The sequence below is a fragment of the Homarus americanus genome, unplaced genomic scaffold (assembly GCF_018991925.1).
Source record: "Homarus americanus isolate GMGI-L3 unplaced genomic scaffold, GMGI_Hamer_2.0 scaffold34921, whole genome shotgun sequence".
Lineage (NCBI taxonomy): Eukaryota > Metazoa > Arthropoda > Malacostraca > Decapoda > Nephropidae > Homarus > Homarus americanus.
In genome coordinates this window covers 20,546,843-20,615,082 of record NW_024741901.1, presented here as the reverse complement: position 1 = coordinate 20,615,082, position 68,240 = coordinate 20,546,843, and the positions used below count along the sequence as shown (strand labels likewise).

The window sequence follows — 68,240 nt, the reverse complement described above, 5'->3', positions numbered from 1 at the left end:
CCACTTCCTGTCATATATCTAATTAATCACATTAATAGTTAATTATCTCTGATGCAAATATGAATTAAATACTACTATTCGTTATATCTCTTACTTTGTCTAGCTAATAGCATGCAGTGTTGACGCAGCACGTGTAAGTATAATCTTCTGTATATTATAAGCGTGTGTCTTGTACTGCAGGATGGTCGCAGCAGAATACTGATCAGTGTCATATATTGAGTGGCAACGAGGGAGCAGGTGCTGTCCTCCCTCAACACCGACTATTGTTAATATCATTTCTTTGGAACACCTAAAAATTAGCCACCCCAGTTTATTTCATCTTTAGATTAACCACCCTAACCTAACCTATTTATGCTTAACCTAACCTAATCTAACTTAACTTAACCTAACCTAACTTAACTTAACCTAACCTAACCTAACTTAACCATTTATTTTTATAACTCCAAGCTCTCCAAGATATCATGGAGGATGAATGTAAGGAAATACTGCCTCACACACACACACACACACACAGGGTGGTAGATCTATGGAACAGTCTACGAACTCATGCTGTTAATGGTGTTAATGCTACAATGTACTCGTGGTGTTAATGCTACAATGTACTCGTGGTGTTAATGCTACAATGTACTCGTGGTGTTAATGCTACAATGTACTCGTGGTGTAAATGCTACTGTGGGGTTATGAGATATTGGTTCACACTCAGGATGGGATGGAGAAAGGAAACTCACAATGTGCTCTCTGTATACATATTGTATTGGATGTACAATGCAGCTTGGTGCTGGGTAGGCAGCATGGTTACAAGCGTTGAGTAGAGAGAGCTGGTTGGTAAGGGTGCCAGAAGAAGGCACGCAGCTTGAGGGACGCCAAGGTCGCCGGCTGGAGCGGGAGCCGCCAGGCTGGAGTGGAGGAGGTGGTGTTGTTTGCTGGTGGCAGTAGGTAGAAAGAGAGTGGTCACAGCGGTGTCATGTCTTATAAGGCAGGGGTAGGCGTGGGTTAATAGTTGACCTCCGCTCCGTCGGCGGCGCTGGAGACGTAGGCTGGGGAATTCGAGAAGGTTCGGCTAACCAGCGACAAACGGCGTTTGTAGGGGAGGAATCCACTACACTACAATGTACTCGTGGTGTTAATGTTACAATGTGCTCGTATCAATCGTGCCACCTCTGGAGCCCCTCTGACAAACTGTAGTTCGCAGGCTGATGGGGAGCAATGGTATGAATAATAGAGGCACACAGATGGCAGAAGAGGTGTGTGTGTGTGTGTGGCATCACTGACATGATCTTTGCTGCCCGCCAGATACAGGACAAGTGCAGAGAACAGAGTCGTGACCTGTACATGGCCTTCATTGACCTAACCAAGGCCTTCGACTCGGTCAACAGGGAAGCCCTCTGGTGGACCCTCAGCCGTTTTGGCTGCCCACCAAAATTCATCGCCATTGTGAGGCAACTCCTCGACGGCATGAATGGCAGTGTCCTGCACAATGGCACCCAGTCCTAGTCATTCCCCATCCAAACGGGGGTAAAACAAGGATGTGTACTGGCGCCAACTCTCTTTTCCATTTTTTGGCTGCCTTCCTTACTCGTGCTAGCGCCAATTTAGCCGGCGGGGTGGACATAGAGTACCGGATTAAGGATCTTTTCAACATAAGACGACTCCAGGCAGGAACAAAGGTTTCGGCAGCTTCCATTACTGAACTTCAGTATGCAGACGACCTCACCCTTGTCGCTCACACTGAACGTGACCTACAGGAGATCCTGAACACCAATGCAGATGCGTATGCACACTTCGGCCTTGAGGTGAATGTGCGAAAGACTCAGATCATCTTTCAGCTTGCCCCTGGTTCAGCCACACCTCCACCATCCATCCATCTTAGCGGTACTACCCTCTCTAATGTTACCCACTTTTAGTATCTCGGCCCCCACCTGTCCACCACCGCGGATATCGATGAAGAGATTCAACATTGGATCAGATGTGCATCTCAAGCCTTTGGCAGATTCTGTACCCGTGTCTTCAGCTGGAGAGAGCTGAAATTATCTACAAAGTTGCACGTATATCGAGCAGTGGTCCTTCCCACTCTGCTATATGGCAGTGAGACTTGGGTTGCACACAAGAGGCACCTCAAGGCACTTGAAAACTTTCACCAACGTAGTCTACGTTCCATCCTCCAAGTTCGCTGGGAAGACACGAGAACAAATGCCAGTATTATTACTGACACCAACTGTAGGAGTATCGAGGCTACCATTATCCATGAACAACTACGTTGGACTGGCCATGTTACCCGCATGGACGACAGTAAACTGCCAAAGCAGCTACTTTACAGTCACCTAACGAACAGTAAACGTAACGCTAGCGGGCAACTGTAAAGGTATAATGATAGTCTTAAGACAAACCTGAAAAAGTGCCAAATCGACCCCCTCACCTGGGAGACGATCACTCCACACCGTAACGCTTGGAGGATCACCACATAAGAAGGTGTTAACACTTTCGAATTATCCCGACTGCAAACCGAGGCAGACAAGCGCCAACGCCGGAAAGACGCTGCCACCGCCCCTCGCGCACTAGATATAGCCCTCTACATGTGCAACAAATGTGGACGACCCTGCGGGTCTCGTATCGGCCTCTTTAGTCACCTCAAAACTCACCAACCTAGGTGACATCTCTAATAACTCATATCATTGTATCATAGCTGGATGATCGTCATACTCGATTCCGAGTGACAGCAAAGTAGTAGTAGAAGTGTGTGTGTGATCTGAAAGCAACATGAATGGACTTAACACACACCCGGTATGTAACATGACATACGAAGGACCTCAGATGAGTTCAGTAAGTATAGTTATCTCATCACTATTGATCAGTGTCACGAGCCCGTTGAACTTTGTCGGTGGGGTGAGAGAGTGTCAAGACCCGCGATCTTGCTGGTGACTTGCCGTAGTAACTTAGTAGCGGTACAACACACGTAGAGTGGAGGCTTAAAGCAAGTACTGTTGATAAGAGATGGACAGAGTAAACAGCTGGAGGAGATTGGATACACCGTGTAATAAGTGAGTTGGTGAAGGTCGTCTTCCACACACTGGGTAGGATCACTCACTTTTCATGTCCACTCTCTCTCTCTCTCTCCCACTCTCGCTTTGATACATCATTCGTGGTGTAGTGTGCAGAGCTACTTACAGTACGTGTGTAAAGGCCATAGTTGTTGAAATAGAGAAATACTTATTAAATAACCTAACTAGGTCGACGGTTACAGGATGTGATGACACAACTTCCGGACCAGATGACCTCGTTACAGTTGTGTATAGATACAGTACTACATTGCCCTGCTCGAGACACGACCACCATAGCTCATTGTTAAGTAGAATTGTTATAAGGGACCGTTGAATTATTGTAGAGGTGAGTCCCGAACTCTGGCTAGAAAGTGTCGGTATCTGGCGAGTCGTTAATGTACAGTAACTAAAAGCTTATAGACAAAGTCTATGTCGTAGTTGTATGAGTGTTTGTAAAGCTAAGGTTTGTTTGTCATTCTGGTAAACTGTATAATGACTTCCTGAAGTAAATCTACATACACCTTTCTGTACTTTTTGTTATTTTATTCTTGTGGAAGCCTTCCTGTGTGCCATACAGGAGCTGTATACTAATAAACCACACGTATAATGTAACTTACGTATTTGTTGAAACCTTCAACTCTTTACCAATTACTGTAGGTGTTAATATGTTTACATCATTCATACGAACATGAGAACTTATGTACACTGTTTACTTTGTAACCTTATAGCTTATGTCTCCCGGGTGAGCTGCTGTCTGTTGTTATTTATAATTTCACAACTTATTTGCCCTTCGGGCGGTTTGTCTGTCCTCTGTTACTTTGTTAAGACCTTCATTATCCAGTGTTAGTACGGGAGAATACCGTAGTACTCGGAGAAAACCTGCCATGTTTGGTAAGGTCACGCTGGATGAATCACCCCTCACATCTGACCCAGGCGGGGGATTGAGCCAAAGACTCAACCAAGAGCTACCACCAACACCCATCTGAACAGAATTTTTTTCAGGTTTGCCCCGTGAGGGAGCTAGTTTATTGGGCATCCCCTTGCATCCTGTGCAAGGCGAAGCGCAAAGGCGTTTTCAGCGCCCAACAGGGAAGCATGCGGAGTTCATGCTTGCCTTCTTGACTCATGCATTAAGGACGCAAGTGTTTGTAGGGCCATAGATTATGCCGGCAAATTACATATTGTGACAGGGGGGATGAGTGTGTGGGGGAAAATTCCCGGTACAATTCATCTGTTCGTCGTGTAGGTCCGCCACCCCTTGAGCCGCCATGGTGATGTCTCTCATATAACAAACTTCACCCTAAGTATCTGAAATGTTGCACCGATGAGTCTAAATCTGGTTGACCTTGGCGAGCAGTGTCATTGCGAGGTGTAGAGATGAACAGGAGGAGCGCTCAGTGGGTTGGTAGTTGGTTAAGGGAGCATGTTAGCCTCAGACTAGTACGTCTTTGACTGTAGTTGAAGTAACTAAATTTTCCTAAAAGGGTGGTTGATCAGGTAATCGTTGTAGTGGCCAAGAAGAACGCCAAGTAGATTATATGATCACTTAATTCCTTCATGTGGTAATATCTAGGCAGATAATACACCATGCAGATACAACTTTAAGGTTATGTTGTTTCAATGTCATTCACAATCATAAACATCCCCGGCACTCTAGTGTCTCAGCTCGTAGTAGTGTAGCGTTAAATGTGACGTGTTATGAGGCCACACGCTCTCTTTGCTATACCTGGCTTAGTCGAATAATTGGAACCCCGGTATAAAGATAGAGAAGGTTTGTTGACAGACAACTACGTTCTTCACATACCTTGAACACTTCCCTTGTGTTCTGTGAGAACGATCATGGCGGATGTTGTTGCCGTCTCGCCAGAGGTTGTATGAGGATGAATCTTAGGTGGTGTGGTGCCCCAGATACGTGATGGAGCAGTGTAGGAGAGACGGTTAAAGGGCACCTTAGACGCTGTTGATGCCCACTTATGATTACTTAGTTTCTGAATGTTTTCTGGTAATTTCCTTCCTCTTTTATAAGTTTCGAATATATTTAGCAGACAAGTAACACCTGTGGCTGGTAACGCATCCAGAGCCATGATGCAAAAGGCGAAAATCTGTTGTATGAATCGCCTCTCACCTACATAAACACATGGACCACCTCCTCACTCTCAAGAAACAAACAGCTCACATATTCATACAGTTCTTTGGCTTCACCCTTACACCGCACGCCTGTTTGTTCAGAAGTAACAGGTGTGATCACAAGGTTGGGTCACTGCGAGGCTTGTTATGTCTCGGCGGTAGACATTAACATAATATGGCTGCAGCACTACACTCTACGCTAGTCTACAATCATACATGCATCACTGAAGGTACATATACATCCCGTCGCGCCACAACAAAACCCATCTTTAATTTATTATTTCCACCACGTATCAGCTTACTAACCGTTTGGGTGGTCGGTCTGTTCTTTTTTCATTTAATACGACCTTCATTGTCCAATGTTAGTGCAGGAGAAAACCGGAGTATCCGGATAAAACCTGCCATGTTTGGTAAAGTCAAATTGGATAAATACCCTTCTCATGACTAACCCACGCCAGGGATCAAACTTGGAATACATTATACCACCAACAACCTACACTTGCGACAGAAAACACTTAATATCGACATCCTCTGAAATATTAACGTGAAAGATCCACATAAAAGGTTTGGATAATAAAATTAATTGATATTCTTGTCAATTAATTGATATTCGAGCCATGAACAAGCGCGCCGATGGAAAGTATTCGTGGACAGAGTCTGGTAGAGCGAGAGTCGTGTACACCCATGGTAATGAACACCAGGGCAAAAGTTCATCCTATAATTTAGAGTTCACTTGTAAATAATCAATATTAGTCGTAATGTGAAAATATAATGAGCTGAGGCATCTACATTGTTTACATTATGTGATTAGTTTGTGTTACTGGTTTTTAAGACAATCGATCAGTGCCACTCGATGATTTTTAAGACATTACCATATTGGTGATTTTGCCACCGTCAGCTAAATCATTAATAACGGATTGCAAAGTTACACGTTGTTCAGTAAGAAATATAAGTGAGTTTAATAAGTTAGTGAAGGTTAATTTAGACGTGTTCTGCGGGGAAATGACTTTATAAGATTGTATTGTAGAGACCGCGACTGATTACGGCTTGGCGATAGGGTAATCATAGCTATCAACCTTTCATTGTTAGTACATCTTATCTTGACAAATATCACAAATTTAGTGTCTTTAGTTAGAACATATTTGCCGAATGACTATATACTGTATGGATAAATAATATACAGTACTGTATATATACACATATAGCTAGAAGCTTTAAGATCTGCTACTTTTGGGTAAATTTAATTTATATATAAAAGGAATTACTTCATTAATTCCAAGCAGGAAGATTAATCTTTCTTAACCCACCGGGTGTTAGGGGTTTCAGCTGAATAAAATCCCCTGGCGTTAGCTGTACCCATACCGGAACACTCAGCATGTAAACTTTGTGGTAAACCTTTAAGCATATAATAATTGACCTATTACTCCTGGTCATATCTTAATTTGTTTCTCAAAGATACAGGTTTCTCTCATCCGTTTCCATGCGGTTGTGTTTTCAATCACTACAAGGACCGATTGACAAGATTAGATTGCCCCTGAGGGGGCTAGTTTATTGGGCACCCCTTACATCCTGTGCAAGGTGAAGCGCAGAAGCATAACCAAGATCACTCTACATTGACCTTGCTCATAACGCTAACGCAACTGTGCCAATGGAAACAACCGTGTACATTTCAATGTGATTTATTTTTGTCACTAACGCTACCGCGTGATTGAAATCCTAGCTTTAGAGTTGTGAATTTTTTGGAATAACCTGCCAGAGAAGGTTGTGACGGTAATGTGCGTAACTCTCACTTGTACACATCTAGGGTTCGATACTCTGCCCGGACACACAAGGGTGTTATCCAGTGTGACCCTACCAAGTAACCAAACATCACAGGTTTCCCGGTCCCCGGCTTCCTCCTGTACTAACACCTGATAGACTAAACGCACGGTTAGCAAGCTGACAAGTCCTGAAAATTATAAGAAACAAAAGGCGACCAACACGGGCGCATGTAGCTAACCAGTTCAGGTAACAAATGACTGACCGGCTAGGAGCCGGCACTAGCAAAATGGGTAAAAAAAAAAAGCAATTACTGTAACTAGGGATTAAGGATTTTTAAAGGAACCTTGCATCTCGGCCAGAAAGGAAGGAATTTAAGAGTTTTATCGTATAACTTCAAGGGTTAAGGGAAGTTTGGGCGTGTCACTCTCCTTCTATTTTCCTCTTTTATTTATGTTCTTTCCCCGACACTGATGATTGTCTTGCTAAAGAAATATAAAATCTGCAATTCTGCATCATTCACTCGCCAGATCTCACTTTTCTCTGCATAGTAATTCCTTTGTAGCCTCATTCTCTGGTTAGTAGAATCTGGTCTCCTTATAACCCTGAGAAGCTTCCATAAGTCATAATAAGAGATATGTTATGGTTTTATGTAAGGAGTCCATTTGTCTGAGTTTTTGTATCCGGATTTTGGAATGAAATCCAATACTACACAAGTAGGACGGCCACTGTAATATCGAGTGATGCAACAACAGTACATTGAAAATGGGTGTCTTTACTACCCTGTGTGTTATCCTCGTTGACTGTTTATATATATGTATGCATGTATGAATTTTTACCCATATGAATTTGTTTTGCAGTACGACAGTTTCCCCTCATGTTGTAGGCAGCGTGAGTGTATGTCTTGTGCAGTCAGCTGTTACCCTCAGACGGTCCACACCATTGGCCTGGGTAGTTAGTGTGATGGCCCTTCCGAGAATCCTTGCTGCTAGTACTTTACGGTGTTACACAATACGGCAGTCACATAAACTATTGGCACTTTCGACATGTAGACAGTTTTTGTCAACCTCTAAGTAAGCATATCAAGTGTTGTTCATTCGTGTCCGGTGAAGAATTCTAGGTTAAAAATGAAAGTTGTTGCTACCTATAATTATATAGCAACATGAAGGTCAATGTCAAAGGTGTCAGTGGTGGGAACAAATCTCTCAGGTCTCTCTAGATATTAGTGTTCATTATAAGTTTGTGTGGTCTTCAGGGACAATATCATTACTTATTTGAACAATGCGATCAATTCATATACAGTACTTATAATGTAAAAGTGATACAAGTCCTGGGCATAGTGAGTGTGAAATGTTGAGAAGTTTTGCAATGTCATTGTGTGTGGGAGAATCGGTAAAATTTTAGTTTCGGTCAACCTTATATTTACCTATAACCTAACCTAGCCACAGAACCCAGGAACTATATTTAACCTAAACGCCTAGACCCCCCTAAGATTCCCCAGATGACCGTAACTAAAATAATACTGGAGAATTCAGTTAAAATTTTGGTATGTAAGAAGAGTAAAGGTGTAATATATGTACAGTTTGGTGGATAAATTTTTTATTTTGGATAACACAGGAATCTTAGGAATTTTATCTTTGCAATCAATAATTTTGACAATTCTAATATAATTTTCTTCTACGATGTTTCCCTCGCAAATGACCTAACCTAACCGGGAGTCTTTGCCCCCCTGAACCCCCCAGCATATATAAGTTGTTTGCAAGGGAAATGTCATTAAAGAAAAGTGTCTTAGAATAGTCGATACTACCTATAGTAATGATGAAATTCCTAAGATTCCCAGTAATTATGTAGTTTACAGCAACCACAGAATTCCAGAATTCACTACACTCAATCGATAGAACTATTTTTTCTATGATTGTTTTCTTATATTACACTTCCGTCGCAAATTGATAATTAGGAAGTTATTGAATTTTAAAAAGAATAAAATCAGAGCACCTGTTGTCCCTATGCTGTTGCTCAAATTGTGTGTTCGTACGTTCGCTTACCTTCCGCACATGTGCCGGGGGCAGCCACCAATCAAATCGGGGGTGGCCACAGCCAATCAAATCCAATAAAAAATCTTGACTTTTGATTCAACCAATTAGCGTTCAATATTTGGCGTGGGTGCTAAGATGGGGACATTTTTAATCAGTTGCAACAGGGAGCCATAACGTGCTGGGTGCGATTTCGATTATTGGAAGTTTATTGTATTATTTAATTCTAAAAATAAGGAAACATTAGAGAACAGAGGAACCCACGACGTATTCTGGTTCCTGACTCGGAGTAAGGTAAGAAATACTCTAACAGCTATTTATAGTCTCGTGGAGGCTGACCACGTGACTCTAGGGTTATTTATTACATAGCACTTGGGGGTCTGGGGGCAAAGCCCCCGTCTAGGTTGTTAGGTAAGGTTTAGTTTGGTTATATGGTATAAGTTAGCAAGCACAGAGTACCGGGAATTCAGAACACGCAGTCAATAGAACTATTATGGGGGGGCGAAATCACAAACGAGTGATTTCTGACAAAAAACAAAGGTCATATTTGAACTAATCGCATCAAAACCCATCAGAAAACCACTTTTTTTTTTTCTTTTTCAAATTTCATGGTTGCTGTAATATGCACATTTACCAGATTCCCGTGTTGTCTGAAAGTGAGATACATGTACAGTACAGTAATGCTATTTTTGGTAATCATGATGTGTTTTTGTGTCCTTAAAATTTTCTATTTTCCAAAAAATATAATTACCGGTGTCATAATTATATCCAACATAATTTCTAATAATCATTATTTGTTGAGAAAATGGTATCTGACACTACAAAAGATGACTGTGAACTAACTTAGGATTACATTGAATATGCATGAGGATAGCAATGTCACCTCTTCCAACAAATTGTTACATTAAATCATTTACCGTAGGCCTCGGGTATTTGTCCAGAATTCTCTCCACAAATATCCGCTGCCTATCGACAAATTTTGTATTAGAAACAGTCAGTTCCTTCCTTTGAGAAAATTGCCAATAACAATGAGGAATTGCAAATTTTTAGGTTTTGTTTTTATAGCTTTTCTTATAAATACTGGACTTCAAAATGCCACTTACAGCCAATGTCATTTTGGATATGTTGGGGTTTACAAACAAACACTTCCCAGCAACAATTCCACGCACAAATTCTTTCAGTGAGTGCTACATTACCTTTTACTCATCATCTTCGCCAATGATCAGCTCATTAGCCGCTTGGGCAGTCGGTCACGTCTCTGTTATGCACTGTTGGCATGTACTGACTCCAGAATGTATCTGTACCTGCACCAGTGTTGGTCAAGTCTGTAGTATAAGCTAGGCAGTTGCAGTCATTCTAATTTCTCTGGGTAAATGAGGTGTCGTAGTGCAGGCACTAGGACATTTTCGATCAACTGATAGTCTCTAGCATATTTCGGGGACCAGAAAGGGTGACAGTGCTCCAGGCGGGTAAGTTCCTCACTCTTGAAGAGCATTGAGGGATGAACCATCTAGTTATCTGAATGACCTTATAAAACCTGCTAGCTTAGTTGCTTCGTACATCTCTCACAATGGTATAGCTTCTGGCATGTCATTTATGAAACCTACAAATAACGGGCTCAGTACACTGCACTGTGGTACCCTGCACGGGTACACATGATGATTTCATGCCATTAATCATCACACTGCTTGCAGTTATGAAGCAAGTGTCCGATCCACACTAGGACACTGCCCTGAATCTCGTACCCTTCCAGTTTAATTCTCAGCGTTTCATGGAGCCTTTTACAGTATATGACAAAACCATAACACTCACAGTAACCTTCTCACATCCAATCTAAAATAGCCTGGGATACAGTGGTGAGAGGCAAGTGTGATACTGTACTGCTATATCACCTACTAATAACAAATGCATTGTTTTTGTCTCTGTTACCTCCAGGAAGGTATGTAAAAATTTTCCCTTATTGTCTCTTAAGTCCATCTAGGCACAGTTACACAAAGAGAAATGAAGTTTGATGGATTTGGGTATGTATATGGATGTACAGTAACCCAACAAGATCTAATATTGTGTTGTTCTATTTGTCCTACTTTCTTTCAGCCATGAGCCGGAATACGATATTGTGATAGTGGGTGGCGGGATTGTAGGCATGGCCACAGCTCGAGAACTGGCACTCAAGCACCCACATCTAAAACTTAGTGTCGTGGAGAAGGAAGACAAGCTTGGTAAGTACAGTGAGTTTTCCTTTAACCAGATTCATTGCTGTATGCCATCATAGCTTGCCTAAGGTCTGTAGGGAGTTGTGTTGCTAACCAATCAGCATTGTGCCACAGGCTGCCTGAACAGCAGTATCAAAATATTGTACAGGTACAGTATAAGCAAATGTGCTAGGATGCATTGAGGCAATTTCTGTGATTGGTATGGCAAATTGGATTTAAAACTGGAGCTCAAACTGCTGTAGTTGACATCTCATGAAAAACTGATGGCTTTCCCAAATCTACATATTGGATATTTGAATTCTGGTTAGTGGAGAAATTGTAATCTATTGGTAAGTTTCATAATACAGTACAGTATCTGTGACTGTTATTTATATATACCCAGTACTGTACAGTATATATAATTTCCTTGAAGATATTTTGTATTCTACAATACTCTGTGTGAGAGCTTATTCATAGACTAATACAATTTTTCACTTACTGTAGTCTGTTAAGTAACTTTCCTTTATTTATTTTTTTTGTAAGAGATGACTTTATAGGTTTCATGTGGCTGTAGGCAGTGTTTAGTAGAGAAGAATGATGTCTAGTGTCCTCTGTGTATTATCTGTTGTAAGTCAGTGTTACTCTGAGGAGGTCACCATTGTTGACTTTGCCCACCAAAATAACATGAACAGTGGGAAGAATATTGACATGTAAAGGTTACTTGTAATTACCCTGTACTGTATCTGATGAGACTAAATTTACATGCAAAGAGTAAAACATAAAAATAATTACAGGTATCCCCCAATTTTATGACCTCCTTATCTACAATACAGTGTTTCATTTGAACAATGGTGATATATCAAGACCACCCCCCCTATTTACAGTTAAAATAAAAATTGCATGAACGATGGTTATCGTCCAGCCAAAATTTCTGATATGTGGAATATGGAGTACTTCTCTCGCTGCACTTGTCAGCTGCAGTCTACCCGTGCACTGCCATACGGTGCACTACAGTCCCAAGCTTTGCTCCATGGTGATCGCACATGTTTGTGATCGTGTAGGTCAACGATTATTGGTCAGTATCAATGTTGCTACTTATCGGTGTTTTTGTTTATTTATTTAACTATTTTTTTTCTTTTTTACATTGAAAGGACATCACTAATGCTCACATAGTACTGTTTTGGTGACTGTGAAGTGATTTTTGCTCTTGTTTTTGGTGACTTCTCGAAGGGGACGTGATGACGACCAAGGTAATTCTTAATGATATGTAAAGTGTTTAATTGTGTTTTATGTCCATTAATTATTATTGTAGGAATTTTATTTTCAGTAATACATATACAGTATGTGTTGGACTGGCTGAGAACGTATCTCATTGAACCCATGTTATACTGGTCCTGATTTACGATATTTCAACTTATGGGTTTTCTGGACTGTAATCCCATCATCAATAGGGGATACCAACCTTAAATCATGAGTACCTGTACAGTACAGTATATTATAATAGAAACATATTCTTGCTCTCCTTATCACTGTATCTTCTTCCCCTGATACATGATCACACCATATACTGTATTGTATAGTACAATACAATGTATTAAATGTCATGTGGATGTACTTACAGTTATGCCCCTTTCTCTTACTGTACAGTATATACAGTATTTCTAGCAGTGTAAGAAGTTTGTGACTGTTTTTTTTTTAGATCTGATGGCAAGCTAGCATGCAAAATTAAACTGCAAATGATAGATCAAATTAATTTTAGGTCTTTGAAATGTTGAAGAAAGACTCGTGTGGCAAAATATATACATAATGGAATTTGTGTACTGTAGGTGGATAGATAATTGATGCTAGCATAATTTTACTGCTTCCAGATTATGATTATAACAAGATAATGCTACAAAGTGCATGAAGATTGCTTCAGTTGCATATTAAAGTAAAGCTTTAAAACTTTAGGCCTCAGTATAAATATTTGGTTTATACTGTACTGTACTGTATATTTTATAAGGATAGAACCGTAAGCTTTAGAATATACTGTACAAATCTAAATGATGGTTAGTTGTTTGTGATAATAACATAATTGCAGCATATAAAAGACATAGGAAGCCATATAACAATACTATTGGAACATGAATACTGTAGTGTATTATTGTCTTGCAGCTTTCCATCAAAGTGGACACAACAGTGGTGTGATTCATGCAGGGATCTACTATAAGCCTGGCTCTCTCAAAGCTCGACTGTGTGTTGAAGGCTTACAACTTGCTTATGAATACTTAGATAAAGAAGGTACTGAACTGTGAGTCTACTCAATTTTTAGAATAATTTATATGAATTACAGTCATCACTTACAAAACTTGCTGTGTAATAATTGTTACTACTTGTACTGTAAAAGGATCTTTATTGTCTTTACTGGTAGGTTGGTTTAGCTTTCACACAAATACAAATTATAAGTACTACATGTATTGTATAAACATAAAAAATATTTTCAGGAATACCATACAAGAAGTGTGGAAAGTTGATTGTTGCTGTAAATGATAAAGAAGTGGGCAGGTTACTAGACCTCTATGACCGAGCCATCCATAATGGTGTGCCTGACGTAGAGCTTATTGAAGGAAACGAGATAAAGAAATATGAACCCTATTGTCAGGTAAGTTTAACAGGCATTATTTGTCTTCTTGTAAGGCCTTATCAGACAACACTGTGATGGGGGTCTCGCTGTACTGAATAAAATGTCTGGCAATAGCCACAAAAGTTTTAAATTTGCATCCAGTAGTGAATGGGTTTGTGGAGATAGTTTATTAATCCCTTGGGTACAAGGAGTCTCTCTATGCTGAATAAATTACTCTGGCATTACCCAAATAAAACTCAAAAAGTGGTATCCAGGAGTGAAGCGGTTAGCTACAAGTAGATGGCTTTAGTGTCTCAGGTCATTTAGAGTACTGTACATACAATATACTGTATCTTTTCTCCCTTCTAACAAGCATAACACTTCGACAGCTGACCATATTTATACAGTAGTTAAATATTGCTCACTTATAGGTGGAGTCGGTTAGATAATTCGTGAATACTGTAGTATGAATCATTTTAAGGCATTTCCAAGGAAACTGTAAGAAATCCTGGGTGTTCAATGAAGAGTACAGTATTTTTTGGGTGGATGATAAATTGGGAAAATTATCTGCTGACAGCTATATGTTAGAAACCTCTGAGAGAGTACTTTACTAATGATCTTCTGTCATAGTTATATTATGATCTTTTTCAATCATTCATTTTTAATTAGGCCTTTGAAAAATATAGAAGGTAACATGTTCTCATTAGCCAGTCCTTTGTTTCCTAAACTCAACAGGAAATTTGTCATTGGAGGATTTAGAGCTGGCCTTCAGGAAACTCACTCACCTCAGGGAGGAGTCTCTCTCAGCTACACAGTCTCAGGAGTGCAGTACAGTATGTTGGTTTTGTTAGTTTTGGTCCATATACTTCATAGGTCAGTTTTAGACTATGATAAGCTTGAAATTCTTATTGAAGAATCAGACTTAAAAATTTTGGCAAAAGGCTTTGAATTTTCAAGCTTAGAAAGTGGGAAAATAGCATTTATCGTCCTCTGTGTCTGGTAAAGGCATTTCAAGATTAAAGATAATGTCTCACATTAAACAGCATTCTTTTCTATAAAATTTTAATTATTTAGTGAAATCATAGAAAACCAGCATTTTCAATCTCAAAGGGCACTACTCGGTCGAGTGTCCATACCTGGAGCTGGTGGACGCCCGCCCCACAAGGGGTCACAGCTCAAGGTTGAAGAAACTGTGAGGGCAAACTTTTTGGAGTGAGAATTGTGAACTCTTGGAACAACCTGCCAGAGAGTGTTGTGACGACACTGAGTGTGAGCTGTTTCAAGACCAGACTTGACCAACACTGGAGCAGGTTCAGATACATTCAGGAGTCGGTGCATGCCCAGTACTTGCCAACAGTGCGTAACAGAGGCGTGGCCAACGAGCCAATCAGTGGCGAAGAGGATATAGTAAAAGTAAAAAGTAACCCTTTGTGTGTGGGGTCACCTGAGCCGAATAAATAGAATATTAAAAGTGGCATCCCCATAGTGAAGGGGTTAAGGCATTTAATATGTGTGCTAGTGTACCACGGGTTCATGATACAGTACTAATAATGCATCATCCCTCACCTATACTGTATGTGGTTAGTCTACCCCAAGTGTGTTCAGAGCAGTGAGGGCTGGGTACTGTATCAGCCAAAACATTTATTGTTTGCTATCTAAATGAACACACTACACTTTTCCTACCTGGTTTGATATAGAATGCTTTTCTATGTAAGGAAGCACTTGAAGCTGTTTGGTGCCTCATATATCCCTTTTCTAGCTGCTGGAATATATAGTCATCGTAGATCATCATCAGGTTAGAAATGAAGGGTTGGTCCTGTTTTCCAATTGAGCTTGCATAGAGCTACTCCAGTCCCCTTTCCTCACATTTGGTAGTGAAGTGTTCTGAAACCAAGATTGGTACATCTCTCCATGAGTGTACGTGTATGGTACTTACATGGATGTGAAGACTTTAACCTTCTCCCTTTTCATTATACCTTCATACCAATTGCCTAATTTGTAGGTACTGGTGTGAAGATAAAGGTACATTCAACTTTCAAGTTTATTAGATTTTTCAGATTCTCGTCACAAATTATTGAGTCGCTTGGCACCTGGTTTTTAGTCCATAGACTTGTTGACTGTACAAAGTTGCCTTATCCCAGCTTACTAAGACAACAGGATTTCAAAATCAGTCCCTCAATTATAATTTCAAACAGTTCAATTAATGCTGCTTGCTTGGTGTTTTATATGCTATGTTTCTTTACTTGAAATTCATGGTCCATTTCCCTCCCCCTTTTCCAGGGTGTAAAGGCAATCTGGTCCCCTCATACTGGCATTGTTGACTGGGGATTAGTGACAGAACACTATGGAAAAAACTTCCGTGATTGTGGTGGTAGTATTTATCTTGACTTTAAGGTTACAGACTTCCAGCTCACAGAAGACAGTAAAACTGGGACAACAGCTGCAGAGTATCCCGTCAAAGTCATCAGTAATGGAAGGGTGAGTATCCTGTCCAGGTCATTAGTGGTAAAAGCTTAAGTATCGTCAAAATACAGGTATGTTTTTATGATTTAACTTATATTATGCATTAACAGATACTATCTTTGTGATGTTTACAATCAGTAATATGTCTATGCTAAATGATGTATACACATAAACTTGACATTTTTTGAAAACTTTTGCATGTTGGATTGGTCATCAGTTTTTGTAAAGCAGTCACTACTTGAACCAAGAAATAAGACTGTAGAGGAAAGTAGATTGTCTCTGTAAACTTTAAAAAGAAGGAAAAGGCAGAGTGGTTCTAGCAGGAGAAATTTTACTGGAATTGAGATTGTGCCAATTTTGGTGTAATTCATCAATGCATGTTTTCTTCCAGGCTGTGCGTTGCAAATATGTGTTGACTTGTGGTGGCTTGCAGTCAGACAAGTTAGCGAAGCTTTCTGGATGCTCCGAGGATCCCAGGATTGTGCCTTTCCGAGGAGAGTACCTCCTTCTGAAGAAAGATAAAGCCCACATGGTGCGAGGGAATATATACCCAGTGAGTGTTAGGCGTGATTTTTGTGGTATGTTAATATGTGATCTGTTCACATCGGACATACACACCTTTGTAACTTCATAAATGCTGTGATCTTACAGTACAGTATTGTAAGTTGAGCATTATCTTTCAGGTACCAGATCCTCGCTTCCCATTTTTGGGTGTGCATTTCACCCCAAGGATGAATGGTGACATATGGTTGGGCCCCAATGCAATTTTTGCTCTCAAACGAGAGGGATATCGGTGAGTAATCCTTTAACATTGTGATTATGGGTACTATAACCGCCAGTCAGGCTGTTAAAGGATAATCAGACTTGTCACGTTAAACTCGAACGTTATAATTCGGTCAAACCTGTTGAATACAATTCATTTTAGTATTTAAACAAAATCATACATGACAATCATAGCTATATAATTAGTCTAATCTTAACACTTACAATGAGTACTTAATTTGCCATATTTTATGTTGTCACAATGATAAACGATGCAATGGACACAGTCTACCTGTGTACACAATGAGTTCCAGTTAAACTTACGAGTTGAAAGTCTCAAGAGAAACCAGGTTAGGTGTTGCCTCTCTGGTCTGAATAGCTCCAGTGCTGATACCCTGCTGTCGCCTCCCCAACCCTCTCTGGATGGGTGAGGGCTGAGTCAGATGATTATACACAAACAAGCTCCCTTACTACCACCTAACACCTCACCTCCTCTGGGTCTCTCATCTTCAACCATCTCAACACTCTTTATACTGTATATGGGCAGGCACACCCAATAAACATGACATGACTTACAGCCTAACATAATGTTGTTTATGTGTCATCCTACTCATTACTGCTTGCGGTAACAGGTACAGTATAACCATGATGCAGGGTTGATGTGTTAAGTGACAGCTAAACCAGATGTATACCATAGGTGCATTGTTGTTAAAGGAAAACATTTTATTTAAAAAAATTAAAAGTAATATAATGAATGTAAATATATGACAATCATTGCAGATGGCTTGATATTGACACGAAGGAACTATGGGAATCTGTTACATACCGAGGATTTCAAAAGTTAGCACTGCAGTACCTTGCGTTTGGGTTCAAAGAAGTGTTATTTTCAGCATTCCCAAGACTTCAGGTACGTCATGTTTAAAATTTAAGTGACAATCAACCCTTAATTCTTTTAAAATCATTGAATAATTTTTTTTTTATCACTATGATTTACCATAGAGCATATTTTTCATAATTATGTTTGAACACAAAATATTGAATGTTGTACATGCCTGGTATTTTATGTTCATACTGTGGTACGATCTTGTACGATGTAATTTTGTGTGTACCCATGTGTGGTAGGGGGAATGTGTGCCAGAGGTAGTGGTGTGTGTGTAGCATTAAAATATAAGGGGAAGGGGAGTCATGGCAAGTGAGTAGCTTGACAATTTGACATTTAGGGCAGAATAGCTGGACAGTGTAGTCTAGTTTTTACTTTTTTGGGGATGTGATTCCACATGCCACACTCTCCTCTTGCTTTGTTTTAAAGGTATATGTTAAAATAATGAGGAATGTATCAAACATACAGTGTACGGTACTCTATTTTTTCAGCAGTTTACTGGTATATTTAGATTACAATAAGGCTTACAATGCTTATTATTGTATGTGATTCACAAGTTTAATATCCTCAGGTGGCAACACTACGTAAATATATCCCAGACATCTCAGCATCTGACATATCCCGTGGTCCAGCTGGTGTACGAGCCCAGGCCATGAATGTTGATGGATCGCTAGAAGATGACTTTGTTTTCCACAGGGAGTCTGGATCGGCATTAGGTTCCCGTATTCTCCATTGTCGTAATGCTCCATCCCCGGGTGCCACATCTTCACTTTCTATTGCTAAGATGATTGCTGACAAATGCAGAACAGAATTTTCACTCTGAGAAACTAGCTGTTAGCTTTTATGATTTATGGTGTTTTTATAATTGAGAAAGTCAATGGGTATTTCGGTACATGTGCAGGTGCAATAAATTTTCACCACTATCCTGTCTTCTGCTATATTTCAGTTACTGTACAGCATTATGGTTTTTTTATCATTATAGCTGCTCCCCGACTTCCGACAGGGTTAGGGACCGACATCCAGGTCGTAAGTCGGAAATGCTTAAATAACACATAGAAAATCGAAAATGGGGGTCTCTTTTTCTTCTCAGCACCACAAAACACTCACTTTTAAGTTTGCCAGCCATTTTAAAGTGAATTACAGATGAAAATTTTGTCTGTGTACTGACTTTGGGACTCGAAAATACGTAATTTGACCAAATTTTGGTACGACTGAGGCAGGTCGTAAGTGCGGGTGGACGTAAGTTGAGTAGGTTGTAAGTCTGGGAGGAGCTGTATTTATAAATACTGTACTTACAGTAATTGTTTTTAGTTTTTTTACAGAATGTTAATACGTATTCCTAAAATTGATTACATAATATAAGTGTATCTGCTTGTGCCAGTGGAATTGTCTAGCAGCTTAACTTGTTACTTTGATTACCTCATGAAATAATTCTGGGTTTCAAGAGTTTCTTCCATTCATAATTTTAATTACCTCCAAAATTATATAATTTTTTTAGAAAAATTGCAATATATTTCATTCAATAATGTCACTAGATTTTTGGCATGTGTTTTTATTAACAGGGAGCATTGCTACCCTGCTTTGCCTGCTGTTCCAACCATGTGGGTTGGTGTTTGGAAGGGTATTTAGCCATAAAATTACGCTTTAACATGTCTGATGGCAATAAGGTCACCAGAGCTGTGCCCATTCCCTGATCTCTGCTGCATTTTCTGGGCCTACTCCCTGGGTTTGTGGTGGTTTGACCAACAGCTGCCATCAGGTTATTATGGCTAACCTTCACAAACATGGAAAATGGCTGTAAAACATTGATGATGATGTAGGCATTTGGGCTACATTACAAATGTTAGGTCTTTACTCTTTTTAACCTTTTTTTAACTTGTACAAAATGTTCATAAGTTTTCTTTTTGTTCATTTCATATAAATTCATCCTTTAGTGATTGAAATGTATTTTTAAATGCAACTGGAATCAGTCAATACCTCTTCCAATTTCAGTTTTCTTTGCAATGTTACTTAAAAACATATCAACGGTTCAACACTGCTCAAGGCTAAAACCATTGATAATGTAAAAGTGCTACACATATTTCTGTCAAACCTTACCATATAATAATACTGTACAGTAATCTCTATGTTAGCCGGAATCCCCGATCTCTCAATTGCCGAAATTGAAATCATGCTGGAAAAATCTCTCCATTCCGGGTTTGTAAACGAGTTTTCAAGGATGAAAGTCAGGTGCATTTTCCAGAAAAAATTCCGAGAAGGTTTACAGAAAATTTCCAAACATGTCCATTCTGGGCCTGGGAATAAATTATCCGGGAATTCTGAGAGATTGCAACATGCTCCAACACGTTCTAGGCATGTGGGTGGCCGAGCTGCTTGGATCGCTTAGTTCATATTCTGCTGCCATTGTAGAAGGTTGTTCCTTCACTTGCTGCTATTTTTGCATACAATTTGTGTTGTACAATAATGTACCAGGACACAATCAGCCAAGAATAGTGTTAAAGTAAAACGTGATTAGGTACATATGCTGTACTGTACATTCAGTATGTGGGAAACACTGGAGCACCTTCGCTTTTGGTCTTTATTCAAGACATTTTCAGGTCATAAGACCCACTAGTACCCCACCCTGATATTGCATCAGGACCTACTAATCCCTCACCCCACCTCCATTGCAAGTGTTAAGACCTGATAGTTACAAATTACATTCAGCCGAGTGGAGTGTCTGCCTACTGTGGGCTCAGCACCTGTGCAGTGGTGTTTACGTAAATAAACAGCTCGATGTGAGATGCAGCGTTTAGACTCGGGGAATTTTTCCCCAGTGAAGAGTGGAAAATTCCACTGTCTTTGTGCTGTTTGTGACAGCTCCATTTACAGCTCACATGCCCATATCATATACATTTTTTGTTTTTTCAATACGTACTGTATATTTATTTAACCAGACTTTTAGATAAACTATTCAGGATTATTTCGGTAAAACATGGTGTTTCTAACTTGAGTACAACTGATTTTATTTACTCCGCTATCAACATTTCTTATATTATATACAGTGGTCCCTCGGTTAACGAGCACAATCCGTTCCAGCAGGTTGCTCGTTAACCGAAAACTTGTTAACCGAAACCATTGTTTCAATGGGTTTTTGGGTAATTGGTTCCAGCTCACCGAAAATTGTCTAAATTCAACAAAAAAGGTAGAAAAGTACACTTACTTTGAGGTGTGTATGTAGAAGGCTCCTGGATGATGATGATAATGATGATGATGGGAATTAGAATGGGGGTGGAGGAGAAGGAAGAAGAGAAGGTATTGGGGTGGAAGAGAAGTCACCCCATGGTGCCATTTCACCCATAATATTTTAGCTCTCTTGGTATAATTCAAGATTATTTTCTTTAAATCAACACTGCACTGCATTATATATTGTCAATATGTAAAATATATTTCAAAATGACCAATAATTTGCTTGGAAACACAGAAAAAAAAGCATTTAGTTGAAGAGAGTCTCAAGCAAGATGTTACCTCCACTGAAAACAGAGAGAGACTAACGCCTGTCTGGTGTGTCAACAGGCTGGATGGCATGCCAGAAACTAGTTTCTTTTCCTTCAATTATGTTCAATAATTGTTAAAATGACTAAAAAGGTAAAGAAAAAACTTTTAAAATTATTGAATAGTATAAACTTGATATTTACTAAAATAGTAAGGAATTTAAGCCCTAAAACCGATTACTGTATTGGCGGACTAATACTACAGCTGGTGGACCGCCAAATGCAAGCGAAAACATGTTGAAGTCGGCTCGTAAAAAACTCGTTAATCGAGGGATTGCTCGTTAACCGAATTTAAGAATCTAATGGAAGGTAAATCGTTAACCGAGGGACCACTGTGTGTGTGTGTATGTATATATATATATATATATATATATATATATATATATATATATATATATATATATATATATATATATATATATATATATATATATATATATATATATATATATATATATATATATATATATATATATATATATATATATATATATATATATATATATATACAGTTGTACCCCACTTAACGCGGTCAATTGAACCCAGAGGGTCCCGCGTTAAGTGAAATTCGCGTTAAGTGAACAACAGAACATATGGGATTAATTCCAATAGAAACCGGCCCGACCCCCAAACTCCACTTTTTGAAGGCACATACCTATGTTGTAGTAAAAATAACATTTTAATTTTATGATGGTACATGCACACAATTAATACTTTAGAGAAATACAGTCGCCAAGTTAATGTCCATTCAAATAATGGACTCGACTCCCTCCCCCTCTCACACTACACTGCTGGCTCTTCCCTCTCAGAGAAATTTTTGGGGGAAAACCACTAAATTTTAATAAATAATGCCTCAAACTAAAGTTAGGATAATACAATTGACATTGCTGGATTCCTTGTAAGACCAGGAATATTTTGAATATAAATGTCATATATTTTGCACAAAAGATAACATAGTTACCTAGAGAAAATTTTTTATCTAAAATTTGTATGTTTAATGCAAAATATATGATGTTTATATTCAAAATGATCACCAAATTATAAGAATTCCAGCAATGTAAATTATATTCTGACCGGGTAATTTGTATGAATTTTATGAGCTAAAACAAATATCTTCAGTTAATAAAAAAAAAAATAATCTTCACGACACTATCTGTCAATCAAAGTACCCCACCTTGCCTCCCCCCCTCTTCCAACCGCGCGGTCAGTCCCAACCCTCCCCCCCACCCCCCACCAATCCTCCCTTCCAGGGTTTTTAACATTTAGTATTAAATAATACCTCAGATTAAAGTTAGGATAATATAATTGACATTGCTGGATTCCTTGTAAGACCAGGAATATTTTGAATATAAATGTCATATATTTTGCACAAAAGATAACATAGTTAATTTGAGAAAAATTTTTATCTAAAATTTGTATGTCTAATGCAAAAATATGATGTTTATATTCAAAATGATCATCAAATTATAAGAATTCCAGCAATGTAAATTATATTCAGACCGGGTAATTTGTATGAATTTTATGAGCTAAAACAAATATCTTCAGTTAATAAAAAAAAAAATAATTCTTCACAGGGTAACAGATGGTCGGTCGGTCCCTCCCTCCCCCCCACCCCCCACCAACCGTCCCAAGGAGATGTGTGGGATAACCACTAAATTTTAATAAATAATACCTCAAACTAAAGTTAGGATAATATAATTGACATTGCTGGATTCCTTGTAAGACCAGGAATATTTTGAATATAAATGTCATATATTTTGCACAAAAGATAACATAGTTACTCTGAGAAAAATTTTTATCTAAAATTTGTATGTCTAATGCAAAATATATGATGTTTATATTCAAAATGATCACCAAATTATAAGAATTCCAGCAATGTAAATTATATTCTACCCGGGTAATTTGTATGAATTTTATGAGCTAAAACAGGCAGGGTGGCGGGTGGGGCAAATCTAAAAATAGCGTCTAGAGCCGGACACTCACAGCGTATATGTGGAAAAAATCCGTGTTAAGTGAAAGTTCAGCTCTGGCGAGGCACCGCGTATATGATAAAACGCGTTAAGTGAAACCGCGTTAGGCGGGGTAATACTGTGTATATATATATATATATATATATATATATATATATATATATATATATATATATATATATATATATATATATATATATATATATATATATATATATATATATATATATATATATATATATATCACGCTGACAAGTGTGCATCTAGCGTTCATACGCAAACATAAAATTATTTTTAAATTTTTTACTTCGTACACAAATTTGCATATGAAAACCCTAACTGCGATAATTTGTTTGAAAAACCCAAGAGTGTTAATGATCTTTTATTGGAAAAGTTTTGTAGAGAATTTATGAAGATTCATTATGGTATCAAATTCATCTCTCAACACAATTAGAACAGATGCCGTGATTAAAGTTTATACACTATTTTAATAGGGTATAAGAGGTGTTGATGTGATGAGTGGTGGTCACTTTCTCTCCCAAGGGTTGCCTGTCTTCCCTCCCTCTCACTGCCCCTCTCTCATTTTACTATGACTGTCATTCATGATGCAGTATTGTACAGTAAATTCATTATTTGTTATTCATTAATTAGTAAAGATATATTACTGTAATAATCTGTGTTTAATATATCTGTACCCTCCATATACAATACTGTAAACCGTATATCTCATAGGTAAAAAAATAGCATCTCCATATATGCAATGGTACCAAATTCATTTCTCTAACACAATTAGAGCAGATGTTGTGATTAGAAGTTTCTACACTTATTTTGCTGGCCATCAATATATTTTCTAGCAGCCTTGAGCTAGCTTTCATCTTTACTCGCGACTAATTCAGGACATAAGTCCCACTACCGGGTAATCTTCCAGTCCACCTACAATTTGTGTAAATTAATGCAGCTCTGTGCAAGTGGAAAATTAGTCTTCACCGTGACACAGCTTTATTCACAAGGTACCTTTCATGCATGTATCATATAGATTTTTAGTTTTTTAAATATATTTATTTAATCACACTTTCAGATAAACTATTCAGGATTATTTTAGTAGAAAAAGGTGTTTCTAACTAATTAGAACTGCTTTTACAGACAACAGTATCAACTTTTCTTAATTTTTTTCATAAAAGAATAAGTACCATCATTACTGTATATTCTGCATTGTCAAAATATTTTGTTCAAGGATCTTTTATTGAAAGCGACTTGTAGAGAATTTATTCAGGATCATTATGGTACCAAATTTTTATATCTCGCACAATATAACAAATATAGACTTTTCTTCATAGTTAATTTAAAAATATTTATTGTTACTTATGGATGCCACTCAAAACCTCCTGTATTTTTTTTTTAATGTGGGTAAACTTGCCTCTCCTACACACTTGTTTTGACAGTTTCATCCAGTGTGTGGTGATTCATGGCACAAAATCATGTTTACCCATAACAATCGGGGTACCACAGGGCAATGTATTGGTCCCGTTGTTGTTCGTTTGCTTTATAAATGACATGCCTGACACTGTACATTCCTCCATACAGATGTTTGCCGATGACGTTAAGTTATTTCAGGAAATTAAGAACCAAGCACTGTGAAGAGCTGCAGAAGGGTCTCCGTGAGCTTCAAGAATGGTTCAAGAAGTGGCTGCTAAGAGTTAATGTCACAGTGTAAGAGGATGCACCTGAGATGTACCAATGGTAGGGAGGCGTATCATATGTCCCAACGGTATGAAGAAACTGCATTAATTGAAAATGAATGTGAAAAGGACCTAGGTGTGTATGTTGACAATGAGCTGTCGTTCTCGGGCCATTGCAAGAAGGTGAATCTGGCAACTAAATTATTGGGTCTTTAGGAAGGTCGTTTAGATATGTATACGGTCCATCCCTCGTAACGATCATTCAAGAGTGAGGTGCTTCCCCATCTGGAGGACTGTCTCCTCGTCTGGTCCCTGAGATATGTTAGGGACTGTCAGGTGATTGAAAATGTTCAAAGGAGGGCCACCAGACTGGTGCCTGTACTTCGACACCTCAGCTACCCTGAGAGATTAGAGCGCCTGAAATTGCCTAGCTTATACTACAGGCGAGCAAGGGGTGACCTAATTGAGACGTACAAACATCTCAAAAGGCACTACTCGGTCAAGTGCCCTTACCTGGAGCCCATATTTATATAATATTAATTGACAGAGACTAATACAAGTTTATGTGGTGCCAGCGTCACAAAGGGCAAAATTTGTGCAAGCTTATGTTAAGCATGATTGGCCAACACTTCTGATTCAAAGACGTGTAAGTCACAAATAAAACATTTCCGCAAAACATGAGTCACATTTAAAATCGGCACAAAAAACTGTATCTTCAATGCAAGTTTAAAAAATTTGGAAGTCCAAATTTTAATAAGCCCCAAAAGTAATTACAGTAGTACCTACTCACCCATGCGTCAGTCAGAGCTTGTGGAGATTGAACACCGTCTGTTGTCGCTTCAAACACGACTGACTTTCCTTATTCAGTAAAATGATCCTTGAACAGGTTTGTGTCCATTATCAAACTGATGTTCACTTGCCTCCAAACATCTTATGATCTTTATTTTTATAAACACACTGATGCTTTTCCTTGATTGCTTGGCCTCACTACAAACACTATCACTTGCAGGCATTTTTGTTTAAAAAGTTAGTGCCATGATGAAGTAAAGACATGTCTGGGAACTATTCAAAACTGATGGAGGTGGGCAGTGATTGGCTGAGAGACAACCAATGAGTGCTCAGAAAAAAGATTAAGAGTTGTTGTAGTCACATCGAAATTTTAAACCATTAAATAGATTAATATTTTTTTGTTTCATAGAAAAAAATCCTCCACAACAATAAGAACTGTAGCACTGTCGTAATAAGAAAAATGGCAGATATTTTTCTTTTACATGCTGTTCAGTACTTCCCTGAACAAACTTACCATAAAACTTTCTTACACTTACCTGTAGTAGTCTTACCCCACTGTCAGGTTCAGTTCACCTTATCCTCTAAAAATTTATTTCTACCAATATTCTGTATAACTTAAGTCTTATCAGTTTTAAATAAATACAGCATTCAGTTTGGACTGTCCTGCTTATACAGTACTGTATAATGCTGAATATTTATTATAAGGAAAGTATTCATGCATTACACTATACAGTAATGTTTAATATGTACCCCTTTTATCTTCATTTTCCTGGTACTGTAATTTCATCCAAATGTCTAACAGTAGACCCTGCTGCCATATGGGTTCACAAAAATTGTGACCAAGTCCCAGGTTGCTGATCTGGCTTTCTGCCTCATTTACACACATTTGCAGGGTCTCAATTGTCTCTCTTACTTTGACAACACAACATACAGCGAGTTCTGCTATAACGCGTGTTTTGATAACGCGAATTTGCTCTAACGCGATTTATGAATTAGGAACGATATTTGTATAACGCGAACGCTTGTTTGCTATAACGCGATTTTTGCTTACTATTTCTCCAATTTTGTGGTATTAATTGTGAATATGGTAAAGAAGAATATCTCCAAGAAACGTTCTGGTGATAGAATTCCCGGTGATGATCGTAAAAGAAAGGATATAACACTTGAAGAGAAGCTCAATGTTATCAGCCTCAAAATCACCCTTCTCCCCCATCAAGTTACATTCATATTTTTTCAAGGTAAAGTGTTACATTTACTGTATGATTTCATTATTAGATATGAATGTAACATTTATTTAGACTGTGCTATCCTTTGTGTTAGGCTAACTACTAAATTTTTTTGATTTCGAGTAATCTGCACCTAACCCTATTTTCTCCATAAGCCCTGTTATTTCTATTACGCGATTTTCTATAACACGATATTTTACAAGAACACAATTATCGCGTTATAGCAGAACTACCTGTACATGTATTGTTTCTCACTCTTGATCTTTTTTTTTGTGTATTTATTTATGATCCATTAATATATATATATATATATATATATATATATATATATATATATATATATATATATATATATATATATATATATATGCCAGTAACTTACCTATACACATGTGTTGGATCATCCATGATGGGGGGGGGAGGTACTTTTTATGATTTGTCTCAAGTGTTGGCAGGACTTATGGCCTATGTTGCTGGCACAATGTTCACCAGTCCTGCCACCACACACTAATGAAGGTGTGGGGTTTGCTACCTTGTTGAAACAAACTTTAGATCAACAGCTTACAAACTTGTCTTCCAATAAGAGGTCAATGAATGTTCACTCTTACATAACATTTCCATGTAATTTGTAAAAATATAATATATAATTTAACCAAATATCAGTTCTCTCAAATTCCTATAATTTGTTCCAAAGTTACAGTACTGTTTAGTTTGGTCTCATTACTCAAAATTATTGGGGGTTCCACATAAAAAATTTAGTAAATTAAAATTACAATAACTATCAAACTTAGTAAGATCGTCCCATAATTTTGAATAAAAGTATTCAAGAAAAACCTGCACTTTTATGTTCCATTTTATGGATATCAGATACAATTCATTAGGTTTTATTTAAACACTATAAAACTTCTTTATCTTGGAATGTTAGATGTGATCCAATGAGATATCCACCAGGAGGCTTGATCAAGTAGCAGATATACAGATGGTTACTCTAATACTCAAACAACGACACAGCCATAAGTGCACTATAACAATAAAGGAGCATCACAATCTTCTTGCTTATGTATGGAATTTTGTTTTACAAAACTGCACCTTGATTAGACAGAGATAATAACATTCCCTGTGGAAAGTTGGTCTGCCAACAGAAAAGATGTTGGATAGGAGAGACTAACTTTTAATTATGAAAACTTAAACAAAAACAATATAATTTTTTTTATATACTGTACCTGCTTTAAAAATGGAGAAAAGTTATATTTACATGTCAAGTTCCACTTGATTTGTAATCTTTATGAATGATGAATGAAGGATGAATGTGTTGTACCTGCTTATTCCGCTAATTTACTATTACTATTAAGTATTAAGAAACTTTATATTCCTCGGAATAAATTCTCCTGTATTTATCTTCACTAACGGCACCAATCTTATTCTCATCACACCATGGCATATAAAAGTCTCTGTACATCTTCTTCAGTGTCATATTTCGATTGATGTACATTTCAATGTGTCTTCGAGCTGCTTGGAGGGATTGTTCAGTGTACTTGTTTGGCCTGTTGGAATGTTTTCCACGCTGATCAGGTTTAGGTAGTAAGTTACCATCTTTCATTTGCTTCATGAGATTTCCTATTCTACCTCTGCTATTCTGAAGGCCATGAACACCCATAAACATTTCTTTACACACTTCCACATGTTTACCACGGACTTTACACCAATAAGTAAACGTATAAGTTCGTCTGTTTGATCCCTTAACATAATGGCGGCTCACTGGTTTTATAGAGATATTTCCATACAGGTACACATTCTGCTCATCAAAATTACCCATATCCCAGAAAGCTGAGAAAATTTCATCTGCTCCAAGTTCAATCTTGGACCAACATCTCTTTTTGCAATTACATGGGGGACCCATTGCTCTCCCACGGATCTCCTTGCCTGTGGCGCGGGATATATATGGACGGCCTTGATCTCTAAAGAATTTCTGATGAGTTTTTTTGTGCAAGTCACCAGGTACTGGTTCTTTCTCTCTCTGGATTCTTGGTATCTGAAGAAGAAAAAATACTACATGTAATTCAAATTTAATTCAACATTATTACTTAAAGTATGTAACTGGTATACTGTATAAATATCTATGTATACTGTATATCAAACATATAATTTGTCACAATTAAAAGAAAGCAGAGGAGCAAACATTAATCCTGTAATGCTGGAAACAGACAGTATTGAATTTTGTAAATTGAAGTAGATTTTCATACAGATGAAGTTCTTACCATTCACTTGTACAGTATTAAGGTATTTACAAGCATGTAGAAGATATACAGTAGAGCAGATATCAGGAAATAATAAAAGATAGAAAAGGCATAGTGGAAAAATACTTCAACCAAACACAGGCTTTGAGGTTGGGGAGACTAAGTTTATTTATTTTATAATGTACCTAACAATTCTATTTCTTTTCAGTTCATATGCAGATGTCTAAATAGGATTCAATATTTATCAGAAGCCAACGTACACCAATAGCTTGATTTCTTTTCACCTGCTGCCATGAAGAATTTCATTTTTGTTTTTTGTTTTACAAATGTTTGTTTTTTCTAAATTGGGTAGAAAGCACATAACATTTGTATTAAGGGTTTAACTCAACTACTGAGGATGTAATCAGTACCTTTACATTTTACCAATTCAATCTTGTTAAACAAAGGCAGCTCATCAAATATTATATACAGTAATTACATTTGAGGTTTTGTCTCTAAATAAACACAAGTAAACATCTGTCACCGAGTTTTGGCAAGATTTAGCAGAGGTATTACATACCTTTACATAGAAAATAGTTATTTAAATTTTAAGACATATTTTACCAAACTCCAGTGAGCCTTCTCCTGCCATAGCACAGATTAACCAAAATTAAGAGCACCCCAGAATTTCCCTCCATTCACTATCTCTCACTCTCTCTACTTGCTCTACTGTGTTGTTTTATGGTATTCCCTCCCACAACACAGCCCCAAATAATTGCCTTCTGCCTTATTTGTTGCTTCACACAATCATCACCGCCCATCAGGAGGATAATCCATCCCCAAAAGATCACTCAACTCCTTGCTTTGTGATCACACATACTGTACCTATTGTTACTACCTAAAGGTTCTTATAAAGGGTAATCTACTTCTAGAAGGAGGTTAAGGGAGGTATGTAAGAGTTAGGGGATGTACACCTGCTCCAAAAAGTATCTTTATGGAGGGGTCCGCTGAATTTCAAAATGAACACCGCCGTTGTCTCAGTAGGGTTGTCAAAATTGCTTGTCCGTTGTGTCATACTGTCTCACACAAAATAGTAGATAATTTTTTGAGCGAGTGTACATGAACAAAGCAAGGGTGTGTGTGCATGACAATATATACAGCTGAGTACAGTATACATTTCTTTCCAAGCATTTTAATATAAACCTCTATAATGCTAACATTTTCAATTTGCAGTTATGTGAGAAGTTGTTGCAATGATTTTATCAAGATCCACATGTAACACAACATGTCAAGAGAAGCCTATGATAAAAAAAAAAAATTCATACAATATTAAACTTACATAATCATCATCTCTCTCTTCCTCCTGGTGCTGATGTTGTTGCTGATGTTGTTGTTGTTGATGCTGCTGATGATGATGTTGTTGGTGGTGCTGTAGTTGTTGATGCTGTAACTGCTGCTGATGGTGCTGCTGTGAGTTTGGGTCCAGCCAGACAGGACTAGTATGTGTCCCATCCCCTCTTGGCCCGTACTGTGGGACCTGGACACAATACGGGCCATATGGACCTCCTGGTGGGCCTCCATAGTGAGGCATTCCTCCCATGTGGCCATAACCTACAGTAAGTTTAAACAGTCTCATTTTACCTTACAATGAACCTTACATCATCTGAGATATGGAACAAGTGCATAAAGTCTCCAAATGACTATACAAATATAAAAAGCAATGACTGAATAAACAGATATGATGCTAACAAAATAATCCTCAGACAAACCTGAATCAAATGGTCTGATGGGGTGGGGAGGGGAGGATGATAGGTAAATAAAAAAATGATTCAACAAATCAGAGGCTTATTGGAATAACAGTTAACAGCTATGAAGTGTTAAGAAAATTACATGGCTTATGGCTGAAAACAAAAAAGAAGACTGAACAAATAGTACAACAGAAACAGTGTTTTGTTAATGAAATGATATAATAAAATAAAGGTGACTGAAGATAATACAGTACAGCTTAAATGAGTGGTTCCCAATTAGTTTTAGGCATTACTCCAAAACACACCTGACAACAATACTGTACTCGTTACCCCCACTATCTTCATTTAACTCATTACAGCAGGTAGCTTGGAATATGGATACTACTGTACATATGATCTTATATGGGAAGGGTAAGTATTTGTTGCAAAATTCTACCCAACAATAGTGACTAATCTGCTGTACCTTGCATATTTTGTTGTGGATGTCCCATGTGTGCAGGGCCAGGCTGGTCCAACAAGTGAGGTCTTGGTAACAGGGCTTCACTGAGGGGATCAACAGTTTCTATGTCAACATCCAAATTCTCATCCTCCTTCAATTCTACTTCTGGCACCAAAGCTTCACTGCGAGGTGCTGATGAACTGGCATGGCTACTTCCACAGCTGTCACTATCACTACCACTGCCATCAGTCTCACTCTCACTGTTGTCCTTACTTTGACTTGCTTTGTCACCACCTTTGCTTTTCTTTGATTTGAGGATGGGTTCACCAACTTCTCGTTTAATTTTAATACCGGTCTCTGGGTTATCTGGCTTTCCAAACTTACTTTGAATAAATATGTTCATAGCTTCAAATCTATTTCCTTTTGCAATCAAGTCTTTTATATGTTGTGAATCAATTCCAGCCATTTTTGTTCAATGTTAGGTGCTTCTCTTTTTCAGATTACATAAAAAGTGACTTATCAATTAGAATTTCTCATCGATGAAATCTGTAAATAATTGCTGAAATTAGATACTGGGAACTGTACAATATGCCATGGTAACACAGAATATAATTACCACTACATTACAATCAAGGGAATTATAGTATCTAGGTGATATAGTACTGTACTAGGAGACCTGACTGAGCATTAGGCCAAAATAAAATATACCTGTAGTTCTTTACATACTCTAAAAATTTTGACAGCTGTTGAAACATTAAGATCATATTCTTTAAAAACTTATATAAAAGATCTGTAATGGTCTACATATGCTAGAATATTTATTTTCTTTTTGTATGTACACTTGTTAAAGAGCATGGCAAGAACAGAGGTAGTCATGTTCCTCTTATAAAGCTTCATGTAATGTCATTAGATGCAGGGATCTTTCCACTCCTTGTTCTCTTAAAAGTTTGATGCATATTTTCTTTTATTTCAGTACAGAATATGAGATAAATTTACAGATTCCCTAAATTTATAGGGCTGGCCATAAACACAGTCAATAAACCAGAATGAGAGGTATACAATATACAGTACATTTTATTTTGGCCTTAGCAATAAAACAATAGGATAAACTTTTGTGTAGCTTAGTGAAGCATCATCAGCAATAAGGTGGGTGCTGCTGGAAGATAAGGAGTGGAGGTAGGAAGGAAGAAGTAATAAGCTGGATATGATCATCCACAATTAAATATTATACAGTATGGCCCACCATCTTTAGAGGTTTGTGAAACCATACTTCCCTGCCAGTGCTTTCTCAAACAAGCTTGAAACACTTAATCCCAATGAAGAAACTATATTTCAATGCGTATCATGTGCCATTACATAAGAGAACATTAGTTGCCTCTTATGTGATCAGTATTTGCAAACTTATACCTACATATAGTTCACCATCCTCCATCTGGCCAGCAACATCTCCATAATGAGTGTGGGTCATCAAGGACATACCAATTATGGTTGAAGCTCATCTGTAATTATTAAAGATAACAGTGATATCAGTGTAAGAAATCCTTATAAATGTGCAATATATAAAATATCATACTGCAGTCCTTGAGTTTCTCAGTTCCTTACAATTGTTCAGAAAAAAGCTATGCTATAGTCATAAATTAAAAAAAAAAAATATGGGGTATAGAAAAAAAAATTGGACATCGATTTTGTTGATAGTAATTAATGATTGAAAAATAAACTTGGATATATACTGTATGTATATATATATATATATATATATATATATATATATATATATATATATATATATATATATATATATATATCATGTAGATCCACAATGGAAATATGGACTAGATAAATCTCGATAAAACCTCACAGGAAAGGGGAGACACTGGAGCACCTTAGCTTTCGTCTTTATTCAAGATGCCTTCTGACTTCCCATGTGCTTTCGTGTAACTCACATCTTCAGGGGTGGGTACAGACTGTACTCACCCCTGATGTGAATTACACGAAAGCGCTTGGGAACTTCATGTTTTATTTATTCCTATGCGGTTATCAGCATACAGTATACATGGATCATACATACATACAAAAAGTGATTTATTGCATATATATACTGTATATATATATATATATATATATATATATATATATATATATATATATATATATATATATATATATATATATATAAAGTTAACCTTATGATATTTGTAAGATTACATAATACATGTTAGTAACAGGCCTCAGTGTTAACCATTTATGAACATTGTTATTCTCACACTGGTCTTGACACACGCCTAATTCAGTCTCGTGTAACAGATAATTTACCCAAGTTTCGGAATTATATAATACATATAGTGTACAATATAAGTATAGATTGCAATGTACAAGTAAGACTCTACATTAACTGTGTGCCACCTGGAAGCATTACTTAATATGTTGATACACCTCAGGATAATTGAAGCTGATTCAACTACCCTGTACTACAACAGTGGTGTCCTCTTAATTCTCTAGGTAGACGATACAAACATTAAATCAAACATTTTACACCAGCTAACACTCAGGATGACAACTACGCCTCCATTACGTTTTGTCATTAGCACGAACAAGAGATATAGTAGAGAGACATAATGTAGGAGTGATCAACCACCACCACTGTATGTTACTGATGCTGACCCGCTATAACTGACGTAATATTTACTCCAACTAAACATCTATTGTGGTGGTGAGGGTGAGGAGGATCCCGCACCTCCTGCCTCCCTCACCACCACACTCTGAGGCTCCTTATTATCACCTACAGACATTCTTTTGTTTAACATCCTTTTTGCCCCACCTATAAGGGTTAGTATTTACCTTTGTTTTGTTTACAAGGATGAGACCCAATAGAGATGCTTCGAATTTGGATTTGAATTGGAACTGGTGTAATTAATTGATGATGGTAGAACCGATGGTGGATAAAACATGAACGCCACTAATCTGTATGTGACCACTTGTCGGCTGGTCATGCAGGCCGATCCAGAAAACCGTGATAGTTGGACAGAGCTGTACAAGTTGTTGCCTTACCTCCGCCAGTCCCTCTCCTGTACGGTTTGTGGTAAATTACTTTCTGAGCCATACACCCCTAATGAAACAAGCTGTCAACATCATGTGTGTAGAAAGTGTCTTGGTGGAAAGAAACGACTGAAACCCACTTGTAGCTGGTGCAAAGATTACAGTATGTATTTTGACAATGTTCAAATTAAACTTGTGTTGCAGTGCTACAGAAAACTATGTGAATATATCAAGTTCACACCAATATATTGTAAACTGTGCTCCATATACAGTAATGGGGGCCAATTCAGTCTTACTGACATGATAGAAGAAGCTATAGATAATTCTAATAATAGATGTGATGAGACAAACAGTGTGCAGTGTGAACATGAAAGTGATAATAAAGAAAAACTTTCAGTACCTCAAACAAGTGGAGCAAGTGTAGCCGTCACACCCATAAATACCTCCCATTCTGTTCCGAAGCAACCATTATGGCCACTTTCAACACAAGCCTCTCCATCACAACAATCAACACCTTCAACAATAAATTTAGGTTTGGTACATGTTTCCTCGCAACCTGTAAATTCTGCAGTGCCACCAGTTTCGTGTCCGCCAACTTCTGCATTAAACTCAGTGAAAGCAGTCATGCCAACCACACTACCTGTTATGCAAACATCCCACCACTTTCCACCACAAACAGTCTCTGCAACGACAACTACCACAACAACAACCATCAGTGGATCATCTGGATCAAGTTTTGTACCAGGTACAATATTTCCAAGTACAAATTTAGTTAAGCACAGCGTTGTTAAGGAAGTACCTTACCCTAAACATAATTCCTCGGTAAACAATGGGTCCTCCATGTATTCTGTAATGTATGCTGATGGCGATAGTACAAAAATAACCATCAAAAGAAAACCTCCTGATATAGAAAATACCAACAAAAGTGTTCCTAATGAGCCAGAAACTGTTCCTTCTGCAAATCAAGATTTGATAAAAAAGCCAAAACCCAAGCCTAAACCAAAACCAAAGCGTAAAGGATGTCGGTGTGGCAATGCAACTCCTACGCCCGGAAAATTAACTTGTTGTGGACAGAGATGTCCGTGTTATGTAGAAGCTAAAGCGTGTATAGAGTGTCGCTGTAGAGGCTGCCGGAACCCTCATCGGCCTGGTGGGAAAAAAGTACGGCCTGTTATCCCACAGTTAGCGAACATTCAGATTCATCAAGTGCAACCTGTACATGGCCGTAGTACGTCATCATCCATCACTAACAGTACCACGACCACTAGTTCCAGTAGCATCATCCCACCTCCCACATCTTCAGCCATCATTACAAACACAACATTGCCTCAAACTATCCGAGCAGTGCAGGCCATGCATGCTGTACAAGCTGTGCATGGTGTGAGCAATGTACAAGCTGTGGCCAGTGGAGTTCATCAGTTAATAAGTCTTGGTGGCGGGATGGTGCAAACCCCCTTGTCATCAGGACTCGGTGTCAATCCTGTCACTGGCCTAGCTGTGAAGCCTGTCAGTCTGTCTCTTGCGCCTGTGCCAGCGCAACTTCTAATCAACGATGACAGATCAACGTCTAATAGTGCATCAGACAACAGTGATGTAGATGTGGACATATAGCACAGGTAGAACCTATGTGGAAGTTATTTTCAGATTGTGTGAATTATTTGTGTATGAAATGGAAAAGGATAAAATATTTTTATGAATTTTTTTTTAAATTTATTGAAGTGACCTGAAAAAAATTATTTGTTAAAAAATAAGTACATAACCGTATACCAAGATTATGGAAAATACTAAAATTTTTACTATTTTACTGCTAGATGTTATATATTTTTATTCTTCAACATCTGTTACCTATCAGTATTTTATTCCACATTCCTTACTTTGAGGCAGTTCACAGTTTAAGGACATTTCAGTCAGTATGCTTAAGTCTTGAAGGTCTTTTCGTACAGTACTGTGTATTTTGAGGTTTACTTCAGTAGAGGATATTCTCTTTTGTAAAAACTCCACTTGTGTTGTAATTGTAACTTTAACGAACTTGTTAGGGATGATCTAATGTCTAGTTACACCCGGTGAGGCCTAAAGTTACCTGGTTTTAACTTTGAAAATACTTTCTTTTTTTAATTTAATTTTTAAATGAAATTTAAATTTCTTAAAAATTTTGTTGCATATATATATATACAGTATATATATATATATATATATATATATATATATATATATATATATATATATATATATATATATATATATATATATATATATATCATTTACGTTAACTTATTGAGACAGAACAAGGCAATATACATTATCTCTCAAGTATCTCAGGTTATATAACTGATCCTAAACTTAGTTGTTTTTTCTGACTCCTCATGTTTGTGAATGTATTAAAAGTTTCCGTTTTTACTTATTTTAAATGTATTTGTTTCTTAAATTATTTTTATAGTACTGTTTTAATTTATGAACATTTTTGCTAAGCCTTTAAGTACCATTGGAGACCCTGTGTTTGAATTAAAAGTGTTACTTGAGATTCCGTTCAATTTTCATGGCCTATCACAACACAATGTGAGGATGCCAAAGGCAGATCGCAGCATCATATAGGCTAATGCATAAAGACTCAGGGTAGTAAGTGCAATCCTGTATGTTAACATAGTTAAATATTTTGTTCTAAGACCATAGCATGAATGTACTGTATCATTAATTGTCTTTGACAATTTTGTATGCCCAGTTTTGTTTTTTATACAGGCCAGGAACTCATGTGCTGCATGTTATAAATTATATGGACATTTATATAAGATAACACCCCCTTTAAGATTACTCATTACAGTATAGTGTCTATATGTAATTTTTTTCCTATAATAATTACAGGTATTGATTTAATTTCCCCAATGATGTTCCCAAATCTCCAGTTTTGTCTACATTATGTAGGGGTCACATGCTATCATTAAATCAGTTATTAAATATTGTTCAAGAACCTGTTGAAAATATCCATGGTGCCACTAGACACTGAAGAATTATTGGACTGTATCAGTTTCTTAACTACAGAACAGTGCAGGTATTCAAATGTACGGTATCCTAATTCATTCATAAGATGTCCTTGATGAAAAGTTTAACTTCTCCGATAGTCTGTGACTGAGCAAAGAAATAAATAAATAAAAAACATGTATTCAGCGTAATATATAAATTTCATTAATTAATTTACAGGTGTGCTGTACTGTACTATGACATAATAAGATGGTACAGAAAATATTGAAACGACTGGAAAAAATTAGCAAATGAAATGCGACGTTAACAAGGATAACGACCTTCATTTGGTTCCTAGATGTTTACTCAACAAAGCTGAGCTGGGCCCAGGCAATGGATAAAGCATCCATATTTTTATTAGTACAGTATTGTAAAATATTGGCTTTCATCTATATTTTTCTATGTAGACAATCACAGTTATAATGCCAGAAATGACCCCAATTTGTATGAATGAAACCAAGTTTGTTTGTGCACACCTAATTGATGTATATAAAAGTCAGTAGACTACTGTACTTACAGACTACAGTACAGTACTCTAGTGGAAAATATAAGTGGCTCTTATGTAGATGTAAGATTATTTTTATGTAGAAAAAGTGCTGTATTCCCTTGATATGAGACTTTAATGAGATAAATTATCCATAGTATCATACTGTATGTTATGTCATAATGTGTATTGATTTTTTTCCTGTTGAAATACAGTAGCATTTTTCATATCAAGGATTATGTTTGGTGAAATTATTGATCCCAGGCTTAGGTCAAAGTTGATCTAATTTTCCCACACCACTGCCATATAAAAATAATCTTGCACATAAGATACCAAATGGTTATGTTTCCACAACTGGCAGTGTTGATTTTGAATGTCAAAAGTCTAGACATAGAGGCTTCAGAAGCCTGAACCGAGATATCTACCTAAGTAAACCTAAGTAAGCACATTATTTTAATTTTATTTTATTTTTATTTTTTATTTTTTTATTTTATTTTATTATTTTTTGTTTGTGTGTGTGTAAAACTATAATGCAAAGTAACAATAGGTTTTATCATGAATTATCTTCAGAATAAGCAAATGTTTGTCTGGACCACAGTACCAGAAGCATCTGTATGCTTGTACATGTTATTCCAAAAGTAATAAATACATAGACATGCCATCTGATGTGAGGAATGGGGTACAGTATACAGAGGGTCACAGTAGAGTAATTAAGACTGGGACTCCACCTTCAGCTTTGTGCCATGGTATAATTTATGCCAAAAAAGTATTAAAAGAGAACAAAAATTTTGAGATGGTCAGGTGGCTGTCTGTGCAGTGTTGCTTGTACCTTTACACATTGGAAGTTTTCAACTGTACCAACAAATCTTAACTCAAAATTAACTCACCTGTGTATACATTCTCAAACCTTTGGTTACTCTCAAGTTTCTTTCATTGTGATATACAATTTCAGACAATTAGCCTTAGATTTTTTAACTACCATAAAATTGTACTTTAACAATGGATTATTTATGATTTCATTATTTTTAAAGTTGAAAGTTCCAGCTCATAATATATGGAAATTATTTGTGTAAAACTTAATAGCAAGAGAAAATTATAATACAGTACTGAATATGGCATGTAAAGATAACATGCAGTTCCTCTCCAGTGTCTGGTTTATTATTATGTGACAACAAGGTACTGTAGTTGTTGGAACACTGAAATTATGAGATGAAATTAGGCTTTAAAGGGGAACTTGTTTTCTCAGGAATAATGTTATATGTGTTGTGAGATGTTACAACCTAACATCATTGCACTAGCATTCTTATGTGACATGTATACAGTAGTACAGTGTAAATGGACAATTATCTTCCAAGCTCTGGTCTACTCATTATTATAATTACTACTGTATAGTCCGTTCACTTGAACCTTGCGGCTGTGGCCGAGGGCCAATTTGTAGTAAGGCACCTGATTGGCTGGCAAATGGACATGGGAAAAGTCACTACATTTCTTTAGTATTGAATCTATCGTATTTATATTATATTTTTGTTGATCTCTGATAGTTTCCACACTTGAGGGAGCTAAATTTAACATGTGAAATGCTTTGGTAACATAAATAACTTGAAGAGAACAAGAAAAAGATTACTATACAAAATTTTAGTGACAATCATTTTCGCTGCATGACATCAAACGATCTCAGAATTAGTTCATTATGTTTGTGTTCTCCAAGATATAAAATATCAGAATGTAAATACGATAGATTAAATACTAAAAATGGCAATCAGCTGCTAGGCCTCAGTTGCAGGGGTTCAAGTGAACAGACTATAGTACTTGATGATATTGAATCCATTATGACCACCTGGGAGCCAAAAGTAATAATTTCTTATGATGGGGAATTGCAGATCTCTCAAGTTTTGTTCAACGTTGGTACATCGGGGCACGAGTTGGCCAGTAGTACTGTATTGAGCACTTAATCTGCAGTGGGAAATACATTCAACTGAAACATGACCTTCCATAATCAAGTGCTATTTATGTGTGATATACATAATACTGTATTTTCCTGCATATTGTAGGGGTAGTTTTGTTCCGATATCCATGAAATCTGTATTTTGCATATTACGTAACACAGGAGACAGCCAAAGGCAAAGTTTGCAATGGAACAAAAGTGAAACATATTAATTGTTCATAAATGTGCTGTTACTCAATTCCTGTGTGTCTTGTGATACTGCACTAAGGGAAGTTGGTAAAAATGATGGTTCATCACTGTAGAATGTACAAATTTGTGTATTATAATTATGTACAGTATGGAGGTTCTAAGAATCATCCAGTAGCAAAGATAAATCCCACCTCTCATCCAGCTGTTCACAGCAACTGTGGTTACATACTTACCAGATATATTTTATTTCAACTTGATGCAGCAGTCTTGGAGATAACTCTGTACACATAGGAAATGACTTCTCAAATAAATTTTATTAATGTATGCTTCTCTTTATTGAAGTACCCTGTGCTGTATGAAATATTTCTATGAAAAAATGATATACAGTGGAGTCGGCCAATAATGTGTCACCAATTATAGGTCACAAAATAACACAGGACCTCTAATTACCACTTTAATTTCTGGAGAATGATGGATAATTACATTTTAACACAGTTGAAAGCTGCTGCGCATGAATTTAAACAGACTATAGCGGCCTGCACAATAGCTTGGACCACTGCTATGAAGTGACCACCTCACTTCATGTCAGACCTGTATTTTTTACTTTTGCCTTACTGTAACTCACCTGTAGTTTATACTGTATACTTTTTTGGGTCCAGTATAATGAGACCATTTAGCCCTTTTTGTGTGTATTTTCTGATGTTCAGAGTCAGTGGTACATTTAACATAACCTTTTCACACTTCCAATGATGAAATACTCTTAATACTACATGGGGAGGTTAGGTTCGTGTTATGGTAGTTAAACTTCAGGTGAAATAAACTGGCAGCTAATCTTTATGTGATCCAAATGTATTCATAAATTTTTCATACAATCATAAATTAATATTATAAGCCAATCAGTTTCATTTATCAGAAAAGATAATACAGTATACCCTGTACAATATACACTAATTGATTACATAATTAGTTGTGAACAAAGTACAGTACAATACAGTAGGTATCAGTAATTTTATCTCTTCAACTTCATTTAAATAATAGTACAGTACAGTATAGTCTCGATTTACGCGGATTTCGTTTGGCGTTTGGTCATTCTGCGGCACCTTGCCAGACCGACAATTTTATTCGTGGTATTTTCCATCATTCTGGCGGGAGCGGTCTCGGGTAAAGTGCTGGTGCGTGATCAACAAAACATTACCGAGTTCTTCACCGCCACAGCCAGCCCAAGTCAGTGATAGTGAGGATATGGACTTTGAGGGTTTGACAAAGAGGCCCTGCAAGCTGTGGTGGATAGTGATACAGGTGAGGGTAATCTGCCCTCTGCCTCGGAACCAACCCCCATTCCTGTGTGCCCAGCCATCTCTTCTACTAACGTAAGTGTTAAAAAACTAATACTATTAATGATATTTCTCTTAAATATTAATTGTGTGCACACCATCATAAAATTAATATGTTATTTTTTCTACCTGTACGTCATGTGTCATAGGAAAAAGGGTAATCTGGGGGTCGGCCCAGTCTCTATTTCAATTAATCCCATAAGTTCTGTTATTTATTTGTTTCTGGCGTTTCTCGTTTTACAAGGATCTCCACGGGTTTAATTGACCGCGTAAACCGAGACTATACTGTACAGTAAACATATTTGCCTCTCCAAAATTACATAATCTATATATTAATGCCTCACTAAGTGAGGGTGATTTGCTTTTACTGAAGAACTGAACAAAAACAATGATTTAAATAATCTTTTGGGCATCCAGTCAGCCCTGTGTTTCATCAGGCACGTTGCTTATTACAAATGATCTTATTGAAAACATGATTTTTTTAGTACATACAGTACTGTATGTAGTTTTTCAACATTCAGTACAGTAAAAAAAAAAAAATAAATAATTAAACTAACACTACCTATATTTTTCTGTTAAATATAAAATTGTTCACAAAGAATGTACTGAAATATACATCTTTTAATGCTTATTGATGCCTTTCATTCATATTTTGTGAGAAAACTTGTTATAAGGGCATACAATAATGGCCTAACTAAGGAAGTAGAAAGTAGGCCCACACAAATGTTAGATTTATTCTGTGCATGAAATTGTATTAAAGTATTTCATATTGGCAGCCTCTAATTTTTAATACAGTACAATACAGTAGTACAGTATTTGTACAATTTTCAATGGTATAAAGAATAAGAACTACACATGGGTAGCTCAGGTGGCATTCTCAATAATGCTGTAAATCAACTCTAAAGTTCAAAGGATCCAGTATTTTTTCCTTGGTACTTAGTGACTTAGTTTTAATAAGGCATGTTGAACTTTAGTAACAGCCAAATAAGCTTTATCTAACCAAACCTTTGCTATACAATTGTACTGGTTGTTTTGGTAAGTTGCCATGTCTATACAGAGGTTAAATATCAACTCAAACAACCAATGACTGAAGTATGAAATCCCCATTTATGGTTAAGGGGAAGACACAAGAGACCTACAAAATTCACCTCAAACAGAGCCTACCTTGTCCAGGAAGTTATCTGGGCTCTAGATGGACACTAACCTGTCAGACTGTGTAAATAACTGCATGAACAGTTACTTCCCCAATTCCAATCTAGTGGTTGCTTCAAATACTAGCGAGTCCCAAGGTAGACAGGGGTGAATCCTGAGGCAGGTTTGCTTGACTCAGATCTCTATCTTAAATTTGGGCACAAAACTTCAGTTCTCGTAGTTTCCTGCCTTAACCTTTCTACTGTAGCAAAACTACAGTATATACATTGTCCAAAATATAGTCCTAAAATGTGGCGAGTCTATATACTGTATATAGATGCCCTTTCAAATAGTGCTGCTTTTATTTCTCAGTGAGGTCTATATATAGTCGCTCATTTATTTGTGCCCTATAGACTTTCAATTGTTAAAATATATCACTATTTGGCAACTGCAAGGGTGAAGGAAAGCCCTCCAAGGAGTCAAAGCCCTATCAGTCAGTCTGGATCCAGCTTTATTGGAAGAAATATCTCTTAACTCTATGCTCTGATTTTTTCATAGAAATCTGCATTTTTGCTTAAGTTTTTTTAACAATTATGTTTTGTGTCTGATTTTTACCATAAAACTGCTTTAATTTATATTCCATGTAAATAGAACTAGCGGCCATAGCCATATTTTGAAGGAGCGGGAACATTTTTGATAGTGATATACAGGTACTGTATACAGTTTATTTGATGATGAATTTGTGGATGATATTAGATAAGATGCAGAATCTGAAAAGGACAGTGATGGCAATGATAATGAATCACAGCTTAAGATTACAAAAGATCCAGAAGTTATACAGTACAGTACAATCAAGTGTGGAAGCTGATGGTGACAGAGCTCCTCCCCGACTTACGACCTACTCGACTTACGACCTGCCTCGGTCGTACCAAAATTTGGTCAAATTACGATTTCGAGTCCCAAAGTCAGTACACAGACTAAATTTTTTTTGTAATTCACTTTAAAATGGCTGGCAAGCTTAAAAGTGAGCGTTTTGTGGTGCTGAGAAGAAAAAGAGACACCCATTTTAGATTTTCTATGTATTATTTAAGCATTTCCGACTTACGACCTGGATTTGGGTCCCTAACCCCATCGTAAGTCGGGGAGGAGCTGTACATTAATCCTCCTGTTTGTCAGAATAATTGGTGTAGAGCAGTTCTGTAGTTCTGGGTTTGAGAGATTTCCAGCATTGAGACGAATTTTCTTATCCCGAATTTTTACATTGCCGGAATTTTTCAGGCCATTGGTGAATGTTTCCACGTCTAAACTACACATCTCGTACAGAGAACTGCTGCTACAGAGGCTTAACTGCACTTGGACAGACACATAGCTGTACAATATACATTTATGCAAATACAACTGTGCAGTACTGTACACATGCACACAAAATATTGTAAATAAACAAAATACAATATACAGTACTATTATACTATATACAGTACAGTACACTATATTGTACTCACCAGCAGATGCTGTTGTATTGAACTTATGATGCAGGTAGGCCAAATGGTGATATGATGATATAGGATGGCCTGCTTTCTCTTGTACCATCTACTGTGGCAGCTGGTGCTGTCACTCCTTTCCCTCCATGAAGGAGGCATTGTACACACACTATATACTGTACAGTACTGTATCTCAAAAAAGTATCCAGACACACTCTGTGTGAAACATTATGAGAACACACAAGATAAATATTGGGATGCACGTTTACTTTGGCATATAGTTACCAAATGTTGTAGGATCAGTATGCTACAGAGCCAAGCATACCAACCCTCCCGGGACATCACAAGTTACATGTAGCATTTCAGAAGTCATCGGACCCATCCTGGCAGATATTTTGTTGAGATATTGTACATACACCCTCTACATACTAGCCTACAGTAGGCATACACTGTCCACTCTGCTATGTACATTACTGTAAATACGGTATTGTATAATGAACTGTACAGTACTGTATTCATTTTTTTATGTCTCAACGCTGCACAACACAGATACCATGCAAAAATAGCAGTGAGTGAGTGAACAAGGCTGTACAAAAGCAGCAAACGATGAACTAAGTGTGTCATGATGCTATGAGGAGATATTCTGTGAAATATATGAGCTGATCATAGGCATCCCATGCAGCCACATGACAGTAGCAGTCAATCACAGTTCACGAGCATGCTGAGCCTACCTCCCCACGTGTCGGCACATAATGCACTCTCAGAAATTCATTTGAATGCCCAGAACGGAGAGATTTTACTCTGAATTTTTCAGAATGCTCAAAATTTCTTCCAGATAATAGAAAGTTCCAGGGATCAAAGATTCTGGCTAATGGGGAGATTTCTGTATTCACGTCAGATGGATGAGCAATTCTCCTAATGGAAGGCACATATTTACTGAAGACACTGGAGTTAAATTAGTGTTGCAGGATCCTGGACACAGCTTCAGCTGTGGGTGTGAGTGACTCCACATACCTACCATAAGTACTTAAGAACATTTATAACTAAATAAAAAATGCATAATTAACTGTAAAAAGTATCTATACTACTTTCACAAAATAATGCTATAAGTATAAGCTTATTTAGTACAATAAAGTACAGGTGTACATGTACAGTACATAGAGATAGGGGGTCTAAAATTTTGCAGTGGCTTTCTTTTGTGGTTGGAAAAAAAAATATATATACAGTATATATATACAGTATTACCCCGCCTACTTAGCGGTTTTCATAGCGGCGTTTTACATATATCTGTGCTTGCCAGAGCTGAACTTTCCTTAACGGATTTTCCACATATACGGCGCACGTGAGTGTCCTGCTCGAGATGCTATTTTAGATTTTGCCCACGCTACGCCACCCGCCTACCATTGCCTGCTCTCTCCTCCTTCCTCCTCCGCTATGTTGCCATGTAAGGTTCCGTGAGGTGTGTCTTTGTTATAAGTATCACTGACGCCATATGACGATCGACTGTGATTGGCCATGCATCCTTTACCCCCTCTGCTGCTAGCTGTAATTGGCCGAAGTATTATGACGTGACCACCCTGGGAGTGGAGGAGGAGGAGGAGGAGAGACGACGCTTGACCTAGCCGCCACAGTAGTTTTCCCATCCTCAAGGCTACCCCCGGTTAACGCTACATCCATTGTTCCGTGAAATGGCTTCTCCTCACGACCACCACCGCCTTCTAGAGACCTTCTTACCTGGGACCCAGCGTACTGCTTTGAAGACACGATGTCTATTAAGCTAATACGAGGTGAAGTACCAAATTGTTCAAGACGGAGAAAGGAAGACGCAAGTTGATCTGCCGCTGGCCAGCATGGGAGCGCCAACGAATCTTACGAAGCCCGTACGACCAAGAAGGATGCAGCCAAGATCAAAGAGCATATGAAATCACAAAGTCTGCAGGTGTTTATCTATTGCGGTATTACAGAACAGGGTGCCGGCAAAAAGTGGAAAATTTACGGGCGAAGTTATTTGAAAAGGCCAGGCGCGACGCAACATGGCGGTGACACGCTCAGTGCAGAGTATTTGACGCGTGAGCTATACGCAGCAGTGACACGTAAAACTGGGAATTGCATTCAAACCCCTTTCAATGCTTCTCTGGTTGGCTGTATAGGTTTAAGAAGAGGAACAAGATCACCAACATCGGCCATTGCGGTGAGGAAGCTAGTGCTGACCGTATGCTAGAGATTTTCCCTCCGCTTACGTGATTGGTGAGAAGGATAAGTACACTGACGACCAGGTGCTTAATATGGACGAATCGGTCTTTTCGGAAAAAAAGTTACTCAAGACCTTCGTCCAGTCTGCCAGCAAGCGTAAGGGTCGGAAGTTGCAGAAGCTGAACGACACCGCCCCAGTTTACCACCAATGCCTCCGGTACCTGTAAACCAAAGTTATCGGTGATTCACAGTTCGCAAGCCGCACGCCATTAAGAATATGGACATGAACAAGCTTAATGTCCATCACAACTGCGACGAAGGCGGATGTCCTTCTTTTCTCTTGTCCTCTTTCTGGTTTGATAACCGTTTTGTTCCTGACGTGCAGAAATTTAAGTGAGCAAACAGAATGTTCCATTCAATATTTTTGTTGTTTCCTTGACAACGACCTGGACACTCGCCTACTTAGTGGATCGTCACCTCTAACGTAAAAGTGGGCCTTCCTTCCTCCCAACACTTTGGCCGCCATTAATCCAGCCTATGACCAGGAGTTGATCAATGTGAAAGCTAAAGATTTGCAAAGAAGTTCAAGCTCGAACGACTTACCAACACCAAGGATGAGTTATGCAGCTGGGTGACAATTCTACAGCCAGAGCAAAAGCCATTTATGACAAGGAACAAAGAGGCGAAGCATCAAGAACTTCGTCAAACAATTTGGAAGAAGTTTAACGTTAAACAAGCCAGACTTCTTTGGTGAGGCATGGGATCTGCTGACCATTGCTACTTAATTGGCCACGCGATGGAGACATGTGCTGCGCCGGGCATACCAGGTAAGAGGAGGAGTGAACCCTGTAGACTGGTGATAACGCACTGTTGCAGTAGCAGTGGATCTTGCCAGAGAAGCTGCACTCAATATTACAGCTGAAGGCTTCTCCTACATCACCAACGTAATATTGATACTGTGGGAGGTGATCAAAGATCCTGAAGTGAATGTTTACTTGTGATGTTGGAAGAAGAAACAACAGTAGTGAGGAGGAAGAAAAGCGCCATTCTCCAAGAACCTAGTTTAAGCTAAGGTGATATTATGTGTCATAGAGTTTACAGAAAATTAAGTCCGCCCTTTCTCATGTATAAATAATGACGATGTAGAACGCCAGAAGTCTTCCATACTCCGACTGGTGCAGGCCAGGAGCCGTACATCAAGGTGTATCACGACAATATCAATACCAGCCGCCAGCAAAGCATAATCAGATCTTCGCCTCAAGAACTCACCACAGCCGCCAGCCCAAGCCAGTGATAGGAAAGTGAAGTTGACTTTTGAGGGATTTAATAGGAAGCCTCACAACTGTAAGTGACAGTGATGTTGGATTCACCTAGTACGGTAGATTCACCTGAGGGCCAGTAATCTGCTCCCTCTGCTCTCGAACCAGCCTCCATCCCCGTGATGCTTCTAATTATCTTCTACTACCGTAAGTGTTCCACCTAACTTTTAGTTTCTTAGGTAACCTTTCATTTTTCCTATGTTAACCTTTATCTTTCCTAACCTAACCTCTCTTCTATATTACTTGTTTTTTTCATACCATATAAAAGTTAAGATAGAATTTTTACTACTACAACATAGTTATGTGTCGTCAAAAAGTGGTCACTATATATATATATATATATATATATATATATATATATATATATATATATATATATATATATATATATATATATATATATATATATATATATATATTATATATATATATATATATATATATATATATATATATATATATATATATATATATATATATATATATATATATATATATATATATATATATACAGTACACAGATGGTGTTACGATGCCTCACTATTGGTGGATCTTTATATATGTTGGACTTTATTGGTTGTCGGCATCTATATATAGAATTTTTTTTTATTGGGTATTCTCTCGGTCACCCCTGCTGCTATCTAAGGGTTAAGAAGCTGATCAAAGGAGGTGGAAAGGATTTTTTATCCCTTACCTCTTCCTCTTGGCCATAAACTGGAATTTCATGCAGCAGACATTGGTTTCTACAGTTCACTTGACAAAAAGACCTAAAAAATTCCAAATCAGCTAGGAATGGGATGGAAGACGTGATTTGACAAAATAAACCAAAGCGCCACATCTTGAGACCACAACATCTCAAAAAAAAAAAAGAGGACTAACCAAGTACTGTTCTGTACTCCCCAAAGCCACAAGGTCTGATGAAGCTCCATCAATTAAAACCAAACCTTGTTTAACCCTTATGACCCAGGCGACGTAAGACCCTACGAACCACCCACATGGACATATTTCTGCATTTTTTTTAAATCCATGGTAAAAAAATAGTATTTCAGGTGTAAAATTAGTGCAATCACTCCAAGAGTACTGATGTGGCTGGCGTGCACGTAGTCCCCTACGTCCACAACACCCATGACCTCGATCTCGCTGAAGGAGTAGTTGATGAGGTGGGGAGGGAGAGTGGGCGCCATTGTTTATCACTGTCATCACCGCTGGCCGCCTCAACAAAGTCAACATCATCTGGGTCTGTTTCTTCCCCATTACTGTCTTCTGTCACCCAATAGTATATCAATGCCACTATTGCCACCACAGTAGGATGAACTATGAGAGAGAGAGAGAGAGAAAGAGTTTGCAACAAACTTTGCTGGAGTGTTAAATGAGAAACAAATGGCACCCTGAGGCTGGCTAGCTCTGTCCGCTATGGGATTCAGAATCAAATCAAGCAACTCTTGATGAATAGCACTACTGTCGAGGGTGTGAAGGAGTGAGGCGGGTCACGAGACGTCGAAGGACGTGCACCCATCATGATAGCTGATGGGTAAATGGACCACTAGACTTGAGACAAAGCTTACATGTGAGTTGTGTTGCCAAGTAAATAAATATCGAATACAAATTACTTCATCCCGCCTGCACGTTCAAACTATGCGGCAAAAATTAAAGACGTAGAGGAACATCACCCGGGGTCACTATGATGGACGTAAAGGAATGTCACCCGGGTTTTAAGGGTTAAGACAGGTTTTTAATAAAAAAACATCAAAAAACATCTGCTCAAACAGTATAGTGTCAGTTACAGGAATGAAAAGATGACACATTGAAAGGAGAGATTCAGGGAGATTAGAAGTAAAGAACAGTGCAGTAAAGAATGTGGTGAGAAAAAAACATAAGACAATAAAATAGAGGATAAAATGAAGGAATAAAGATGATATGGAGGATGTTCAATGGTGAAATAATGCATTAGATAAAATATAGGGCGGGGGGGGGGGGTGGATATCATTTGGGTTTACAGAGAATAAAGAGCACTTCTCTTGATAAATTTGATTTATAAAATTGTCCCTACCTCCTCTATTTTCCTCACCTACCCTTCTAACTCTTATTTACCTCATCCTCTCAAATACAACTTTACCTTGTACGGGTACTGTTACTTCCCAGGTATACTCGATAAGACAGATTTCTCAAGTCGTTTTTGTCCCCTTAAACGGGTATTATTATAGTCTCTGACCATTGTAGTACTTTCTCCATTTTTCATGTTCATCTGATGAACTCATTTTCTCCTCCCCATCTTTCATCATTTCTGCCTTAATTCCATCCAATCCTGGAGCTTTCACTAATTTTAAGTTGCTCTTCACTGCTATTATCTCTTGCCTTAACATTTCTTTATTGTTTACCTTTGGTTTCCCTTCTCCATTGCCCAACACAAAGTTTTTGCCTCTTGAAGGTTGGTTTCAAAGGTCTGATGGCCTATTATGAACACTAAGCCTTTGGTATACACGAAGGTAACATTGCTGGTACTGTACTGCCTTCAATTTCCTTACTGTGAATTTAGACACCCATTTACTTCTTTATCTAACCAGTGATCCTCAGGACATAGGACAATCACTGTATCCACTCAGCCACCACACCCTTCTCAGTTCTTCTCCTCTTTACTACTTTTCTCTCTTTATCTTTTATTCTACTACTAGTTGTTCCTTTCCCAGTACACATGTGTCTCATTACTTGTCAAACTGCTAAATTGTGTAAAGGTTTCTCCCACTAATCCATTTTCCTGAGTGGGAAGCTTTTTATGTAACAATATAAACTGATTCAACAGGACAGTATTTCTGCTTCTAAAATTTGAGATAACTTAAGTGAGCAAGGCAGGGACTATTATAGTGGGGGAATTTTACATATCACTTGTTGAATGACCTATAAGCCATATACAGTATTGTTAATAGTTAATGTACAGTTGTGGAAATGTGTTCCTACACCCATGTAGTAACCTGTGTCTCCAAATGGCCAACCTATATGACCTTGAGCAAACCTATCCACCAATCATGTCTGTCATTACATGACCAATACCCATTCATTCATAAATACAGTAGTGATACTGTACTACTAATGCAACATTGCTGTTTGAAGAAACGGGTTACCGCAGGGGGTTTAGAAACACATTTCCACAGCTGTACAAACATTATTTAAATTAACATACACCAGTAAGTACCATAACTATACTGTACTACTATTTACAGATAATTCTATACTGACTATTCTCATCAAAATTATGTCTTTGGTAGAATTATCATGTTTGTTATCAAATTGAAATTTGTTAAAATTCATAAAAATCTTACCAAGTTCAAATTTTATGATGTTTGGATGTCAGAGGTAAAAAAATATAAAACTCATTTAACTGGAGTAAGCACAGGTAAAAATTGCAGCCGAGTACAAATTAGTTGGAGATGAATTATCCTAGGTAATTAATACTATTTTAGTACATGTACAGTACTTTCACCAGTTTCAGGGCCTCTTTTATCCAATAAACGCCTCGATTACAACTACCGGGTATACCTAACATGAATATTACAGTGTCATACAACCATCTGTTTAATACATTACATGAGTAGACAAACCTGAGGTAGATATGGGATAAATTGAACAAAATAACTTTTATCATTGGGGATCATGTATTGTGTCCAATTATAAGAGGTACAGTATTTAATATCATGTTTAAGATAATGAATATAGTGATATTTCCATTAGCTGGAACAATTGGTACAAAGCACTTCTGGGAATGAGAGATTTCCGAATAAGGAGATGATTCTCCCAAAACTTGAAAAATTCCCCCAAACCTGGAATTTTTTGGGTACTGGGAAAATTTTCTTGGAAGTTATGAAAAATGCGCCCGATTTTCATCTCTCAAACCCAGAAAAAAATCCCCCATCCCAGGAACTTTCCGGGGAGAGTTCCAGCTAACAGATATAATACTGAATTAGGCATAAATTTATATGATACATTTGTTTTTAATGAATATTAAAAGTGACAGGATAATAGTCATTAAAAAAAATTCAGATTTGTACTTGAGTGAAGATTTAAAATTAGAGAAACACATTTTAATTTACTGGTTGGTAGTCAAATAACCAGAACAATCAGCAAATACAATACAAAGGTGCCATCCACTACAGCTAAGGATACCAGTCACCTCCAAGCACTCTGATGGGATCCTTAACCTGAGCCTGGTTGTGGAGGGCACTACTATTACAGTATACCCTGGGTAGTACGATAAATATATCTAAATACTGTATATACTGTAAGTGTGTATTTTCTCTTGTTTCTGGCCACCCTGTATGAAGAGAAGAGAGGGAGAGAAAAATTTACAGAAGCAATCCATTCATCTATATACTGTACTGTGGATTCAATAACTCTTAGAGACACATCATGTACTGTATATCCACCCTGTTTTACTACTGACCACAAGATTGTTTAACATACTCTAATACAACAACCAAGACTTACTAAGGTATGAGCACTTTTAACAACATTGTATGATTAAGCATCAAATACACATTTTAAAACTGACTCTCTTTTTAAGTGGAAAATATGATCAAAGAAAAGGAAATAAGATTTTTCACATAAGATTGTGGCTAAGATATAATTTAGTTTTACTGTATTATGATAGGAATGGTCTTTTTCTACATGTTGCTCTAGCCCCATCCTGTTACTTTCTACACTTGTCTTGCCCCACCCTCACTGTCATTTCCCCTCTTCTTTGGGGTACAGTACTGTATCTCTTGATCCACCCAACACAAATAGGAAGTAAGGATAACAGAAGAGAATTTTCAACAAAATACAGTATAGTGTCTCCTAATACTGTATCTCCAAACTCCAATTCTCAGAAACTTATTGTTACAAACTTATGAACAACTATGACTCAGCTGATAACCACATAAATAAAGGTTATCTGTCATTACTCATAATTTTTTTCTTAAAGATACAAAAACTACAATGCTAATTTGCCATTCTGAACCTCTTGGTTACCCCATACTCTACTAGTTTCACTTAACATGTACTGAACAGCAGCAATGCTATCACATATGCACAGTATATGTTACCTGAGCGTTGCAGTAACCAAACGGTTAATATTTTGGGTTGAGAGTAAACATCCTTAGGAGAAATATTTATACAATTTTTACACCACTCTTGAAAGTTTGACCTTATTACATATATTTTTTCTCTAAATGACTATTAAGAAGTAACCACCTCATTTGCACCTTCAAAGTCCATGCCTACACCACCCATTCCCTCCACGTCTACTTCAGATTCTGATGCATTGAGCATGTTGAGGGTCACATCTCTGCCACCAAGCATACTCCCTCCACCTCCACTAGCCCCTGCTTGAGTAGTAGTAGTTTGCTGGGCTTGTAAGGCTGCTGCAGCTTGCGGAGATATACCCACATCCTCAAAAGCCTTCTTCTTAAGCGCTGACCGAATTTGTGTACTGAAAAATAAAAGAACTATTTCAGCATAACCCTTAATTGGCAGCTAGGGATTACCCATTCTCTTTCCCCCATATCTGAAAAAATTAAATGCAAAGAACATCAAACTTCCACAGGTGATGACCACTAACTTCCACCAATGATGGCCACCATTTAAGGGTTAAGACACATAGAGTACCAGTTGACCGGTTTGTGGGCTCATACCAACCATCACAGTTTTTAACATTACACACAAACCTTCAGTGTATAAGATGCAGGATGACTTTTTTTTTTTAAGAAAAACCAAATGCATCTTATACACTGACAAATACAGTACTGTATTGTACGGTATATACTGTACTGTAAGTTATAGTAATGAATGAGTTATCATCAACTGTCGTTTCTTCACCCTGCTCATGTTGTTTAATACAGTATTGTCTAATTTCACCTTTAGTATGAAACTCTTTCACTGTTTCTAGATACAATATGTGCCTGGCAAATAACTGGCAGGATATTTGTGTCCTCTTTATGCAAAATTTGGGGTGATTTATAAAGAAATAATAGCATACGTACCATATGTAAACAACTCTCGCTACAATCAATTCTATAAACCTAGAAAGTTCTAGTTCATGGTACATAATTTAATTTTTTCATATGCATTTACTATTACCGTAATAACTTGAAAAACAATACAGTACGAGTTTTTAGTGAACCTTCAATATTTCACTAAACCAAATCATAATACAGTGCAGTACTATATATATATAATGAAAATTTTATGCAAAAAAAAAAAATAAAAAGTTTTTCTTTCTCCTTTTTCAAGTCATACACTGTACATATATGAACTCAACATGATACATTTTGCACAGCTTGTGAACAGATTCACCTTTTTCAGCAGGTCTACTTTATCTCTTACAGTCGTGTGTCTCTTTTTCCTCTTGGGAGAACTACAGAAAGGAGTATTAAATGGCTGCTTATAAGACATTATGTACTGTGAATTGGGGGGTAGAATAATAATGAAATACAGTACCTATAAATACAAAGTACCAACAGCAGGACCAGAACAACAATGGCGGTATAAACAAACTTCAGGCTGAGGAACAAGAGGCACAAACACTGCAAAGCAGCCAACTGGATAACTATGTGGAAGTTTGAACATGCTGTTAATTGTGAGGTTTGTTGGATAATACTTTTTCTATAAAAATGTTATTAAGTGGGAGTTGTCAAGTCAATTGTATGCTGGATAAGAGAGGGTCAACCTGTCCTGTACAGTACAGTACTGTATCTACAAATGAAGACTCCTTATGACTACTATATAGAAATTAATTTCTACAATGACCACTACAAAGCAACACCATAAAATAATATTGCACTACATGATAACAAGGTTTACATTTTAAACCTAATACAATACAGTACAATCGAGTACCAAAATAGCTACCAAAGGATCATATAACATTACAGTATATCATATGTTTAAATTTCAAAAATAAATTTAACAAGTCATTGTTGAAAATTACGAGTTTCCAAAACTGCCAAATAAGGTAAACCACTCAAGACAGTTCACCGGTTTTGTCATCACTGCAGCAAGTTAAACAAAAAAACCTTTATGCCAAAGCAATGTTCACCTGGCTACAATTCAACAAAAATAAAAAAAAATTCTGAACAATGAACTTGTCTGGCACACTTGTGATACATCTGTATAAAGCGTTTGGTTCAAATCCATTACTATTTGTTTGAGTTATAATGTTCATAATTGTGGATGGGCACAACAGATACTCACATCTCCCTTCATGAGTATAGTGAGTTGGGGGCAAAAAGTTTAGATCTACAGTTTGTACTTGTTAATTAAGAGAATGCTGGACCTACCAAGCTCTTTCATACGGTACTAAACACGAAAAAAATTACTTGATACACAAATCTCTTGCACTGATGATGATGGTGAGGAGAATATATTATCTGATAACAATGATGTTGCAGAGAATGATATTCACTCAATATATTGTTAGAGAATGTGCTCACTAGAAAACCAAGGGAAGTACAGTAGGGGATACTACAGTACCCAATGTACTGTCATGTATTAAAAACTTCTAGTCAACATTTTTAAGGTTTACACAGAGCTTCCAATGAAGACTTAGTGGTATATGTAAGTAAGATGCTAACTAGAAATTCCTATTGTGAACAAATTAGTGTGTTCCCAGTGAATTTAAGTATCAGAAAAATAATACAAGTACGTAGTCAGTAATTCTTAAATATCAGATATAGTAGGTAGTTATATATGCAGTTAACGAGTGCCTCGGTTAACGAATTACCTTCCACAAGATTCTTAACTTCGGTTAACGAGCATTCCCTCGATTAACAAATTCCTTACGAGCGCCCCTCAACATGTTTTCGTTTGCACTCTAGCTGTCGTATTAGTCCGCCAATACAGTAATCGGTTCTAGGGCTTAAATTCCTTACTATTTTAGTAAATATCAAGAAGTTTGTACTATTCAATAATTTTAAAAGTCTTACATTAATTTTTTTTAGTCATTTTAACAATTATTTAACATAATTTAAGTACAGGGAAACTAGTTTTTAGCGCGCCAAACAGCCTGTCAACACACCATACAGGCGTCAGTCTCTGTGTCTTTTCAGTGGGGGTAACATCTTGCTTCAGACTCTCTTCAACATAAATGCTTTTTTTGTGTGTTTCCAGTCAAATTATTGGTCATTCTGAAGTTTATTTTACATATTGACAATATATAATGCAGTGCAGTGTTGATTTAAAGAAAATAATCTTGAATTACACCAAGTGAACTAAAATTTTATGGGTGAAATGGCAGCATGGGATGACTTCTCTTCCGTCCCAATGCCTTCTCTTCCCCTTCTCCTCCTCCACCTCCCACTTCAAATTCACATCAGCATCATCATCCAGGAGCCTTCTACTTACACACGTCAAAGTAAGTGTACTTTGCTACCTTTTCTGTTGACTTTGGGCAATTTTCGGTGAGCTGGAACCAATTACCGAAACCATTGAAACAATGGTTTCGATTAACGAGCAACCTTCTGGAATTGTGCTCGTTAACCGAGAGACCACTGTAATCTCAATACTAATATAGTATGTACAAATCATGTCAACTGGATAGCCAGGGTCATGACATAATGCCAGTCCTACACCAGGTATAGTCAATTGCACAAGAATTTAAATTGGTAAATGGCAAAAAAAGACGCAGAATATAAGCACTGTGGTGGTACCGTATAATGACACTCATGAAATAATGTACATAAGAAAGAATCTAGGACCTGGTATCACTAATAAATGAGGCACAATGATAAAGGTTCTCTGGCAAGAGCATATGTCACATAATGAGCACATAAGTATCATCTAGGTAACACATGTAAGTACATGTACAGGGGTCCTCACCACTGTTCAGTATGTGTTCTAGAGAAAAGTGGTTTACAGTGAACCATTTTATAATGAGGTCATAATTACATACTGTACTGTATTATATAGTATTGATAAGGAGATACTTTCCTAACAACATTATTTGTTACCTTTTAGTGATACATGATGGCTTGATTTGGCTATTTGTACACTTAGACAACTGATTAATGAATAAACCAGTAAACCAGGGAATATGGAGATGCATAATACACTACAATATCATTTATTAAGTGTTGATAAATACACAACAATATTATTTACTAAATGCTGAAGATAGATGTTGTGGTAACTACCAACCATCTTGGGCAGGGACAGCAGAGGTGCATGAGAGAAGGAATGCACTGGCAACACTGTGAGGGAGGGTCAGTTATTTGTATTGTATTGTACTGTACTTTGTACACAAGAAAACGGGAATTTAATACAACACATTAACTCCTCTGGGGTTGGGTGTGGGATTTTTTTAAGAAAAACTTATTTTACAATAACATTTTATTAACCCAGCACCAAATGAGCGTAAATAATATGAACAATTATAGTGAAATGGTGTACTGTCGTGTTAAGGGGAACGTCCAGCTGAAATACGATGAAAATCGGAAAATTACGAAACACTCAGAAAAATTCCTGAGGAAAGCTGTTGCCTATGGTTATCTGCCAACGTATTTTGATTGTGTAATTCATAATACTGTATTTATGTAGCTATACATGATTGTTCTACCCCCTCTTCATTTAGAGGGCCCTCCTGTTTACGGAGCAAAACCTGTAGAAAAGTACTGTACAGGGGTATTTATAATAATATTTTGGTGTAAAGTAATACCAATCACTTGGTAAAAATCAGTATCTGGCACCTCCATCAGCTAGCTAGCAGCCAGACGAGAGTCTGAGGCTGCTTGTACTCCTCAGTTACCCACAAAAGAAGCAAGTGAGGTTGTTTGACAATGTGTTGCTCTCGCACCACCCTTGTCTTTCGGCCCATATCTCAAAACGAGTTTTTCTAACTTTCAAATCCCTAAGGCTCGGCCATTTATGGGCCGATTCTAATAAAACAAAAACTATTTAGTAGAATAACATATTGTGCATGGCAGAACATATAGAATTTCTTTATATTTGGCTTGGTTTATTATTGGCTGATTTATCTTAAAAATATTTGGAGGAAAAAAATGGCAAGTTACAACAAAAATTAATGAACCCAAAACGAAAAGAGATAATCAGAAATATCTATGCAGGGAGTCACCAGGATACAAACGGGTTCCAGTATGCTATGTGCATACTGTACTTACAGAACAACATTTAAAATCCCACTATATAATAGCCTAAGTCCTTGTATACATCTAAAATCACTTAATCTAAGACAAAAGAAGAAATAAAATGACAAAATACAGTAATTGAAAGTAAAAAAAGTCAAGTAAATAAAATACTATAAATTTCAAGTTTAACCCCGTTCACATTGGCAGTTCATAAGTCACGTTCAAGAGAAAATTACCTAAACTCCACATAAATTTCAACAATCTAGCGAGAAGTTATGGAGAAGTAGGATTTTGAAAACTGAAAAGAATATAAAGGAAAAATCAGGTATTAGGGTATTAGGCAGAGCTGATTCAGGGGTATAGCAACAAAGTATCTGTTATCCTTAAATGCTGACAGGAAAATGATATTGACTGATCAATTATTAACGAATTTTGTGCTTCAGCCGGGCACTCCCCTTAAAGTTGTTCTTGAGGGGAGGCAGTTCTCCAGCCACCTACCCCACACAAAACTCACTTCCTAATCTTAATTTGTCTTATTTTATAGTTTATTGTCATTTTTTCCAAGTTGCATTAGATCGTTGAAATGATATATCCACAACTTTTATGGTTTCTTATGGAACAATGACACATGCACAGCCCTCTCACAGGTAACAAATGCCCATGTGTTATGGTGATTTCTACACTCAATATTCTCCCATACACAATATACCCCTATATAGTACAGTATTTTCTTCTTATTTTACATCTTAATATTACTGTACATATACGTACAGTATATTCTTTATTCACAAGGCACACTGGTACATTGAAATTACTTTTACGCAAATTCTATGGTTAATGACATGCTGTATAACAAAGATATTAGCGCTCAGTTGTGTGATATATGACTGACATACTTTGGAGTGGTAGAAACTTATCACTTGTAGGGCATTCTTATTAGTTATTATCGTTATTTTTACATTGTACAGTATTATGTGCTTTAAACACTATTTATGCATCATATTTGAGCACACACAGACTTATTATAAAACAGTGGATGATACACACGACGTATATGTGAAACAACTGATGTATGATAAAAATTTACTTTTATATTTGTTAGTGACGCATAGCGAGGTACCTCTATATCAAAGTAGCACATAAAGCTGAAAACGTCACTTGGCTGATACAGTAGAACGTCGATATAATGCGAGATACATGTTCCAAGAGAGGTCACTTTAATCTGAATTCGCACTAAATCAAAGTGTTGTTTCAATGAAATAATTTAGTTTGGTACTTGAGAGAAACATAAAATACTAAAAAGACTTTGAGTCTACCCAGATGCACCCCAGCCCATCTCCTAGAATAAACAAAACAATGTTTTTTTGAAGTATTATGTTAAAACAAACACTCATAAATCAACACAGCTAAAATTAAGGGATGCAAAATGGTCTGTTAACTGGTTGGGAAGATGGGGTGGAGGGAGGGAGGTGAGGTGATATGTTTGACAGCTGATGCCAAGGTTAGTTATTTATCTGTCCTTAAGAGTGACTTTCAGTTTTCTCTTATAAAATGTCACTGAATTGACATGGGAGAATATAATTAAAATTGTTGGAATTCTTATAAGATAGTGATTAATTTGAATAATCTGTATAAGCTTGCACTTGACATACAAAGAGCAAAATTTTTTATCTCTTGTGCAAAATATATGACGTTTATATTCAAATTATTCGCTGTCTTGCATGGATTCCAGCAATACAAATTATATTCTCCTAACTTTAGTCTGTGACATTATATAAGAAAAAAATTTAAAGCCTAAAACCACCAAACCCTGGCTGGCAGGGAGGGGGGGGGGAGGTGACAGTGACATGTTTGACAGTTGGCGCTAGTGAAGTATTTATTTGTTTATTTACGTTCTTTAGCATGATTTTATGTTTTTTGCTTATAAAATGTCACAGAAGTGATTGGGGAGAATATAATTTACATTGCTGCATTTCTTATAAGATAGTGATTAATTTGAATATAAACATGCTATAGTTTGCAATTGACAAAAATTATAGTAATCATTGAGTACATTATTTGCAGTACATGTACAATACAGCTTTGCCCTTAGGACAGTGTAGCGTGCCCAGAGAAGCATTAGGTGCCAAATTTTAAATATGATACACCAGATTGACTAGTGCAAAATAGGAAAGATTCGCTTTAAATTAAAACATTGTCCTTGATTGTGGGTGTCACTTTAAATCAATAATCTTAAATTGAATCACTTTAAATTGAAATTCTACTCTAAGAGGTAAAATACACAAAGATCCTCATGGGACTCTCGCGGGCTTGTGACGTCATGTTTCATATATGCAATGTTGATTGGCTGATAGGCGACGCCTTCTGTCTCTAGAGCCGTTGATGCAAAGGGGAAGTGGAGGACAGTGTGTCGGCAATGGTTTTCCCACCAAAATGTGATGGTGCGATGTGACAGTACAGTACGTACTGTATTGAATTCAATTGGAGTAGTACTGAAGACACAAGACGTTTGGAAATATGTGACAGTGGAAATGAAGGCCACAAGAATATTAGTGAATGATGGAATTTATGCCCACAAACACACACATCAAATAATAACAGTTAATAAGTTAAACTGAGAGAGTAGATGCAGAAGGTGAAGTCTGGCTGAATTCTTTGTAGACGAAAATGTGAAGGTGACTTGGGCACTACACTTGTAAATGGCAGCCAAGTCATTTCTAAGAACTACTATCATATGCCTGAGGATATTAACAACTTCTTAACAGATATCTTCAGTATAAGTCTTGCTAATTTGTTATTCCTTTCTTTACTGATAATCTTAAGTTTAATTAACATTTGACACCAGGAACTAATTCTTGACATACTGTATTCTTTTAACAGAAACAAATTATGCTGTTTTACATTGGGTATTAAGAGTGTGCAGGAACCCCAAACTAGTCTGCCAGTATTATGCAACAGGAGTGATACAAGACACTTACACAGTACGTGATTTTATCCTCTGACTGATAACGTTAAGATCATCACCGAATCTTTTCACAGATGATCGCAGCATTTCTATCTCATCATCAGTCCATTTTGTGCTGAAGAAAATAAATTTTTCTTAATAACACTAACTTACCTAATTTACTGCCCTAAAAACAGAAAGTAAACCTCTCATGATAACAATTATACTGTATCAAGCATCTAATTATTCATCCATAATATTCTTTATGGCATATAAGAATGAAGCAAACCTCTATACTGTACTGTACTTAAATTTTATTTACATTTACCTAAAACAACAGTAATCTTTTGCCAATTTATATCAATAATTAATGTGTGGGTTTACAGTACTAAAATCTATACCTCCACACAGGACATTTAACAGTCACCAACTGAAAAAAACAATAGTTCTCATATTCACTCAGACATAAATGGAGGACTGATACAAAACCCCATACTATGGCTGAGGGGTAGGAGGTGAAATGAAAGGCCTATGAGATATATCATTCGTAAGCACTCCTGAACAGATCCCAGAAAATGCACAATACTTTACCTTAAGATGACATTATCCACACAGACAGTATATTGCTACATGTTAGAATCTTAATAGTCTTCTCATTGAGTCTCATTCAAATTCAGTGACTGTTTCAAGACCCCAAAGAATCTTCAGATCATGAGCCCCTGATTCTCAGTTTCATCATTTCACTACCCCTACCAGTTGGTATACATATCGTGTTCCAACACTCTCAAATCTTTGCTGATTGAGACTTCACTCTCGGGAGGAGGCAGGAAATCCAAATCACTCGTTCATCCCATCATCCATAAAATGCATGAATGAAATGAGCATAAAATAGCCTTAAATGGAATGGACTGTTTCTATGTAAATTGGTCCTGCCCACACAATGTTTCCCTTACATATTTAAGCAAGACTTCAGCAACCTTTGAAATAATCTTGAGAAATGTGACAAAGTCCAAGAAGACTGGCTGGATTTGGGTTAGAAGGGCTGTGGGAGATTGAAATATCACTACTGTAGAAACTGTACAGTAAAAACCCCAATAATCTAAAAAAAAAAAAAAAAAAAAAAAATCTAAATTTTTGAAGCTTGGCTAGTCAACAAACCCTCCAGATCAGTCCTCTGTCTGCCATTGTTTACATTTCATGTCAGCATTTATGTCTTATGATTACAGTATCTTGATTAATTTAAGGTACATTAATTATCAGACTTTATAATATTTCTAGCAATACTGGTGGTAAAAAGATTGAACATGGTGTTAGAGGGAGTAATGTTCTGAAAATATATTAGTACAGTACTGTAGTGTCCTGCAATTGAACTTTATTCCTTTACAAATAAGAAAATTATTACTGCACCTGTTTGTGTACAATATAACTAACAAATAAATAGAATTGTATAAAAGAGTATGGGCCAGTGGACCTTAGGTAAATAATCTTACTACAGTATCTGTTGTTTTCTTAAAGTAATTAATACAGGTAGAGTATATCAGGGGCAGATCCGGGGTGGGGGGGTCCTGGAGAACCAATTTCCCCCTTTTTTCATCAGAGAATTCCAATACTTTTCCTGGACCCACCCCTGTATTTGCAGTAAGAATTTTAATTTTTTTTACTGCAATGGATACTGTATATTGTTACCCTATGTTTTCTTTAAGCAATTAGAGGTTTCAATAGTAATGTAAGCATTTTTATACCATATTGAGTATTCTATCAACTATCAGAAAATTTCAGGGTACGGTAATGCTAGAGCAGTTGGCTAACACAAGAAGTTGTTCAATTTCGTACATTTTTTCCACAGATGGTTTTTTGGGGGGATGATAGTAAGAAATAAAAACTAAACGACAACATTTTATTTTAATTATATGTATTTTTTCTCTATCTATGATCATAAATCACCTATAGTGGACAGGGTATGAAAGATGAAGGAAATTGTGGGGTAAAACACAGTGAAAATTGATCATTTGACACTAAAATGATGTGTCTCTACATGCTTTGTATGCTAAGAAATTAATTATTTACCATAAATATTCAGTCAAAAACTCTGCAGTAGCCGGAGCGTGTTGTCATCTGTTGTTTGTTTACAACTGACCCACTCAGTCCGAGAGTACTCTCACATCCACAAAAGACATAAAATTACACCATGATGGTTCAACAAAGTTGCTTTCATAGATACCAGATATCAAATAAATACTTTTTGTTTAATATGGCGGGGAGTCCAGGGGGGTGGCCCCCAGCTAGGAAGTTAGATAGGTTTCTTTGGTTAGATCAGGTTATATGAGGTTCTGTGCATTGTTGTAATATTTTTATTATTTACTATCATCCAAAGAACATCTAGAAGAAATGAACAAACTCGAACAACGCCATCTGCTCCAGGATTACCAAATTCAGTAATACGAATCCTCTTTGCTCCCAAGTAATTCAGATTAATGTATGAAGGTTCTATTGTGCAGAGAAAAGCAGGATTATTTATGAAGTTACTCATTTTTTTTAGCAATATTGGATCTAGAATGACAGGAATGGGTATAAAAATGGAAATGCAACTCAGAGAAAATATCTTGACTAATTCAGCAATGAGCAAATACTGTATCAAAAGTTGTGGTTTGTCATTAATTATTATCAAACAAGGTGGGAGAGAGTGATTAATTAACATATAGGATCTGGTATAATAAGAGTAGACTTTGTGAGAAAAGATGATGAGAATATGCACATTGAATGAAATGATAATTAAATGGCCAAATTATTACAATATAACTTTAGAAAACAGACACTGCTCTTGACATGATAAGTGACTGATATTCTGAAGTAATTAATGACGTGCATGAACTGTTTTTTGTAGCTGCATATAGCAATTATAAAATAATATCAGCAACACAGAGAAATGTGACAATCATAATAATCAGTTCTTTGTAAAAATTAACCTGATTTAACTCACTTACCCTGCTGGTGATTGTTCAGCTGTGGGATGGAGCTGCATCGTGAGTTCTGCAAGTTTATTGAAGGCCGTGCCAGCAGCCAAGAAAATCTCACCAACCTTAAAATCAAATCAGAATGTTAGCAGTGTAAAATTTTAAGCAACAAAGAAATTAATATAATCTTTTGATAGAATTATCTGCAATTAATAAGGAAACCACTATAACCAGACGTAGTTGTTTGATTTCATTCTTTTTTTCCATAGATGTTTTATCATAACAGTAAGTATTTTAAAAAGAGGCCAAAACTTTTTATTTTAGGGTAATTATAAAAATTTAATTTTCAGTTTTACTCTACCTACGAGCATAAATCACCTGTAGTGGGCAGGGCATGAAGGATGAGGGAAATTGCGGGGGAAAACAAGGTGGAAAACTAATCATAAAACACTAAAATGATGTATCTATGGGCTTTGCACGTAAAAAAATTAATCGTTTCCTGTAAATACTCCTCCAAAAAATCTGTCGAGTCACAGTGTGTCATCTGTTTGTTTACAACTGACCCACTTTGTTTGAGCGTCTCTCAGGTCCAATAAAAACGTAAAATTACACCACGATGCTTCAACAAAGTTGGTTTCATTGGTACCAGATATCCAAATCAGTACTTTCTGTTTAATATGGCAGGGGATCCAGGGGAAGAAGTTAGATAGGTTTCTTTGGTTGGTTAGCTCAGGTTTTATTAGGTTTTAGTAAATGTTGCCTCTTTTAAAATATGGTAATTATTGACAAAATACCCACACCAGTTTTTCATAGAATATTATTTTAAAAACACCGCAATTTCACTGTGTTTTGTAGCGGACAATGTCGTAGTTCAGAGGGATGTGTTAAAAAATAGTTAACCGGTTATTTTTAAATTAAACCTAACCTAACCTTAGTTGATTACAAAAAAACAAGCGACAGAAGTGTTGTTAGAAGACCGTACCAACCTAACCTTACTGAACTTCCTAACCGTGGGGCTCCGCCTCCAGGACTCCCTGCATATTAAACAGAAAGAACTTACAATACTGTACTATGATATGGTGTAATTTTACCTTTTTTATGGACGTGAGAGAAACCACCCGGAATTATTGGCTCATAAACGTATACTGAGGCAAAGGACAACATTGAGCGTTGAGCGGGGCACCTTACTGATCTATTGCTGAGCAGGAAAAAGGAGTGCAGCTAATGCATGCCTAGGGGCCTAACTATTTGCCAAACGAAGCATTTGCACACTCAAGAAATGAATATCATATCAGAACTCACTGATGACAATATAGTAAGAAAAAAAAACATCAAAACAAATAAGGCGGCATTGAGTATCTCTTCCATTATAACCTAAAATGCTTGGGAAATTTTCACTTGTTGCCACTAAACTAAATTGAATTTTAAATTATGTTTTTCCGGTGGTTTTTGATGTGTTATGAACGAACTTGACCTTCATTTCTGGTGCAAATTAATAGTTTCTGAGATAAGCACCCCCATCTCAGAATCCAGAGATTTGCTATAAAAATCAAGGTAAAAAGTGTTCAAAACTCATCAAAAACCATTGGAAAAAGTTTTGAATCTAACCTAACAAACCAACCAAACCTAACCTAACCAGGGGCTTCCACAATCGTTCCATGTTCTGGGTGTGTACTGCTGCACATTCAATGTTCTTGGTGTGTACCGCTGCATCATTCAATGTTCTGGGTGTGTACAGCTGCATCATTCAATGTTCTGGGTGTGTACAGCTGCATCATTCGATGTTCTGAGTGTGTACCGCCACGTACGAACATACATTCTAAAATGTTAAATATCCCGCTTATATGTAATTTGCACCAGAAATGCCATTGAAGAAAAGTGTCATAGAATTGTCAAAATTACTGAGTGCAACTATAAACTTCCTGGTGATAACAGTGTTCTCATATATTAGTGAATTATCAACTAGGCTATTACCCTGGAAACATCGCCGATAAAAGTGTAGATAACGGTTACCACCAGAATTTGTTTGTTGATTTTCTTTATTTTTGTTGTACTTATTGTTTTGGTGATTTTAACTATAATAAAAGAAACGCCAACTTTCTATTATAACATTTTTGTTTACCTCGCTGAATCCCTGTTCGAGACGTTTCCTATAAATGATGGTGAACGCTTCTACGAATTCCTCCGTGCCATTGCTAATTCATATCAACCTCAACATTAAGGTAAGCTGTTTAACACATAAATTAACACGATAATTCATAGAACCAAACAGAACCTGACCTAACATACCCAATGAGTATGTTAGGTCAGATTCTATTAGGTTCTGTGCATTGTTTCCATTTTTGTGTTTAATGTCATATTAGTGTGAAGAAAAAATTCAACCAATTCGGACAATTCCTTCTGGTGGTAAGCCATTATCTACACCTTTACCACATCGACTAAAAGAACGGGACACATCGACCAGGTCACCCAGGCATAATAAGATTCCAGCTTAAGGATGTTCAGTACCATTCCTACTTGTAGTCAATAACTCTTATAAATGTCAGAGCTCTTGTCAGCATTGCACATTGATAGTACAAAGCAATGTATTATGCTTAAGGTTAAATATTACTAAATACATCATAAGATATACGTACTTTACTAGCAGAGTTCATTGTAAAACAGTATTTAACGTTAACACAGCCGCGCTCGCTCACTTGTCACGGCGAGGATGGTCGAGGGACAGTGACCGACGGCCGCGTTCCCCTCAGTTGGTTATTTTGCTTGAAGGAAGAGAACCTATGTATGGAACTAACTCCATCTCAGAGTTACTCCAGGCACAGCAATATTGATTCTCATGCTAATGCAACCGATTTTTTTTTCTGTGAACCACAAGTCAGCGTTGTGATGGCACTGAGTGTGAGCTCATTAAGGATCAGACTTGACATAGAGACGTGACCGATCGCCCAAGCGGCTAACGAGCCGATCAGAGGCGAAGAGGATAACAGTAAAAGTAAAAGTAACACTGGCGCAAGACCGCACGTACAGATACATTCTGGAGTCAGTACATTCCCAGAACTTGCCAACAGAGACGTGAGCGACCGCCCAAGCCGATCACAGACAAAGATAGTGTAAAGTAGGAAACGGTGGATTTCAGGGAAACGAGCGGCTGAACGTGTTCTCATGTGGTAGACTTTTACCTTTATCCTCTTAACCACTCATCAGCTCGTTAGCCGCTAGGGCGATCGGTTACGTCTCTGTTACGCACTGTTGGCAAGTACTGGGCATGCACTGGCTCCTGAATGTACCTGAACTTGCTCCAGTGCTTATCCAGTCTGGTCTTGAAAGAACTCACACTCGGTGCCTCACAACACTCTCTGGCAGATTGTCCCAAGAGTTCACAACTCAATTCAACTCACTCCGAAAAAGTTACCCCACACAGTTTTCTGGGCTTGCGGCTTCTTCAACCTTGAGTGAGCGTCTGCCAGTTCCAGGTCAGGACACTCGACTGAGTAGTGCCCTTTGAGAGCCTGTACACCTCAATTGGGTCATTCCTTGCCCGTCTGCAGTATAAACTAGGCAATTTCAGACGTTCTAATCTTTCGGGGTAGCTGGGATGCCGCAGTGCTTGGACATTTTCAATCAACTGACAGTCCCTAGCATGTGAGAAGGACCTAGGTGTGTATGTTGACAATGAGCTGAAGTTCTCGGGCCATTGCGAGAAGAAGGTAAATCAGGCAAATAAATTATTGGGTCTTATAAGAAGGTCGTTCAGATATCTAGACGATCCGTCCCTTGTAACGATCTTCAAGAGTGAAGTGCTTCCCCATCTGGAGTACTGTCACCCCGTCTGGTCCCCGAGATATGCTAGGGACTGTCAGTTGGTTGAAAATGTTCAAAGGAGGGCCACCAGACTGGTGCCTGTACTTCTGCACCTCAGCTACCCTGAGAGATTGGAACGCCTGAACTTGCCTAGCTTATACTACAGACGGGCAAGGGACGACCTAATTGAGGTGTATAAGCATCTCAGGGGGCACTACTCAGTTGAGTGTCCTTACTTGGAGCTGGCGGACGCTCGCCCCACAAGGAGTCACAGTTCAAGATTGAAGAAGCCGCAAGCCCAGAAAACTGTGAGGGCAAACTTTTTCGGAGTGAGGGTTGTGAACTCTTGGAACAATCTACCAGAAAGTGTTGTAACGGCACCGAGTGTGAGCTCTTTCAAGACAAGACTTGAGCAACACTGGAGCAGGTTCAGGTACATTCAGGAGCAGGTGCATGCCCATTACTTGCCAACAGTGTGTAATAGAGACGTGACCGATCGCCCAAGCGGCTAACGAGCCGATGATTTTGTGAAGAGGATAAAAGAAAAGGAAAAGTAAAAGAGACGTGACCGATCGTCCAAGCGGCTAACGAGCCGATCAGTGGTGAAGCGTATAAAGGTAAAAAAAAATAGGCTGCATTACTCTCGCCAACTTCTTGTTGATATCTTCCAGCTGATCACAAGGATCTGTTCACACGTAGAGACAAAATTCAGATCCAAGTCCACTCTGTGGTAGTGGGGAGGTAATTGACTCGGGATAAAAGCTAATTAACTAGAATATTCAATTGAACTAAAGCCAGAATATATAGATGCAAATCATATAATATCGACGGGCAAACTTTTAAGTACTGC

The 68,240-nt window shown here is 37.4% G+C and overlaps 4 protein-coding genes across 10 annotated transcripts; 2 read left to right on the top strand and 2 right to left on the bottom strand.

The window, feature by feature from the left end:
- Window positions 1-7,630: 7,630 nt before the first annotated feature.
- On the top strand, window positions 7,631-18,926 carry LOC121876086 (L-2-hydroxyglutarate dehydrogenase, mitochondrial-like). Of its 3 annotated transcripts, none has more exons than XM_042381011.1 (9): window positions 7,631-7,708; window positions 11,051-11,175; window positions 13,303-13,428; window positions 13,632-13,789; window positions 16,031-16,228; window positions 16,605-16,766; window positions 16,897-17,006; window positions 17,756-17,882; window positions 18,427-18,926. In XM_042381011.1, exons 1-9 carry the CDS (start codon window positions 7,689-7,691, stop codon window positions 18,676-18,678), a joined length of 1,278 nt encoding a protein of 425 aa, XP_042236945.1. In that variant the 5' UTR covers window positions 7,631-7,688; the 3' UTR covers window positions 18,679-18,926. The 3 variants fall into 3 exon arrangements, with proteins under 3 accessions (XP_042236945.1, XP_042236944.1, XP_042236946.1); XM_042381010.1 differs by lacking the exon at window positions 7,631-7,708 and adding an exon at window positions 7,780-7,996 and having other exon boundaries at window positions 18,427-18,925; XM_042381012.1 differs by lacking the exon at window positions 7,631-7,708 and adding an exon at window positions 8,875-9,250.
- Window positions 18,927-27,656: 8,730 nt separating this feature from the next.
- LOC121876236 lies at window positions 27,657-34,119 on the bottom strand. 3 transcript variants are annotated; one of them, XM_042381235.1, is made up of 5 exons: window positions 34,028-34,119; window positions 32,867-32,954; window positions 31,480-32,001; window positions 30,608-30,879; window positions 27,657-29,084 (listed from the first exon to the last, which is right to left on the bottom strand). In XM_042381235.1, the coding sequence occupies exons 3-5, from the start codon at window positions 31,919-31,921 to the stop codon at window positions 28,407-28,409; spliced, it is 1,392 nt and encodes a 463-aa protein (XP_042237169.1). In that variant the 5' UTR covers window positions 31,922-32,001; window positions 32,867-32,954; window positions 34,028-34,119; the 3' UTR covers window positions 27,657-28,406. The 3 variants fall into 3 exon arrangements, with proteins under 3 accessions (XP_042237169.1, XP_042237172.1, XP_042237171.1); XM_042381238.1 differs by having other exon boundaries at window positions 34,048-34,112; XM_042381237.1 differs by having other exon boundaries at window positions 33,999-34,111.
- A 201-nt stretch (window positions 34,120-34,320) lies between these two features.
- Window positions 34,321-36,642, top strand: LOC121876294 (E3 ubiquitin-protein ligase MSL2-like). The gene has a single exon (XM_042381340.1). It carries the CDS (start codon window positions 34,402-34,404, stop codon window positions 36,100-36,102), a length of 1,701 nt encoding a protein of 566 aa, XP_042237274.1. The 5' UTR covers window positions 34,321-34,401; the 3' UTR covers window positions 36,103-36,642.
- Window positions 36,643-51,211: 14,569 nt separating this feature from the next.
- LOC121876162 (chromatin complexes subunit BAP18-like) lies at window positions 51,212-66,487 on the bottom strand. 3 transcript variants are annotated; one of them, XM_042381106.1, is made up of 4 exons: window positions 66,226-66,487; window positions 63,620-63,714; window positions 60,670-60,771; window positions 51,212-53,043 (listed from the first exon to the last, which is right to left on the bottom strand). In XM_042381106.1, exons 1-4 carry the CDS (start codon window positions 66,241-66,243, stop codon window positions 52,791-52,793), a joined length of 468 nt encoding a protein of 155 aa, XP_042237040.1. In that variant the 5' UTR covers window positions 66,244-66,487; the 3' UTR covers window positions 51,212-52,790. The 3 variants fall into 3 exon arrangements, with proteins under 3 accessions (XP_042237040.1, XP_042237038.1, XP_042237041.1); XM_042381104.1 differs by lacking the exon at window positions 66,226-66,487 and adding an exon at window positions 65,226-65,371; XM_042381107.1 differs by lacking the exons at window positions 60,670-60,771; window positions 66,226-66,487 and adding an exon at window positions 65,226-65,399.
- Between the last annotated feature and the right edge of the window lie 1,753 nt (window positions 66,488-68,240).

Excerpts from the sequence above, each read along its gene's own strand:
- LOC121876086 (XM_042381010.1), top strand. The coding sequence starts at position 7,887 with ATGGCCCTTCCGAGAATCCTTGCTGCTAGTACTTTACGGTGTTACACA. Across the intron at positions 7,997-11,050 it reads CAGTTTTTGTCAACCTCTAA|CCATGAGCCGGAATACGATA; the intron begins GTAAGCATATCA and ends ACTTTCTTTCAG. Across the intron at positions 13,429-13,631 it reads TGAATACTTAGATAAAGAAG|GAATACCATACAAGAAGTGT; the intron begins GTACTGAACTGT and ends AAATATTTTCAG.
- LOC121876236 (XM_042381235.1), bottom strand. The coding sequence starts at position 31,921 with ATGGCTGGAATTGATTCACAACATATAAAAGACTTGATTGCAAAAGGA. Across the intron at positions 30,880-31,479 it reads TCCACAACAAAATATGCAAG|GTTATGGCCACATGGGAGGA; the intron begins GTACAGCAGATT and ends AACTTACTGTAG. Across the intron at positions 29,085-30,607 it reads AAGAGAGAGATGATGATTAT|ATACCAAGAATCCAGAGAGA; the intron begins GTAAGTTTAATA and ends TTTCTTCTTCAG.
- LOC121876294 (XM_042381340.1), top strand. The coding sequence starts at position 34,402 with ATGAACGCCACTAATCTGTATGTGACCACTTGTCGGCTGGTCATGCAG.
- LOC121876162 (XM_042381104.1), bottom strand. The coding sequence starts at position 65,336 with ATGATGCAGCTGTACACACCCAGAACATTGAATGATGCAGCGGTACAC. Across the intron at positions 60,772-63,619 it reads GCTGAACAATCACCAGCAGG|CACAAAATGGACTGATGATG; the intron begins GTAAGTGAGTTA and ends TATTTTCTTCAG. Across the intron at positions 53,044-60,669 it reads AGGATAAAATCACGTACTGT|TACACAAATTCGGTCAGCGC; the intron begins GTAAGTGTCTTG and ends TTTATTTTTCAG.